Source organism: Eucalyptus grandis, chromosome 7, assembly GCF_016545825.1.
Source record: "Eucalyptus grandis isolate ANBG69807.140 chromosome 7, ASM1654582v1, whole genome shotgun sequence".
Classification (NCBI taxonomy): Eukaryota; Viridiplantae; Streptophyta; class Magnoliopsida; order Myrtales; family Myrtaceae; genus Eucalyptus; species Eucalyptus grandis.
The window spans coordinates 32,373,412-32,444,659 of NC_052618.1; the positions used below are offsets into that span (position 1 = coordinate 32,373,412).

Genomic DNA, 71,248 nt, shown 5'->3' on the forward strand with positions numbered 1-71,248 from the left:
ATATGGGTCGACCCATTTTCGACTCGACCCACCCATTTGCCACATCTACCAATAGGGGTGGTGGGTGGCATTTGCCAGCGTCCGGCGGCCATAAGACAGGTGGGGGTGGGGGTGGTAGATGGTGAGTGGCGAGGAAAAAGAAGAAAAGAAAAAAAATGACTTATTTCTAGGAATTATTCCTAAAATCAAAAAGTTACTTTTTTCTTCTTATTATTTGTATTCCAAATCTATTCCTTGACTAACTTTTATATTTCGGTATGTAAAATTTAGTTTATGTTACCAAATGAATTTTTGTTCATTTTTTATTCTAAGAAACAAAAGAACATAAGTTTGGAGAAATAGGAATGTTATCAAACGGACCCTAATTTTAAATTTTAAAAAGTTCTCCTCTATAAAGCATGGACACATTTCAGGAGCTTCCGTGTCATTTCTGACACGTGTCGACATGTCCAACACGTTTGGAGACATGGTCAACATGTGTCAGATTTTCTAACACGTGGTCAACTCTTCCTAATACTTTTCCAACATGTGTGTCCGAGGCATGATGAGTTTCTAGGGCACTACAAGTGTGCAGGGAGAGAGAATTGTTGAAGAAGACAATAGAGGGTGGAGGCGAGGGCGAGAGCGAGGGTGAGGGAGCGGCCCCCGCCACCTCCCAACTTTTCCTTTTCTTCATTGCACTGCCCTTCCGGAGTGGAGGTGGGGCCATGAGCGACGACAAGGCTGCAACTACAAGGCAAGGTTGCAGTCGCGATGGAGGAAGGGCTAGAGGTGAGGTGACAAGCGATTGTGAGGCAACCAAGGGTAATGCGACGAGGAGGAAGAGGAGGAGGAGGTTTTGAGTTTCTTCCTCTTTTAATTTAGCAAGAAGAGTAGAAAATAAATTAAAAATGGGGTTTTTTTATGGGACCTAACGTACGATTTTTAAGAAAGGAAATAATAGCCTATCAGGGGTGGGGGAAAGAAAATTTTTTTTTTTTTTTTTTTTGGGGTGAAACGGTGGTTGGGGAAAAGAAATGAGAGAAATAATTTTTCTTTTTTGTTGGTTCCCGGGGGTGGGGGGAGAAGAAACCAGGGAAGGGGGCCTAACGCGGGGTTGGGGGAAATAAACGAGGGAAATAAATTTTTGGGGGAAGAAACGAGAGAAATTCATCACATTCGTACTATTTTGAGAAATTCTTTTTCGGCGACCTTTTTTATACTTCTTTGAACTTTTTCTTTTGGTTAGAGTACTTTTGAACTTGCGATTTAATATCTAGGGCAAGAAAAGTATAAAGTACAAAAAAAAGAGAGAGAAATAAAGAAGAGAAGAAAATGAGAAAAATGAATAAAAGAAAACGTGGGCATCTTCTGGGAAACGAGGGAATGATTTTTCTTATTTTTTTATCAAAAAATAAATAAGTGAGGCTAAAAAGTGATTTTGGAAAATACTGAATGTTAAATAATGATAAATTTTTGCTATTGTAAAAGATCATAGATTTATTTAAATAAATTGTCTCTTTTAATGATGTATCTACTAAATCAGGTGTCAACACTTGGCGACCTTGAAGTTATTAGATCTTCTAGTAACATTCAAATCCAACAAGAAGATTGGTTGAGCGATTCTTCTAAGGAAATATCCAACGGTTATCTTTGATACAAAGGATTATATAAAAAGATCAAGTTGCTAAAAAGGATATATAGAGATGAAATTCTTAAGTTTATAATTCCTAAGTTTTGAATAATCTTCAATCTTAAACATTCATCTCTGAAAGCTATACTATGTAATCTTTTAGAGGTTGAGAGTATGTGAGGAATTTGTCTCATGAATTTGAGTATTCATTACTCAAATCTAGTAACCTTTGATAGATTGATCTAGTGAAATCTAGCCAATCAATTGTTGGTGTGGGAGATTGTACGTAGGCCTACTAAAGCCAAACTACTATTATCGTTTGTGTGTAATTCTCTATTCCTTACTCTCTTTATTGTATTTGTCTTAAGGGTTATTTGCACACTGGTAAGATCTGACAATTATTTGAGTTCTGATCAAAAGTTGTTCTGTTACAAATTATTTTAAATTTTGTTTATTCTGCAAAATCACCTATTCACCCCCTCTAGATGGTTCATCTAGTCCTAATAGTAACAAAACATCTAAATGGAAAAAGTCAATAGCCATTGAGATTCGAACCCATAGAGACATAGCATTCTCTTTCTCTTCTTCTTCTATATCAAACGAAACTGGGTTCGTGTTAGCCATGTGCCCTGATAATCTCAACCTCCTGAAGATCTCGCCAAGCATCCCTTAAAATCCACTATGCATTTGGTGGGAGTTATCTCCAACGAGGAACTCATGAACTTCACCATCAAGTTCTACAACACTGCAACCGGGAAGCTTCTTCACGCCTCTGGACTTCATTACCTGCCGCACATGGCTCTCACCTTCCCAGCTTTTGTCTTCAGCGTGGATATTGGACGAAAGCACGAAAGCAACTCGACTCTTTGCTTCAAGCTCCAGCATCTTTCTTGAGGCAAGCTCGCCTATTTCCATATTCTTGTGAATTTCACATGCATTTAGTGAAGGTCCGCAAGCGCTGGCATGAGGCTTCAGTGGCATGTCATTGATGAAATTTAGGGCTTCATTTAAAGGGCCAGCTTGGCCATACAAATTAACCATGCAGCCATAATGCTCCAGGTCAGGCTGGATTCCGTACGACTCTGTCATTGAGCCAAAATGCTAACAGCCTTCCTCAACTAGTCCAACAACACTTCATTCGGGAGAAGCCCATCTTTCTTCATGAGCGGGAAAAGCTCGAGACATTTCCTTCCAGCTCCATTCATGGCACTACTCCATGTGTAAACGTTCCATTCTTTCATCCCCAGAAGATCTCCATGCCCTTATCCAAGTCATCACATTTGGCATGCACATCAATCAATGCAGTTCCTAACATCAACATCAATCTGAAGCCTGCCCTTTTCAACATATGCATAAGGTCACCTCCCTTGATCTAGTGCACATAATCGAGTGCACGCAGATAGAACCAGAACCATAGAAGGGTCATTGACCTTCACACTTTCCAGTTGATCTCATAGAACATATTCGAGGCCTGCCCCGATTCCCCACACAGGGCATTCCCTGCAATCATGGCATTCCAAGAAACAGTATCTCTCTCGGGCATTTCGTCAAAGAGCTGCTTAGCAAACGCGACGTCGCGATACTTGTTGGAAGCGCTCAGCATCGCCGTCTGACACACCGCATCATGATAAAAAAAACCCTTCCAAACACCCTATGACATGATTCTGAACTACCCATCCCGCATACACATTAATCAACCCACTCTTAAAATACGGGTCACTCTCGAACCCGTGTCTCATAAGCGCTCCGTAGACCGATTCCCCCACCCTGCGCGCACCCACGAGCCAAGAATTTAGAAGTGTAGTTGTCCAGCGACAAGCTGCAATGCCGATTCTTATTGAAAAATTGGTAGCTTTTCCGCGGGGATCAGGCTTTTGGAGTGGACTCTGATCAATGGAACTCAAGCTGAACATAGTCGGGTTCTCGAATCAGTCGAGGACCTGGTGAAGGTACTCGAGGTTCTCGGAGTTTCTCAGGGCGATGGACCCGACTATGTCGTCGTGACAATTTTTTTTCCTGCTCTTTAGATGAAAATCCTCCGACACGCCGACCAACTGTAGCAATTCCGAGATTGACAAGGGGTGCTTGTCTTTCGAAAAATTAACGATTAGGAAAATATTTTCCTTAAAATGATCATATTTATCACTAATATATATTAATAAACAATAAATATTTTCATTATTTATGAATATATTTAATTATTAATTATTGTCAATAATGAAGATATCTTTCATTGGCGAATTACTTTAAGGATAGGAACGATTATTTTTAGAGCATTGTTTTTCAACATGTTTATTTTTTGCGAAACAAATGGAGCATCTTTCTTTGTCTCTCATATGATCCAAGCTATAGATTTCATGTCTCACTTGATTTAAGACTGTTGGAATATATATTAATTACGAAGCATGACTTTTTGTTCTAGTCATACAAGTAGTAGTGTATAACGAGAATCAACAAAAAGGGCGAGAATAGAGGGGAAAAAAAATCTAAGGGCGCGTTTAGTAATCATTTTGTTCCGAAAAATAATTTTTAATCAGAAATGATTTTTTTGATTATATTCCCGGACAATTTCTGAGCAGAAGAACGCGCTTGGTAACTGTCCAAAATTTTTATTCCCGGGATTTAAATGCGTTTAGTAAGATTATTAAATTCTTTTGTTTCTTTTAATTTTTTAATATTTTTATTATATTTTTCTTGCTTTTATCTTTTCTTTTATCTTTTATCTTTTATCTTTTTCTCTTCTTCTTCCTTGTTGTGGCAAGTGATTGATTGGGCGAGGTTCAGTGAGCTTGCCGAGCCTCGTCAGGCCAGGGCGAGGTCCAATGAGCTCGCCGGAGGCTCGCCTAGCCAAGGTGAGCCTCGGCCTCGCTAGATCTAGGTCAAGCCGAGCCTTGTTGTGGCTATGCAAGGCCGAGCCTCGCCCAACCATGGTGAGGCTCGGGCCAACAAGCCTCACCATGGCTCGGCATTGTCGGGGGCTGGCGACTGGCCAAAGGAAATAAGAAGAAAGGGGAAGAGAAGAAGAGACAAGAAAAGAAAAGAAAAAATAGGAACTGATTCTATGAATTATTCCCGGGAACAAGAAACTACTCTTTTCTACTTCTTAATTATGTTCCAAATTTATTCTCGAGAACAAAAAAATAGATTTTTATTCATGGGAGTAAAATTTTTATCAAACGGATTTCTGTTCTTTTTTCGTTCCGGGAAACAAAAGAACAAAATTAGACACTATTTGGAGTAAATATAAACAGGCCCTTAGCGACCCGATATAAGTCATCTACCTAGATGGCACTACCCAATGATCCTCTTAAATATATAGTTAACTTTTAAAAAAAGTTCAATCATGGCATTCGATTTTGTCCATATATATATATTTTCCATTTTCCCATGATTTTACTATCTCTCTCTCTCTTCATGAACACTAGTCTTTTTTTTTATCATCCAATAAACCTACTTTAGGTACTCAAACCAAGAAAAAACTACAACTAGGATTTAATCCGGACAACAAGAGAGAAATTGCATGTGTGTTCCAATTTGTGTGCTAACATATTATTTGGCGTCCCATAGATCATCGTTAAGGGCACATAAGGATTACCTAGAACGCTTATAACTAATAGCCATTTGTCTTGCAGCAACGCAATATTCCAATATAAGATGCCAAATTCTAATTTGAGATGATACAAGATGCAAAGCATAACTATTTAGAAGATGTAAAAAGTAATCTCTCCAAGGAAAAATAACAAGAGGTATATTACAAGTTGACATTTTCTATCTTAACACATTTCAATAGAAAGAAAGATTGGTTGTCAAGGTTTTATATTGGCAAATGTCCAATAACTAAACAGGTATTCCACACAATATCTAAGTTCTTGTCATCTGGTAAATATGGCAGTAACATAATGTCCATTTCACCTAATAATCTATATTCCAGAAATCTATATGAATGTGACTCAAAACTGTTCATAAGAAACAAGTCAGGTGTCAACATATCGCCTCTAAATGTAGTTTCTCGGAATCATCTCAAGAATGAGAAACACTAACATGGTATGAGCATTCTCAGTAACAATGCCCAAAATTTCAAAAGTTTTCTCTGGATACTTTCTATGTAATCCTGACAAAGTTTATCCTTCAATTGAAAAATTAGAAATCCAGATGAGAGGGCTCTTCTTCTTTCAACAAGCCATCTTGCTCTTTCTCTCTTTTCTAGCTTCCGTCCCTCAGAGCAGTCAATTGCAAGAAGCAGCTCATTTAGGTAAAGAAAAATCCAATTTATATTCCACTGTGCAAGAAGAGTTAGCTATCTTGCTTGTTAGATTGTGCTCCTGTTATGGTTTTAGATCTTATGCAGATTGTGGAATTTGAACTCTTGCTTGCAAGCTAGTCAAATGAGAAGGCCCTCATGAATTTGAAAAAATCATGACCCCGCTTGATTATGAGATATACCCCAACTCATAGAACTATCTTGTTGAGGTTGAAAATGAATGTACTAGCCCACTTGATAGGATGACTCACGGAATAAAACTAGAAATAATTTATATTAGGTGCTTAAAATATAGGGCATGGACATCGGTAACTACTCAAGTCATTTATCATCCTCGTACTATAATGCATATTTTCTTGCATCAATGTGACTCTCATCCATGTGAGAATGGTGTAAAAATCGTCAATATTATCTAATATTTGTCCTAAACTCCATAAGACATAGAATATGAATTGTAATTGGCTTTGTTCATCAAACTCCGTGACTCACTTCTCCAATTGGAGTTTCATGTTCTAGGTTTGGTCTGTACTAGTTATTTCATTCCAAATCTAGTTAGCATGGTCTCGAATCATTGCTCTATTAATAGTTTATATTTTTGGGACATGCCACGATGATCTTCTAACTTAACTCAGAGTTCCTTCCCATGCTCTTCCTTCAAATTTCAATTTCACATGCTCTAAAATTCTCTAGGGGACGTGAACTTCTGTGATTGCTTCATTATTTTTCCTTTTAGTGTACTTTCCCTCTCTTTTGTTAACCTGATGATCTCACCTGATGGTCAATGGGAGATTCCAACACCAAGAGAAACCTTCCAAAGCTGTTCGAGCTTGTCAGGGATGACTTCCCGAATGGCTTGCACATCCTAGATTTCTGTGCCACCCTTGAGAATTGCTTGAAGTATGCATGCGATACCCAATAGCTGATTTTTGACGCGCTTCATTGCTTTGAAGAAGAAGACAGGAAAGAAGGTCACAGGTATGTGTATCTTAATTCTCAAGGAACTTCATTGATAGCACATGTATCTAAGTACATTTGGTTCTTGAGCTACTATTGCTAACGTTTTCATTCTCTCCCAGTCTTCTCTATGCAATAGCATTCGACTTCATATCCTCTGCCAACAAGGTTGAGTTGATTTCTAGAGTTTGATATACTAACATTACAAGGCCAAGGTGGTGAGGAATACATATACTTGTTCAGTTTCGAGAAAAACTAATTTAGGTACCCAAACACCTGGGAGAAATTGAGGAATTTCAAGAAGACTGCAGACCCTTTGAGATCTTGCAGATTATCTGCAATCAACAAAGTCAATGTCTGAGAAGTTGCATATCAAGAAGGAGATTGACACAAAGCTCAAGAGCATACACACTTGTGCAAAGGTCTCAAGCACTATACTAGTTACGACTTTTGAAGCCATACTGCTCTATCTAGTAATGACTGCTATGGTGTTTGTTCCGCCAGTCACCACGGCTCTAGTTGCTGTAGTTGCCTTTCCCATGGTTTTGGTGGGCTAGTGGATTGACTCCCTTTGGAAGAATTATGAAAATACGCTTATGGAACATGGAAAAGTGTTCACCTTAGTGCATGTAAGTACTACAAACCTTTTTCTCCCTTATTACAGTAACCATCCCCACACTTCCACAAACCAAGTTAACATCCTTGTCAAGTTCAAAACAATAGTGTCCCCTTGAAGTCCTCACGTCTAACATAATGAGCATTGTGAGACTGCCTTGATTTTTAAGTAACTATAATGATGGGGAAAACGTCTAGGAGTCCAAAATGCAAGAAACTCTGCAAGAGAAGTTGCCATGATTTACATTAGTAAATTCGTACAACTAAAAGCTCGACAGGCCAATACCTTTGTTTCTTTCATGGACATGGAAACAACTAGAATTCTTATTGACTGTCTGGAGGTACAGAATAAGAGCCTCTTGCTAACGGCTGATTTTGTGATTGAGGAGGGAGCAGAAGCAGAGAAGCTTGGAATAGCAGACATCAAGAAGAAGCTGAGAGATTTCTTGAAAGATGTCAAATAATTGGAAAAGCTAGCCAATATGTGTTTCATAGGATTATATAATAGTGATTAATTCCGGTCAAGGAACAGATAAAAACACAATAACCACACAAAGACCCCATAATATATATCAACTATATATTGACACACAAGCCAGCCTCATTTTATGTGGAACTTAGGATCGAAGAATTACTTTTTAAGGTAGGAAGATGATAAAGGCCTTTTTGTCAAAAAGCTACCTATTTTTTATAATCCTAACAAATCAAATGCCAAATGTCGATGTCTTCTTCTTTGTTGAACTAAGAAGGCAATGCACATTGAGGTTCACATTACATCCTTCACAATGAAACAAACACTTAACAACAGTTCTGTATGGCACTATAGGGGCACCATTTCAATTGGTGGGGGCTTCATAATCCCCCAAGCACATATTGGCTTGCTTTTCCAGTTCTACAGCATCCTTCATGAAATCTCTCGGCTACTTCTTGATGTCTGCTATTTCTAGCTTTACTTCTTATGCTTTCTCTTCAATTGCAAAATCAGCTTTCCACAAGAGGCTCTTGATCTATACCTCCAAACGGTAAATTAGAATTCTAATTGTCTAGGTCTTTGAGAGACACAAAGGTAATGGATTGTAGAGCTTTTACTTGTGAGAATTGCTCATGGAAATCATAGTTTCTTGCATTTTGGACTCCTAGACGTTGTTCTCATCATCACAGCTACTTAAAATCAAGTCAGCCTCACAATGTTCATTAAGTTAGACGTGAGGACTTCAAGGGGAAACTATTGTTTTGAACTTAATAGGGACGTTAACTTGGTTTGATGAAATTGTGGGGATGGTCATTATAATAAGAGTGTGAAAGCTTTGTAGTACTCACTTGCATTGAGGTGATCACCTCCCCCTATTATGTAAGCATATGTTCATAATTCTTTCAAAGGGAGTCAATCCACTTGCCAACCGAATCCATGGGAAAGGCAGTTGCAGCTGCAAGAGCAGCGGCCACTGCCAGAGCAAAAACCGTTGCAATCAAGACTGAATAGATCATAACAGTTTAGAAAGTCATAACCAGGATCATACTTGAGACCTTCAACCAAGTGCGTATGGTCTTGAGCTTCATGTTGATCTCCTTCTCAATCGGTAACTTCTCGAACATTGACTTTTGTAATAATATTAAAGATCTCGAAGAACTCAGTCAATGGGTGTCCACCCTCCCTGAAATTCCTCAATTTGTCCAATATATTTGGGTACCTAAATTTTTACAAAGTCTCTGCATCAGTGTGTCTCAAAACAGAACAAGTATGTGTAACGTGTATATCTCATGATCAAGCTTGATCATGATTTTTTCAAATTCATGATGGCCTTTTTATTTATCTCTCCTGCATTATAATCAGCAAAAGTTCAGATACCACAATCTGCATAAGATCTAAAACCATAACAGGATTACAATCCAACAACCAAGATAGCTAACTCTTCTTGCACAAATTAACATAAATTGGATTTTTCTTTACCTAAATAAGTGGCTTCAATTGACTGCTTTGCGGGATGGAAGTTAGAAAACAAAGGGCAAGATGGCTTGTTGAATGTAATGAAGAAGCGTCCTCTAATGTAGATTTGTATTTTTTCAATCGGAGGATAGACTTTGTCACGATGACATAGAAAGTGTCCAGAGAAAGCTTTTGAAATTTTCAGCATAGTTACCGAGAATGCTCATGCCATATTAGTGTTTCTCATTCTTGATATGATTCGGAGAAACCTCGTTTAGAGACGATATGTTGACACTCGACCGTTTCACGTGATTAGTTCCATGTCATATTTCTATAGATTTTTGGAATGTAATGGATGGATATTATGATGCTACCATATTTACCAGATGACAAAAACCTAGATATTGTCCGAAACACACATTTAGTTATTGGATGTTTGCCGATATAATACCTTGACAACCAATCTTTCCTTCCATTGAAATGTGTTAAAGATAGAAAATATTAGCTTGGACTATACCTCCTATTATTTTTCTCGGAGGGATTACTTTTTATAAGTTTTCTAGGTAATGTTGGGTGGTCTTGGGTTTCTCTTATCCCAAAAGCTAGCTCAAAGGATAAAATATTCCCTCGCACTTATAAATCAACCATTAGCCCATTCCACAACTGAAATAGGATAAATTCCAATAATCTCCCCCTCACACATCAAGTCTTAGGTGGTAGCCACAACAATGAGATAAACATCCTAAAAGCCAATTGAAATTCCTTCCTTGAGATATGTACCAAACACTAGTACAGATTGGGTGCCCAACAATTAACCAACGGCTCTTACACCATTTGTTGGGAGCGCACAGCAGAAATTCGATACCTTCACCCGGAGGGATTGCCAAAAGGAAGCTCAAATCCGAGCTCATCAACATATCTACTTGCAATTAACTACTCAACACCATACAAATTCTTCGATATCGGACTTCTTAACAAAACTCACATGTATATTTCAACAATCTTTCCCTCATATGTGAGCTCAATGTTAAGTATGCTCTCCTTTAATCCAAGTATCATTTTGCATCAAGATATCTCAACTTAAATCTCCATCAGTGTCGAACTTCATCCTTGATCTCTTTCTCCGGATCAAACCATAAAGTTTGCCATTGTGCCCACATTGCTAAATCACAACACGCACCGCCTGAACACCACATTAGTAATCAAATTCCTTTCTTGAGATATTCATCAAACATTGGAACAAATTGGGAGCCCACAAATTAACCAGCTTTGATGCTAGTGTTGAGGTGGTCTTGAACCTATCTCAACCCAAAAACTAGACCGACCTTCATTCAAAGTTTAAGCCTATAAGTTATGACCAATTAAAATATATTAATTTCTATTACCATATTAATTCTTCGATATAGAACTTCTCTGACACAACTCACACGTGTATTTTAACAATCTCCTATCATGTGTGAGCTTAGCATTAGTTCTACTTCCCCTTAATCTAAGTATCATTTTGCATCAAGATATCTCAACTTGAATGTCCATTAATGCAGAGCTTCATCCTTGGTCTTTTTCTTCAAATCAAATCATGAAGTCTGCCATCCAATCCACATTTTTACACCACATTGCCCACAACCCAAAAACCATGTTGGTAATCAAATTCCTTCCTTAAGATATTCACCAAACACCCAAATAGATTGGGGGCCCACTAATCAACAAACGGCTTTGATACCATTTGTAGGGAGCATGCAGGAGAAACTTAATACCTTCACTCAAGGAGATCGACAAGAGAAAGCTCAAGTCCAAGCCTATCAACATATCCAATTAGACTCACCTTCATTTAAAAACTTAAGCCAATGAGTTATGAGCAAACTAAGATTTATTGATTGCTTCACACCAAATCCATTCTCTAATGTGATTTTTTTCAAACACAACTCACACGTGCATCTTTACTATCTCCCTTCACATGTAAGTATTATTATTGAGTTTGCTCCCCTTTAATTCAGATATCTCTACGCATCAATTTATCTCAATTTGAATCTCAAATGCTAAACTTCACACTAGGTTCTTTCTCCAAATCGAACCATTAAGTTTACCATCAAACCGACGCTACTACACCATAATGTTCACATGCCCGAAACTATATTGGTAATATGATTCCTTCCTTGCAATGTTCACCAAACATCGGAACAGATTAGGATTCCATCAATCTATCATTAGCTTTGACACCGGTGTTAGGTATCTCTCACCTCAAAAGCTAGCTTTAAAGGTAATACTTTCTCTCACGAGTGTGCTAGATAGTCTTGAACCTCTCTCACCCTAAAAGTTAGCTTAAATGGTAAAACTTTTCCTCACACCAACCACCCTTCCCTTCCAAAACAAATGTGGTATAACCCCAACAATCCCTCCCTCACACGTTGGGCCCTAGGTCAGAGTCACGACAACCCGTATCTCTCTTGTGTGACTGTTGAGTTCAGACTTATTGGTAACTTAAATTTTGATACAAGCGTTGGGTAGTCTTGAGTCTCCCTTATCCCCAAAAATAGCTCAAATGGTGAGGCACTCCCTCATACTTATAAAATGACCACCATATGTTGTGACATTAAGCCTCGACTTAACTCAGACTCTCTCAAGCTTATACCGATTCATGTGTTAGGGTTCAAGTTCTTACAACATACATAATTTTCATCTTGGAATCGCCACTAATCAGTTTTTTGGAGGTCAATTAGGGACCTGGATAAAGTATCAAAAATTATACTTTACCCCTATGCACTAGAGAACTTGATTACACAAAATTGCTCTAACGTCCTTTCGGTACATTTTTTCTATTATTGCAAAAAATGTTTGATAGGTAGCTTAGATTCATTTTAACTAGAATTACTAACATGCAAGGTGTTCATGAGGTGCGCAGACATCAAAATAACAACCAATAATGAAAACAATAAATAAATTGCAAGGATAGAGAAGATGTGTTTACCTCGAAGCAATACAAGTATCTGCAATGTTAATAGAAAAAACCACATATTCAACCTAAATATATGTTTCTAATTAACACGCAATTGCAAACAATTTTTTTGGGGTTTTCTTTTATATAAATGAAACTAAGCTATAAGCAGTGCATGCTATTAGTCTAATATGACATGCGACATATGAATGTCTTAATTATAATGACAATAAAATATATTATTCTAGCATAGCACGCAATTTCCAAAGTACATGAACCTAGAGATGCAATTTATAATGACAGGAAAATTGGCATTCGACTACTCTAATATGGCATGTGATTTAATTAAAGTTATGTGCATGACATGCAATTTAATTAAATGAATCTAAATATGCAATCACTAAATGACATATAAGCAATGACATGGCATGAGTGATGATATGGCACATGATGACATAGACCATATGACATGGCGTATGACACGATGTGCAATCAATCTATATGATGTGCATATGATTTTTTTATTTATTAAAATTCACAATTAAAAATTAATGTAAATAAACTACCTATAAAAAGATATTATCAAATCTACACTAGAAAGTAATTCAATTCAATTGGATGAGTATCCTTAGCTTCATGAACCTACCTAAATATGCCATGCTATGTAAATAATCCTATTCAGAAGCAATTCAAATTATTATGAAAAAACTATCCAAATATGCATTCTATTTTAATTATGCAATACAATCTACTCTAATTAGGCAATATTACCTCACATGACCTAATTTATCTATATGCAATCTTTTTTATATTTTCAAATAAGGAAAACAATCAAGACAAGATAGCATTCAAACACTCAAGATTTGCCCACTCACCAAAGGTAAAATTCACAATTCAAATTAGGAAGCCATATCCGAACTTTTAAATTACTTCCATCCAACACGCGGCCTATGAAAGGGAGACCCACTTTCTCCTTATTTGTTTATTTTGCTAGCAAATATCCTGTCCAACCTTATTCATCAGGCTCTCGATATGGGAAACATTAGAGGCATCAAGCTCAACATGTGTTGTCCTACCCTATCTCATTTATTCTTTGCAGATGATGCCATATTTTTCTTAGATGGTAAGTTGCTGGAATGTCAAAATCTTTCCAATATTATAAATCAATATTGTTTGGCAACAGGACAGGAAGTAAACAGGAATAAATCTGGAATATTTGTCAGTAAAGATTGCCCTATTGGCCTACAAGAAAATTTGGCCAATGAATTCAGAGTACCTCTGATGGTTAAAACAGGCAAATATCTAGGGATTCCCTTAGACTGGGGTAGATCAAAAAGAGAAATGTTTGCCTGGATAATGGGAAAAGTTCATTCAAAGTTAGACGGATGGAAAGAAAAGTTAATATCAAAGGGTGGCAAGGAAATTCTGATTAAGTCTGTTGTCCAAGCGATCCCTTAGTATGCTATGTCTATCCTTAAAATTCCTACATCTATTTGCAAATCCGTTGAGAAGAAGATTGCTCGATTCTGGTGGCAGAATAATAGTACAAAACCCGGTATCCACTGGAAGAGTTGGGAGGAGCTCAAAACTAGTAAGAGCAAAGGAGGACTCGGCTTTAGAGATCTTATGGATTTTAGTAGGGCAATGCTCGGGAAGCAAGCCTAACGTTTAATTCAGGGACCCTCCTCCCTTTGGAGCATGCTATTCAAAGGTATTTATTTTCATTCATGTGAATTTAGACATGCTGAGAAAGGAACTAGACCGTCGTGGGGTTGGCAGAGCTTGTTGGTAGGAAGAGATTTAATTTTACCGAGACTACAATGGGCGGTGGGTGATGGGAGCAAAATCAGAACTAGGGAAGATCGTTGGTTACCAAATGGAATTTTACGCGGTCCAGCTCTTCGAGATGAACCCTTGCTGGTGGCTGATTATATTGACCCCAACAACAATACATGAAACGTTCCTCTCTTAAATAGGTAATTTGATGACTCCACTATTAGTGAAATTCCTACCATTCCGGTAAGACCTAATTACATAAATGATCAAATTATTTGGACTGACTCTACAGACGGCAAATACACCGTAAAAAGTGGCTACCAATCAATCATAACAGCAGCCCTCAGTAGTATTCAAAATAGAGCAACTACTTCTATTCAAGGCCCTGATGTTCTATGGAAGAAAATCTGGAAGCTGAAGATTTCCCCAAAAATACGGCTATTCCTGTGGTCCCTAAGCCATGACCAACCAAAGCTAATCTTTTTCATCACCACATCACCTCAGATCCAATCTGCCCAATATGTCCTACCAACGCACCAGAGACTGCAATACATACCTTTCTACTTTGTCAATGGACAGCAACTATTTGGTCACATCCAACGCTTAATATTCAGATATCAACACAGGGTATACAAAATCTCGGAGCTTGGATGGCAAACAGAATTGAACAGAATCATGACTCACCTAATTTCGAAGCTGTAGCTACAATCTTGTAGCATATTTGGAAGACTAGAAATAATTTCGTTTTTCGGTGACAGCAACCTGATCCAATTCGGGTCGTTAATCTAGCATTGGCTTCTGTCTAGACGGCACAGCTTTCCAACTCTGATGGAGGAGGCACTAGACGCCACCGTCTCAAGCCAGACGATTTATGGAGACCTCCAGATCCCGGTTTCCTGAAGGTGAATATCAACGGAGCGTTTCAATTAGAGGGTAATGAAGGGACTATGGCGTGCATCTGTCGCGATCAAATGGAAAACTGATAGATGGCCTTACCAGGAGTTTTGTCGCATCGTTGGCTTTGCAGGTGGAATTTCAAGCATTAGCAATCACTCTTCACTACTTGCTGGAGCAGAGCAAGGCGCATGATCGGATGGTGCTCGAATTTGACTAAAAAATTCTAGTGGAACAATCCAAGGTTTAAGATCTACACCATGGGAGGTCAAATCCATCTTCGCTGAAGTAGCGGGCTCTTTCAAGGCTTCCAATATCTGCAAATTAGGTTTTTAACACGTCGAAAAATCAATAAATTGGGGGCTAATTTTGTGGCCGAAAGTAACATAATCAAATATTGAATTAACAAAGGCCCACAAAAATGGCACACTTCCCTTAACTGGTTCATTTCACCTCCTTATGCTTTGTTAGACATATTGTATTCGGATGCTTTGGCTGCCGGTTGTGCTCTTAACTTTCATGAATGAATTTTATCTTTTCGACCAAAAAATAAATAAATTAGGAAGCCATATCAAATTAACACGAATTTTCCGCGGATAAAATCAATAAATTGATCTTAAGCATTAAAGATCAAAATATCAATTTTAAGAGATTCCACACGATTAATAATTCCATCTAAAGTCTTATAAATAAAATATTGCATAATAGGAAATAAATCCTTGTTGGGGATACCTATCACTCAACATATACAATTAGATCGTGGTATTATCAAATTAGGTAACATAATCAAATATTGAATTAACATCAAATAATTACCTAATCTTGAAGATATTGTTCCTAAACTTGGACCAGTGATGGCGCAACGATTCATAGCGACGACCTACTCGATGGTGGTGTGGATCACAGCGGCATAACGGCTCGGCAAGGATCACAAGCTTGGGATCACGGTGCAACGACGTGGCCAATGAAGGGATGGTGAGGTACAACATCAAGGCAAGTAAATCTCAATGAGAACTTTTGCTTACAGCTGGATCAATCCTACTTTCCGAGTCATCTTTTCCTTTTCTTTGTTTTGTTGCTTCATTGGGTTCATGTTGGAATGTTCTCTACTCTTCATGTTGAATCTCACTCTGTTGATCGAGCCACACTGGATTACAAGAAATCGACTGCACACTAGATTTTCCACTTAGTCCAATTACGCCCACTTTGGTCTTTTTGCTCTTTTGACCAAGTACTCCTTCTTGACCACCGATTGGCTCCTCTTGTGTGATGGATGAAAAATTGTGCTTATGAGTGTCAAACTTCACTGAGAAAAGCCTGCAAAAAGAGAACAAGTGCAAAACCGCAAGAATCCATACTGATTGTCAATGAGACGTGGGGACGAATAAGAGTGCAGCAGTTCTTCGGTTTTGCTGTTGAAGACTAGAAATGTCAAGTGATGACTGCGGCAAGAGGTCACCAGCATTTGCGGCATTCACTTGATGGCTGGCCACAAGTCTTGGGACACCGGGCCTGATTCAGGACTTGGCAAAATAACAGGCGTCGCTGAGCACATGAGGACCACAACTAGAACTACTGGATACACGCTTGAGGGCTGACCGAGACGTTTTGCCGAGGTGAAGGTGAAGGTACGGCGATGGCAAGAAAAGCTGTAGAGGGGCGTTGTGAGCCAAGCATACAAGAGTGGGTTGGAGGCCGATAATTGTGGAAACAAAGCACCCCATCCACTTCTCTCTCTGATTCGGCCTTTGTGGCTATACTCTCCCAACAGCCGTCTCCCACGATTATTCTCTCTTAGTGTATTCTCTCTTTCTCAGAATTGTGGTAGTGTATCTTAATTGTGTAGCCTCCCTTTATAAGGGCCAAGTCTAGCGTTTTCTAGGCAACTTTCTAATTACTTCCTCTAGTTGAATCATCACAAAATAAACTAAATCACATTTCCAAGTACTAAATCAATTAAATTAATTATTCCAACTTGGAAATTATAATGCAAATTTGGGCCCACTTCGCCGGGGCATCAGAAGCTTGTGGTGAAAGATGACGATACAGAGATTGAATCCTCCTCTGAGCTCTGCTCTCGGCAGCCATCTCTCCCTCGCTCTGTTGCTTGGCACACTGTCCCTGGCTTGTTCTATGGGAAGAAAGGCACAGAGATAGACGGAGGGTGTGGTTGACCTTTGAGTCTTTGACTAAAAAACTAGGGAAGTTTTTATTAGGAAAAAGAAATAAAAAAATCCTAAACTTTTTCCTATGGCAAATTTATCTCAAAAATATTTTTGACATAAAAAATTTCAAATTTTACCAACTATGACGCATTTATCTCAATTTTTTTCCCATGATATAAAAAACTCCAAACTTATAGTCATGTGATACATTTATTTCAAATTATAGAGCATTTTTCGTCCTTTACTTTTTAATTTTTTTTTTAATTTTTCTATTTTTTATTTTTCTTCTTCTTTCTTCACCCACCATGGCTGGTGGAGAGAAGCCAAACTCAAGCGAGGGCCACCCTCATTAGCATCGGGCGAGGGTCGCCCTCGCTAGATCCAAATAGGACAACCCTTGCCAAAAAGGAAAACCAGATAAAGGAAAGTAAAAGGAAAAAAAAATTAAAAGTAAAAGATGAAAATGCCCTTCAACCATAGAGTTTGGGGTAAATGTGTCACCGTTGGTAAAATTTGGAATTTTTTGTGTCATAAAAAAAGTTTGATGTAAATTTATCACACTGAGTAAAATTTGAGATTTTTGATAGCTTTTTTCTTTTTTATTATTATTAACTAAAAATTGTAGTTGAAATCATATAAATTCAAATTTATAAATTGAACTTATTTTCTCAAATACAACCTAAGAATGGTGTAAGGTAAATAAGAGGTGAAACAAAGTTATAATTGACCTATGCAAATGGCCATGACCCATAATAGCTTAGACGCAAATAATGAAATTGAATTGTTGGACTCCAGTTCATAAATTAAAAATTCTCCAACTTCCCAACCAACAATAGTTGTCCTCTGTTAGGGTGCTAACTGCTCTGACATGAGAGTCAAGAGAGAATGAATTTCCTTTTGCCTCCATGTTCTCTAATCACATAAGTGATGTATCACTTTTTTGTGATACTTGTTTAGCTAAATTCGTCTGTTTAAAATGGTGGATGTAATGTTCTTTTTACTTAAAAATAAAGCGGAAAAGAGAATTTCCATATATTTATATATGAATAATATTGATGAAACAAGAGCCTATTTATAAACTGTTCAGACAAATATCTAAAGCAATGAAATATTACAATATCAAATAAAATCAATTGCAATCAATTAAGGAAGATTAATACCTCCAACATCTCTCTCAAACTCAAGGTGACGTAGAAGAGGTCAATTGAAATTTCAATAAAAGATTTTTAAAAAGCTCCGATGGATGTGTCTTAGTAAAAACATCAACCGTCTGATCAATTAAAACGATTTACGAGCCAAACTATTATTTGATATGGGCACCCAAGTGAAGCTCCAAGTAGGATTGTTTTTGGCTTCATAGGTTAAGGGCCCATGGAGGCACTTAGAAGATTGAGAGCCACCTACGTGCACCAATATAACCTTTCCTTTTGATAAAATATAACATGCTAAATTCTAATTTCAGAATATGAAAGATGCAAAGCATATTTACCTAGAAGATGTAAGAGGTAATCTCTATGGGAAAAATAAAAAGAGGTATGATACAACAACATTTTCTATCTCTAACACAATTTAGTTAACACAAAGGAAAATCGCTGTCAAGATTTTATGATGGCAAGTATCCGATAGCTAAAGGGGTAATCCGCATGATATATAGGTAATTGTCCTATAATAAATACGGAAGTATCATAATGTTTGTCTCACCAAATAATTTGCATTGCAAATCTCTATACAAATATGGCACCGAATAGATTGGGTGTTAATGGATCGGCTCTAAATCTACCTTCTTGGTATTTTCTTAGGAATAGGAAATACTGACGTGGCATGAGCATTCTAGGTAACATTGCCTAGCATTTAGCTTCTTCCACACACCATCTATGTGGTTGCAATCAAATTTATCATTGAATCTGAAGATCTATAAAAATCATACGAGAGGCTGCTTCATCTTCATAACATTCAACAAGTTCTCTCTCTCTCTCTCAAGTTCTCTCCCCCGTAGCAGTCAATTGCAAGAAGCAGATCATTTAGGTAAGGAAAAATCCAATTTATATTCAATGGTGCAAAAAGAGTTAGTTATGTTGCTTGTTGGATTGTATTCCTGTTATGATTTTAGATCTTATACAGCTTGTGGTATCTTAACTTTCTGTTGATTACCATGCAGGCTACGAATAAGACAAGGCACTCATATTATTTTTTTTTAAATCATGACCACGCTTGATTATCACATAAAGCCTAACTCAAGAACTCCTTTGCTGTGGTTGAAAATGTATGTATTAGCCCATTTCGATGGGATGACTCTCGGACAAACCCTAGAAATGATTTTTTTTGGGGCGTCTTCATGATCTAAGCACTTAAAAATCACCTAATACATAGGCAAGAGATGGACACTCAGGCTCGACCGCCTTTTGTTACGTGAACTCAACGATAATGAATATTTAGATCAAACATCGTTTAGATTTCATTCCTTTCGTTTTACCATCTGAGTTTATGTTTAGCCGGCTTGGTCACTAGCACATCGTGGTCGGTGGATGCGCATGTCAGTTTGTGAAGTGAATTGAATTTTTCTTGGTTTGGGACAAACATTCCAAATGGTAATTTTGTGAGAAATTGCATATTTTCTTGTCTTCTTACTTACTTGATGATAATAACTTTTGGTATTCTTATATGACATTTTCCTCAATTATGAAGTCTATATCTTGTGTGAAAGTTCCAACCTTTTTTTTTTTTAAAGTGGTATCCAATCCAAATAATTGGATAGAAAATTTTATTTTTCTATATTCATAAAAGGTGAACGAGATTTGTTAAGTCGTCTTTTGTTTTTAATTCTCTAGTTTTCTCAATCGACAAATTCTTTTGTGGATTGAACTTCAAAAAATCAGTTATGATATAACTCTTTTTCTCAAGACGATAAAGACAAAACTTTTAAAACTTTTAATCTTTTTGTGGACCCTTTATTTATTACTGCTAAGTGATTGCCCCTAAAAACAAAATTGTAAATTCTATGTCTTTTTAGCTGCTCAAATATAGCATATGAAACCACTGGGGTTTGTCCCAGTGGCCACATGAGAAGAGAGAGTTGGGAGATTCGAATCCCCACCTTGAGTTTGGTTAGGAATGATGTAGTTTTAGATATAAGTTTCGACTCTTACACTCCTGAAAGAAGATATGACAAAAGTCTAAGAGTAAGAATTATAGTAGGAATAGAGTAAATCCGATTAAAAAAAAAAACTCAAGTCATTTAGTGAATATATGTGCTTTTTGCTTATTAAACCAATAGTGACCCCAGTATCAAATCATATACTATGTTTTCTCGCATAAAATGTCACTCATCCATGTGAGAGTGGAGTGAATCTCATCAAATCCATGCATTGTAATTGGCTATATTCATCATCCTAGACAGACTCGGTTCTCGAAGTAGAGTATCGTTTTCTGGCTCTGAGTTTTGATATAATTGCTTGTTTTGGGCCAGCACTGGTTATTTCCTTTCCTATCGTATTTAACATTGGTCTCGTATCATTGCTTTTCTATCTTCTGACATAATTCGGAATTCCTTCCCATTCTCTTCCTTTCACTTTCCTTTTTGCATGCTCTGAAATTCTATAAGGGAGATAAACTTCTGCAACAGCTTCATTTCTTTTCCTTTTAGCGTACTCACCCTCTCTTTTTGCATGATCTCTCCTTAAGGTCAATGGCAAACTCCAACACCAGAAGAAACCCTCCCATGGATGGAGCAGCGTGTGAGTCCGACCCTGATCCGCGAACCTTCAACGCAAACCTCCAAGCGAGGACAAACCAAGTCCTCAGCACTCTTGCTTCCGGGGTTGATGTCCAAACTCTTTCACTGGATTCTCTGAAAGAGATAACCGAGTGCCTATTGGAGATGAACCAGGAAGTGGTCAAAGTCATCTTGGATAGCAAGAAAGATATCTGGAGAAATGAAGAGCTGCTTCAAGCTTGTACAAGATTACTTCAATGACAGCTTGCCCACCCTTGATTTCTGTGCTTCCCTCGAGAATTGCTTGAAGCATGTGCGTGATGCCCATTTGCAGATTTTCACCGCCCTTCATTGCTTTGAAGAAGAAGATGGGGAGGGCTGTTGCAGGTACATGTATCTCAGTTCTCAACTTCATTTCGAGCACATGTATCTTAGTATATTGATTCTTGCTCACTGTTTTCATTTATTGGCTAACTCATTCAATCTCCCCTATTTTCTCCGTGCATTTGCATTCAACTTCATATCCTAACATGCCAATGAGATTGAGTTGATACCTAGAGTTTGATATCCTAACATTACAAGGTTAAGTTGGTGTGAACTATGCATGCTTTTCTGTTTCACGAGAAACTGATGCAAAGACCTCGGATAAATTTAGTTACTCAAAAATCTTGGAGGAACTGACAAAATTCAAGGAGACCGGAGACCCTTTCACCAGGGAGTTCTTTGAGCTCTTTCAGACAATTTACAAGCTACAGAAGTTCATGCTCAAGAAGTTGTGGATCAAGAAGAAGAAGATTGAGAAGAAGCTTAAGAGCATACAGATGTGGAGGAAAATCTCAAGCATGATACCGGTTGTAACTTTCGCAGCCATTCTAATCTATTCTGTCACAACTGCTATGGTGGCTTCTCCGCCAGTTGTTGTTGCCCTAGCGGCTGCAACCGCCATGGATGTGATTGGCAAGTGGATTGACTCCCTTTGGAAGCATTGTGAAGAAGCACTGAAGAGACGGGAGGAGGTGATCACCTCGATGCAAGTGAGTGCTACAAAGCTTTTCCCTCCCTTTTTGTAATTACAGTGACCGTCCCCATAATTTCGTAAAACCAAGTCAACAACCATATTTTTCCCTTGAGGTCTTCGCATCTAACATAATGAACATCGCGAGGCTGGCTTGATTTTTAAGTAGCTACAATGATGCGAAAAATGTCTAGGAGTCCAAAATGCAAGAAAGTCTGAAAGAGGAGTCACCATGATTACATGAATAATTTCTCACAACTAAAATCTCTACAGGCCAGCATCTTTGTTGCTCTCAAGGACCTGGATAAAATGAGAATTACGATTGACCCTTTGGAGGTACAGATGAAGAGCTTCTTGCAGAGAGCTGATTTTCCAACTGAGGCAGGAGCAGAAGCAGTAAAGCTCGGGATAGCAGACATTAAGAAGAAGCTGAGAGACTTCATGAAGGACGTCAAAGGACTGGGAAAGGATGTCGATATGTGCAGCTGCAATATCCAGAGATCAAGGCTAGTGGTGCTTCAGAGGATTATAAAGCCTCCCACCAATTGCAATGGTGCCTCAATGTCGCTATAGAGAATTGTTGCTATGTGTTTTTCTTCCTACGAGGGAAGTGCGGTGGACCTCCATTTGCCTTGCTTTCTCTCTTCAATAAAGCGGAAGACATCAACATTTGGCATTCGATTTGTTGAATAATCATTATTAAATGCAGCTTTCAAATATAAAGGCCTTTATCAGCTTTGGACAGGAATTCTTCAATCCCTAATTGATGTTAAGGACGAAAGTACAACCTTTTCACATTTTACTTTCCTACGAAATGCTAAAAACGATCCATCCAAGCTGGATTGGCTGACATATGATAGTCAAAGGTGGTCACTCTTACAATCATTGACGTGTCCCTTCTAATAACAACCTTCCAGGGATTATATGTTGCCAAAGATACTTTCCTTGTTAATCTTAAACTCGGAGCTAAGATTATAAATCCATGAGCCTAACTAAGTCACATTAACAACTGCAACCATGTGGCACATCAAAACCTATGATGAAACTCTCTCTTGTTGCACTGCTAAATAGATAGATCTTTGCAGGTTTGATGGACAATTGAAAGTACAGGATAGGATGGAAAGTCCTCAATATTCAAAGATTAAGTAATAATCCCTTGTTTTGGTTGCTCGTGTATAGTTCCATATGCTGATTAAACAAGTTCAGATCACTGACATAAAACTGACCTGTTATATGGAAACGGTATGGTTCAGGTTCTTCCCAAAAGCAGAAGTTAGTAGCTAGGACAGAATAGTTAAATTTTCATTGAATTGTGTTTAGTGCTCATTATGTTCATGAGAAATGTCTGAGTCTGACAAAAGATGAAAGCTGCATAAGCCAAATGGAAGACCGGACAGCAGTAACTCAGAAAAACGAAATCATCTATATGAAGAAAACGTATCCTGTTAATGTGCCTCATTAGTAAAAGAGTACTCCTCAATAAAACTAATCAGTAAATCCAGTCATCTAGAGACAAATTTCATGTTGACAATAATTAATGGAGGAAGAAATTGCAGATGTTGATTTTTCCTAATCAATACTTGGCAAAATTGCAAGTAATGACAGCTTTCCCAGAGCCAGCAATTGGCCTTGGGTGGATATTAAAATAGGTTGCAGATGCCAGGTATCACAAATGGAAGAAAAAATGAGATATGTACATATGCCAGTCAAGAAGATAACTCCAAGAGCAAGCAAAAGGCAATTCACCATCAAGAGAGCTCCTTTTCTGCTCCTGGATTAGGAAAATGGCCCTTAGAATGGAAGTCGGAGAGCAACTGATTCTTGAAGCAGAAGGTGTCCATCAGCAAAGAGGTGACTTCATTTTCGGATGTGGGGATGTCATCGAGGCAGACATGTCACACTTGCACATGAACTTCGCGGGTCCGCTCCAAATGCTTTGTCCATGAAAGATGGACAATGCTACTTGTAGCCAATGGTCACATTATAAACTGCAATAGAGGAAAGAAGCTCACTCAAGCTGGAAGGGACAACAGACAGGACTTCCACTAGTCATTGATATTGTAAATACCTAGTAGTACTTTTTTTGTCTTTCTTTCCCTCAAACGAGATTTGCCACTGTTTTTGTTTCAATTCAGCCCAATATATAGGGACTACAATTTATGGATGTCCTCTTCAGTAATAGAAGAATTCGAGACGATTTTATCCCCTATATTATTCCCTAAAGGAGAAAACTGTAATTTCATCTTCCTTATATTCCATAGGACAATTCATATTTTGAGAAATAACAGGACTTACCGCCTCATTTATCATGTCAAATCTTGAACCAACTGCCTATTCAGATATAGCTTCTCAAGTTCCATATGGAATGAATTTTCTTCAGCATTAGAAAGTTTGATTCGGAGGAATCCTGGTAACAAATGATACCGACCAAAATTGTACTATGGGATCAATTTATGTGGAACCTTCGAGGTCCATATTGGATACCTCCATTAGATTTATAAACCGCCCACTCCCTCAGTCAAAACAGATGCAAAATTAAGACAACCCGAACCTAGAGACGCCCGTGACTCCTCCAAGCATCTGTAAAACCCCTTTGTCTTTGGAAGCAGCACATCTTTTAGGGTTGGTAGGCCATTTTCAGGAGCATATTTTTTTACTTCAAACACACTTCTGCTCACTGCAGTTCACATTTTAAGCTCAATCTACCAGGCATATAGGGATACAGAAAAAACAGAATGTTCATAGATCAGAAGGCAGAATGTAAGATCCATTAACCAGATGTATAGCAAGGCATCTTGTCAATATTTTCGTGAGGTGCTCACAATGCACAGACGGTCCTAATGAACTAAATATCATTTCATATCAGGAGTGCCTGATAACATGTAACGTTTTTAGTAGTACTGAATTTGGAACAGAGTCATTGGGATTTTTAATGTCACCACATTTTTAATCTTCTCAGATACGAGATCTTTGTCACTGGCCAAAATAAGGGAACAAATCCTTTAATTATCTCTTCAAGTACAATCAAGATAATTCATGAATACATGAATATGTTGTTTACATGAATCAACTAAATGGTTATACTGTTAAGGGGTATATTGATCAGCTCACTTGCCAGGCTCGGTGGAATGATGCAGAGGGTATTGGCAACAAAGGAAATTATGGACTGATTTGGCGGCCAATCTAATTGTCTCATAGCCTATCAAGTTGTTTTGAGCACAATCATTTGGGTGATAACATAAAAACCAGAAGAGTTGGGACCTCCTTCATACATGGACCAGAATTCAGAAAACATCTCGAAGTTACTTTTCTTTTGCTGGATAAAAGATAAACTACTATGGGGTCACCAAGGGGCTGCAAACCTATATTAAACGTAAACTCAGATAAACCAAAAAAGAGCTTGTTACAGGTTAAACCATCAACGACGTCAATCCAAGCATTTGCTTGCACAGGTTTCCACTATACTAAAAAATGTGACATCTTTCAGCAATCCTCAATAATCACCAAAACAGGCGTCTTCATTCCTTGGCTCTCTTCTTATGTTCTTTCCAAATCAACCAAGAACCAGAGTGAGGGATTGAAGAGATCCTTCTTTCTTAATGCCTAGGCAAATGGGGGCCCTGCAATTCGATAATTCATGCTCAATGGATCCTCCGATCTTGTACCCCAAGTTAGCCGGATGAAAGCATAAGAGGCCACCCAAAACAGTCAGTCCAGGAACATATACCATCTCTGCCTCTGCACTGAGAAGGAAGTGCCTACCGGCCCACACTTTGCCTCTAATGCAAATTTATTAAGGAGGGAATATGTTCCAAGTTGCTTTTCCAAGCAACAAAAATAAACACATAAGTAGTCGTTGTTTTCACATTCAAACTCTCCTCGGGAACACGTCTCTGGCTTCATCAACTTTCTATACTAACAAACTGAACTTTCTATACTAACAAACTGCAATGAAATTTCACATGGAAAAATTTCCATGTTTACAACTATTCAAACACGAAGAATCAGCAGAATTGAGAGAATTTATCAAGCCAGGATTTGAATTATACAGCAAATCAGAAAACACTAGCAAAAGTTTCAAGTTCCAGGTTGTGGATTTGTCCCGAAAACAACTGTTTCCGTCAACTTCCCAAGTGATTCTCCCAGATCCGATCCGATTTGACCGAATTGACCCGACCAATTTTGACCCAACCGGTTGGACCGTTGACCGGTTGAACCATTGGCCTATCAAACCATTGATTAGTGAATCATTGGCCGGTGGCAGAGAGAATGCAACTCCGTTACTAATAGCCCACATCATTTTGGCTTCAAATTTGGAAACTCTGTCTTCAAAGCAGCCTTGGGTCCAATGCAATTGATAACAATCTTATAAAGCAGAATATTGGATGTTGACAATCTAGAGTAGGTTACACTTCCTTTTTGAATCTTATCCTTCACTAGAAACTTGGTCACCTCTTCATTCAAAAAAATAATGGCCATGAAATCACATCTTTTTACACTCGAAAGGCCAGCTGGCAAATTTTATATTAGTTTTGACACCTAAATTTTGGCGACCCGATTAGTCATTTATTGCATAGAAAATTAGAAATTAATTTTATTCCCGAAAAAAATATTAATTGAATAGCATATAGATGTAGGTGCACTTTTTAATTTACATGTTTTGCATTTATTTATTAGACCGGTGACAGGTGGGTTTGAATTAGTGGTTTTAAGTTTTAAATTGACAGGCCGGACTAAGCCCATGAAACATGCAAATTGACACAAGCCCGTTTGTTTTAATGATCGAAAATTATCTCGTGAAAAAAATAAAAATTTTGAAATTTCTTTGGGATATGAATTTTTTGGGATAGGGCATATGTGATAGGAAGATATTGCGATTTATCCTTGCAAGATTTGGATTTAAAGAAAATTCTATTGTAATCTTGGATCCTTATCAATATAAGATAATTTGGTGAAGAAATTTTGCGGACGTGGATTCGAATAAGAAATTAAAATCCTAGTCCTTCACCTATAAAAGCCGCATGCATATGAGATGTTTAGGGGGTCGGAGAATCGAGGACACGACAAAATTGAGAAACACACGTGAGAATCGAGGAGAAGCGGCGGATCGCGAGGGAAAATTGACGACAAAAAGTTCTCTCTTTTTTACTTTCGATGTACTGCTGTCGTCCCATAGCAGCGGCGAGCATCAGCTCTCCAGGCAAACGTTTGGATCTTCAAACGCCAGGTGCTGCTCCCGCTGATCTGCCAGGCCAGGTGTTTTGTTGCTGTCCCACCGCATCCCAGCTTCCATCAGTAGTTCAGATGTGGTCTTGAAGTGCCCCGGCGTTCCAGATTTCCCTACTAAGTGTTGTGTCCGTGAGAGGCGCCAGTCCAGGATGTATTGCAAGGAACAGCATCGTCTCCAGCCCAATATTGCACGTCCGCTGTTTTCTCAAGCCTGAATCTCACGGCCTAGCCCGACATTGGCAAAACCTTAGCGACACCGGCAAACCTCCCGACGAATTATTTGAACTTTCGATAGATTTGCAGATTTCTTGTGTCCCGAACGATAGCCCATTGAACTTGTCGCAACTTTGTCAAGCCACGCCGAGATACCGCCACAACCGTTGCCCTAGAGCCGAGTTGTGCTGTGCCGTGCCCACCGTTGGTCCGTTCTACCGATTGGGTTTTTGGAAGAAATTCGAATTTAGGTATAGATTTATTTTATTTTATTAGGCAGATTAGTAGATTTAATTTCTTAGGTAGATTTGTTTATCTTGTTTTAGTTTTTGAGTATTTTATCTCTTTGTTTGAAGTGTTTTCCAATGCATGATTGAAATTCTCTGATGTAACATCCAAATCGCAACCGCACAAATTTTTATTCTATCTATAAGGCTTTAGATGGAATAATTATTCACACGGGAGTAAAATTGATATCTTGATCTTTAAGGCTTAAAATCAATTTATTGATTTTATTAGCGAGATATTCAAGTTTGAATTTCAATCTGAATGGTGAATAATATTTTCAATGATCATGGATGATTTAGTGTTTATCTTTTAATTTTTCCATTTATTCCAAAAATACAAAAAAAAAAATTGCATTCACATCCCATGTAGATTAGGATTGATTGCATGATAGGTTAGTTAGTTTTTTTTAATGCATGTTTAGATGATGTCTAGGTTAGATGATATCTTTGAATTAGATTACATACATCTAGGATGTTAGTTTTAAATTTGAATTGCATGTTTAATTATTTGGCCATTTTAATTTTGAATTTCATAAAAGAAAAAGAAAAGTTAGAAATTAGGGCATTCTTTGTACGTCATTGCATATCAGGATAGATTGTATGCTTATTAAGAAAATAAAAATCATGTGCACGTCATATAGAATTGGGTTCATGAAATGCACGTCATTTAGTAATTACTAGGTTCATTTAATTAGAACTTCCTCGTCATTAGAGTTAAGTCATTTGGTTAATTTAGATTGCATATTTAATTATTGCATGTTCACTAAGAAAACACAAAAAATCATTTTTTTTTTACATATGTCATATAGTTTAGGTCATATTGCCATGCCATATCATTGCATGTTAGATTAGTAATATTGCATTGCATGATTCTCATTAAAACGAAAGTAAAAATTGAGTGATTGCGTGTTAATTAGAAATCGTATCTAGGATTGCTGATGTGAATTATGATCTAACAACGCAGATGCTTTCGTTGCTTTGAGGTAAGTCCTATAATTTATTCACTACTTTATCTGAGTGTTAAATTGGTGGTTTGCGCACTCGTATGATCATTAGGGAAGTGAATTAAAATCCATTCAAGCTGTTTGCCAAACATTTTTTCAAAAATAAAAGAGAAAGGTACCGAAAGGGCGTTAGAGAAATCTAACGTAATCAAGTCTTCGTATCCAAAATCTCTTGTTCGTAGAAGTAAAATAATTCTCCCATTATTTTACTTAGATGTCTAATCGACCTACCATAAATTGATTAGTGGCGACTCCTAATTGAAAATTAATTGCATGTTAAGAACTTGAACCTAAGTTGCGAATTGGTATGGGCTTGGGAGAGCCCGAGTTAAGTTTAGGCTTAGCAATCCATTAGCCAAACTAGGTGGTTCACACCTGAAAAATTGGTCGCGACAATTAGCATTAAAGACATTCTCACATATAGTGAACTGGAGATGTGTAGGAGACAGAGTAGACAAGTTTGAATAAAAATAGGCAATCAGTCCTGGGTATGTATCAGATGTTTCTAGGCAAAAATTTCCCATTTAAAGCTTTGTAAACTTCTCCCTAAAAGAAACATTGATTGTTTCCATAAAATCAAAATCAATTGTTCAAGGGTCACTCGCACTCATGTTTGGCATTTGCTTCCTTTGAAACCTTTTACCCTAACAGCAATACCTTTCTTAGGCTGAAAATTCTTAAACAACTACTCATCATCATCTTCCTTCTTACCCTTTACCTGACTCTTTGTCCCAAACCTAGGATCAGAAGGAAATACTATAAACTCTTCTTCACCTCTTCTAGGTTTTACCAATCCCAAATTCTCTGTGGCTTGCAAAAACAACATCTCATTTCCATACCCATTTTCTTTCAAGAAACTGGTAATAAAATCCATAAGACTTCCTCTTTTCTTCAAAAATTCATAATGCTTAAAAAGAACATCTAGGTTTCTCACCAAAATAGGGGGTTGCTTCTTGAGTAACTTCTTGCTTTGCAGAAGGTCAATTTGCACTTCATGGAGATTCGTCTCTAGTAAGATCTAAGTGAGTCTATTTGTCCTTTGTAGATCGAGGCCCTCCACTGGCTAGACGAGAGGACTTCCACTGTGAAGAGACTTAGACGAACTTGGAAGATTTTGAAGACATGGTTGTGAGAGGGTGTAGAAGAGCGATCGAGTTTAGGGTTTGCACAAAGGAAGATGATCAAAAATGAGAGAGAAGAACTACTTCAGTTAGTAGGCTTTGCAGAGGAAGGATGATTGTGAAGGAAGAGAGAGAAGATTAAGGTTTTTAAAGAGAATGAGCTGAGGCAAACGAAAGGGTGCAAAAGAAAGTAATTGCCAATTTTAAAATTTTGAAAATAAGTGAAAATTTTTGGAAATTTTTAGTTAAATTACGAAAAATTAGGAAATGATGAAAAATAAATAACAATTTCCAAAAGCCATAAAAGGCAATTAAAAATTTGAATAACTATAAAATATTCATACCTATTTGATAAGAAAGGAAACTTATGCGCCAATATTTGAATTACAATTCCTTGAGTCTAAATATGCTTTTAGAATAATGTCTCTTCTAGAAGATTGTACTATTGAGTCTGGCTTGCCTAAACTTTAACTAGATGGGTAAGTAACATGTAATTTTTCATGAATGTATTCAAGCGTACCTTTCTCCAGGGATTTGGTGAAAATATTTGTTAGTTAATTCTTTGAATCAACAAACTGAATATTAATGTCATCATTTTTCAATGTGCTTTGCTCTTGAATGGAGAATGGGATTTTCGGTGAGATTGATAGCACTCGTGTTGTCGCATTTGATTTCAGATTCATCTTCTCAAAGTCTCTCAATTATTATCAAATCCATAGAATTTGAGAGTAACAACTGCCAAGAGCAACGTATTCTGTTTTTACTGTTGAAAGAGACGATGTTTTTTTTTTTTTTGAGAACGAGGACACTAACATCTATCCTAGAAATTGACATGTCCTAGAAGTACGTTTCCTATCAATTCTACAACTAACTAAATCAACGTTCGAGTATCCAAGTAGAGTAAAATCTCATTTTTTTGGATATCATAGACTTTACTTTGGATTAGTGGCAATTTTTTTGATAATGCGTTTAATAGCACAGAGATGTTATTCTCTAGGATTAACTTGGAATCTAGCACACATGCACATGCCAAAAGGAATATCAAGACATGAAGCAGTACGATAAATAAAAGAACTAATCATACTTCTATAGGTCTTTTGGTCCACTTTCTTTCCATCTTCATCCTATCAAGTTTAGAAAAGCTTGACATAGGAGTTTCAGTCTTGTTGCAGTTTTCCATTCCAAACTTCTTAACAACCTCTTTGGCATTTTTTTCTTGATAGATGAAGGTTACTTCTTTGAGTTGTCTGACTTGTAGATCCGAAAAGAATGTCGATTTTCCTATTATGCTCATCCCAAAAAAAGAACCTATCTTCAAGATTGATTTCATCAATTTATGATTGATTCAATCAATATTTGTATAGATAGTAAATAAATTCCCTTGCCAAAAAACTAGTTGTTGCAGAATAAATTCCAAATAAATTCATCCTGGATCTATGTCGCAAAATTGATAAATCTAGTTCTGGACTCTCTTGTTCTGGACGTTATCTTGTTTTGAACTCATCAGAGTGGGATATGCTTTTGGAATGGAATAGACTTTAAGAGTAGTCTTCAATGGTTCCTCATAAACAACTTATAAACTATCTGCTCTTAAGAAAGGCGTTAGAATTAGAGAGTTTTGTCAATTTTAAAACCTAGTAGGAGTTTTCTCAACAGAAGTAGACCTGTGGACTGAAGCCGCAAGCGATAGCAAAGATGAGAGGTAGAAGACATGCTGTGGGGCAAGTTCACATGGCGGCGATCGAGCCACGGCGATGAGGTCAACCAACAGAAATGACCTGCCCGGCCTCATTAGAGATCGGAAGGTTGAGTGGCGACGAGGTGAGCGCAAGGCAGAGTAGAAGGGGAGGGGAGCATCTATGAGGTGAGAATAAAACTGAAATTTAGATAACTTAATGAGGATAAGATTGCTAAAAAATTTCTTTAAAAAATTTCCAAAGAAGCATTTCTGTAATACCGAAAGCCAATGCTGAGTGAGAGTTGATTTGCTCGTGTCCGAGGGAATTGATTTTGAGGTGGCTTGTTGTGTTCCCGGTTTTCAATAGTCGGTTGCCTTAAATTGGCATTTTTTGTGACAAATAAATCACTTGTTATATCTATTATAAAAAGCAAATAAATCTGTTTTTTTTTTTGTCCATCCTACTTTAGTCCTACTCCAACGCACACTCTCAAACTTTTGTCATATCTCATTGTAGAGTGTAGAAGTCGAAACTCACATCTGAAACTAAATCATCCCCAGCTCCATCCTCCTGAGAAAGTAGAGATTCGAAACCTCCACCTCAACCTCTCCCTTCCCATATGGGAAGGTAGTTACCAATTAATCTGTTTCAAATTATTATATTCACAGCAAATTAGTTAGTCCCATTATCTTATTATAAAAGACAAATAATTGTCTTGATGATTGGACAAGAACTTGTTGTTGGTTTGAAACTCGCTTTTTTCGCGTTTCTAAACTTAACATTTCAATTATGTCACCGAAAACATACTACAAAATTAAGGAGGAAAAGTCTGTGTGAAAATTAAGAAAGTGGATGAAGTTTGCATGAAATTTGTCTTCTTTAATTTCCTGCCTCTACCCAATAACTAATGAAAAGAACATTGGAATTGGAATGTGAATTATAAATTGCACTTCTTTCTTTCTAGGGAACATGAACTTTGTATGGAAACTCTTACCTTTGTACGGGAACTAGAGGTGACAAAATGGGTCTTAGACCCATATAAATCATAAATGGGTCATATATAGGTCACTTGTTTTTTGACAGAAAGTAGTTAAATGGGTTTAACAATTAAAAACTTTTTTTTTTTGTCAATCATACTCTATTCCTAGAATACACTCACTCTTAGACTTTTGTCCTACCTCTTGCAGGGCATGGGAGTCGAAACCCACTCTTGAAACTTAAGCGTCCCCACCCCATCCCCCCTTGAGAAGGTGGGGATTTGAACCCCTCACCTCCCCCTTCCATGTTGGAAGGGTGGCCACTAGGCGAATAAGTGGATCTTAAGTAGGTCTTAAATGGGTTGAATTTAGATCCATTTTCAACCAAAACGTCATAATCTCTCTCTTCCCTCTTTAACTTTATAATTTTTTTTTTTTAAAACCAAAATTATAATTTTTTTTTTTTATTTTATTATTTTTTCTTTTCTCTTCCTCGATGGTCGGCACGGTGATGGCCGGCGATTGGCTAGGCAAGCCTTAAGCTCACCGGCGTCGGGCGAGCTCGAGCTCGCCCGATCTAGCAAGGCCGAGGTCTCGCGATCCGGCGAGCCTCAAACTCGCCGGCGTCAAGTAAGGCTCGAGCCTCGCCAAATCTCGGCGGACAAGCTCGAGCTCGCGACATCGGCGAGCCTCAAGCTCACCAGATCTGGTGAGGCGAGGCCTTGCCAATGTCCGGTGAGGCAAAGGCCTTACCGGATCCTGCGAGGGGCGAGCTCGCGGATTTGGCGAGGTGAAGGCCTCGCCGATGTCCAACAAGGCTCGAGGCTCGCTGGCGTTGGCAAGCTAAGCGAGCCTCCACCTCACCAAATTCGACGAGCTTAAGGCTCCCTAATCTAGCAAGCCTTGAGCTTGCCGGCGTCGGCAAGCCGAGCGAGCTCGAGGCTCACTTATGGCTAGCCGCCGACCATCGTCGTAGCCGGCAGCCAGCCAAAGAAGAAGAAGAACAAAAAGAAAATTTAAAATTATATTTGAAAAATAAAAATAATTAAATAATTAATTTTAAAAAATTAAAATTCGATTTTAAAAATAATTATTTTAAAAATTACAAAAATTTTCCATTAAATTTGTGTTGTATAAATTAGTTTAGCAATACCATTGTAAAAAAAAATTATATATATAAGAAATAAGTTTTCTTAAGTTTGGATAAATGGGTCGAGTATGAGTCGGGCATGAGTTGAGTTGGGTATGGGTCAAAAAATTTTCATTACAATAAATGGGTCATAAATGGGTTAATGGGTCGATTTGGATTGGACCATTTATGACCCGACCTAACCAACCCATTTAACGGGTTTGATGGGAACATAACTTAGATATCAATTAGGAGTCTATGGTAAACCCATAATAGTTTCATTTATTGAATGGTCATATCTTCACCAGGCTTCTCCCCTTTAGGACTACTTCTATATGTATGTTTGATTCTTTCAATCAACAATTTAGGACTTCTGAGTTCTTTTTATTCTATTTTCATTGCTTACAGCAGTCATGAAGTCCATTGATGGAGTTCCAAACGTGAAAAAAAGCCCAAGGTTGGGTTTAGCATGGAAGCAACAAGTACTGGAAAATCCAGGCTCTCGATCAATCTCCCGGTCCACTTCAAACCGAGATCATCAATTTTGACAAAATCCAAGTGCACAAGGGGCTCATTGTTGTCACCAACAAGGTCACCAAGATCGAGCGTCGAGGCGTGCCACACAAACTCCTAGGAGAGATCGCGACCTTGATGTTGACCTGTGGGCGCACGATTATCGTCGCCATGCAGCGATCGCCATCAACAAGATAACGGAACATGGATGCCCCACAATCATGGCCAGTGGATTGAAGTCCTTTATGAAGGCGCTCGCGGACCCAACAATCAATTTCTAGTCCATTTATAATGTTGTTTCTATTGGGTGGATGTACTTGTTAGCTGGCTTGAGTTGCAAGCCCAAAAAGGGGTTAAGCCCATATGATAAGTTATATGGAGAAATATAGTTTTTCACTATCTATATAAATAGGTAGCCACAAAAAAAGGAAATAGTAACAAGAGAAAAAGAGAAAACAGAAAATCTGGGGTTTTTGGTAATATCTTATTTACATCAAGCTGGTATCAGAGGTTGATTAGTGGTCCGATTGAGCTGAAATTTTGTCAGCATGTTCATGGTGTAATTTTCTCGAATCTTAAAGGTTCAATTTTCATTTGAAGTTCCCTACATTAGGTTTTTCGTGGATTGATCAAAATCTGCATTTTTTGTCAGATTTATCCTTGATCTTTTATGAAATTCAAGTATATTGCTAAGAATTATGTTTTTGAGATATTTGCGGCTATGTACCTCTAGTATTTGCTAGAGAAGAACATTGTTCACCCAATTTTATTGATAGTGAAGAATTTCGAGTGGACTCCAGTCCTGTGGTTTTTGGTCTCCTCATCCCGTGGTTTTTGGTCTCCTCACATAGAGGAGGTTTTCCACGTAAAAAAATCGTCTTGTGTTCGCGTGCTTGGTATTTATTTTACTCTACTACATCGATTCCTATTAGGTTTACACAAGAGGAAATATTATTTTATTCCACTGCGTTGATTCGATATTGTTCGAATTGTTACTGTTCTCCCATTAGTACCGCCGCGGCTCTTAAATGAGCAAGTGTCGAAACAGCATGACTAGATGATTGCAGTAGACCTAATAGATAAGGTGTAAGGAATGTCCATCCTGCAGGCCAACCGCTCACATGGAATCTACCGCGCGCGATCAGGGTCCAGAGATGGACCATTACATGCGGGTGTCGAGACTCGATTGATCAACGATGAGAAAACGAAGGATGCTTTGCTCAATGATATGCCACCAATGAGGTCGAGGTCAACACTTGTAAGTTAGGCTTGTCGCCAAGTGGAACATGCATCGCATCAATGTGACTAGGGTTTTCGAGAATCGAGGGAAAGATGTTGAGAAGGCATGGAGAGAGTATGGTATTGGAGCCAAGTTTGGCAATGGTAGGAGATTTTCCCAAGGGTAACAAAGAATCATTTTGTATACCGAGTCAACTTGCCACGATCTTACCTCAAGTTCGCGTGGAAATGTAGGGAACTAACTAATTAAAGAGTGATTCAATTATCTCATGATCATCGATGTCGTTTCCATGAGAGTGCGAGTACCAAACTCTTATTTTCCCTGGCAATTGGTTATTATGAAATTGTTGTAATTATCTGAGATTCTAACGAGAACAGTGTTGTCCATCAAAATACTGTCTCTTTGCCTCTCAACTTTCATCCATATGTAAAGCCTATGAATCTCAGAATGTATCACAATCTTCAAATAATATTTTTAAGAAACATTCTTAGCGAACACTAGAAGTGAGTTTAATGAAGGTTTCAGAGTAATCTATCTCAAGACCAAATCGAAAGCTAGATTTGCACTACGATTAACTAAATAGCTAGCTTCTATCGGGCAATTACACAGTGAATTTGACATGTTCAATGTATACTATCGAAGTTTTACATAGATAATCGAGGTCCCATGAAGACAATTGCAAAAAGCATCGTAGAGTAATGCTATGACACGTGAGAGATAAGGTCGTGTTGATGGTCCAAAACTTTTCATTAATTAGAGAATCAACTTCCACAACCATTAGGAGGATTAAGAGAGTGTTGCTAGAAAAGAAGATAACCAAAGACCGTGTCACTTTCTCAAGGGTCAAGGTTAATTGGGTGTTTCTCGAGGCGAAGCAATCGGTGTTGTAGACGACTTCATCACAGTTGCGACACCCGTGTCGACAATATAGACATTGAATATCAGCGAAAGATATTTCCCACCTCAATTAAATTTATTGAGATGAATCTTCACAAGACTCTATTCGTTTCACGAAAAATAATTTACAGAAAAACATTTTCCAGATTTTCCAGCTTTCGTTTTACGAAAGATAAATTATTTTAGAAAAATGTTTTCCATAAAAGGAAAAAAGTCTTCTAAATTAGGGAAAAATGTTTTTCACTTTTGAAAAGTGGAAAATATTTTCCTCGCTAATCTCTCTTATCTCATACATCTACAAATCCTCACTTCCTCCTCCCATTTCTTCTTCTTCTTCTTCTTCTTCTTCTTTTCTTTTTTTTTTATTTGAATTATTTTTAATTTTCTTTATTTTTTTAATTCAAATTATTTTTAATTTCCTTTTTCTTTTCTTTTTTTCTTTTTTCTTTTTCTTTTCTTTGTTTCCCATCTTCTTCTTTCTGACTAGCCGTCGCCCGTCGCCGAGCAAACCTCGAGCTCGCGTTTGTCGATAGCGAGCCTCGAGCTCGACACTTGCGCTCGCCAATCTAGTGAGCAACAAGTCTCATGCTCATCGGCGAGCTCAAGGCTTGTTGATGGCTAGTCACAAGCCATTGCTGTGGCCGGAAATTGGCCAAGAAAGAATGAGATGGAAAACAAAGAAAAGAAAAATAAAAATTAATAATAGATTTTAAAAATTAAAAATAATTAAAAATCAATTTAAAAATATGAAAATCCATTTTTAAAAAATGAAATAAATGAAAAAGAGTATATGGAGGAAAATATTTTCCTTACTAAACAGTAAAAAATATTTTTCACTTTATTTTCAGGTTTCATCCGAATATCAGAAAATAATTACATTTTCCCGAAAAATGACTTCCTGAAAAATATTTTCGAAAAACACCACATTTTTTGCGAAGCCTAAATTTAAAATTACAAGGGCACAAGCATGGAAATTCCTCTACCTAAAGGCCCACTAAATAACTTATAAGACCCGTGAAACCGGCTAACTTCTGTCAGTGGGATTTTAATGGGGCAACCTTCTCCTCCTCTTTAACTGAAAATCCTCCTTGACTAACTGTAGCAATTCTGAGATTGACACTCTAAGGATGCCCTTTTTCATGGAAAACTAAAGATTTGAAAATTATTTTCCTTAAAATGGTCGTTTATATATATATATATATATATATGAATAAATGAAAAATAATTTCGTTGTTTATGACAAATTCATATATTAATTATTGTTGATAACGAATATATTTTTTATTGACTAATTATCTCAAGAATAGAAACAATTTTTTAAGGAAAATATTTTTCAAAATATTTATTTTTCGCGAAATGAAAAAAGCCTATATTATGAAAATATTCACTTACACAATGGCGGTCGCTATCTTTTTTAGGATGCTAATTGCCTCAAACCAAAAGTCGAGAGAGAATGCTCAAGGGCTAATTTAATTCCAGCACCATTTTTCTTAATAAAACATAAATGGCGCATCACTTTTCATTATACTTGTTGTTATTTGACCTATTGAAAAATGATGAAGCACCATTTTCCTTCATCAATTTATTTTTGATGGAGCATCTTTCTTTGTTTCTCATATGATCCAAGCTATTTCCCATAGATTTCATCTCTCACTTGATTTAAGAGTACTCCCGGATAATTTTAATTACTAAGCATGACTTTGTGTATAATGAGAATAAACAAAAAGGGCGAAAGAGAGAAAAAAAAACTCTCGGCGACCCGACGTAAGTCATCCACCTAGATGGCACTATCCGATGATCCTATGAATCTCTTAAATGTATAGATAATTTTTCAAAAAGTTCAATCATGACATTCGATTTTGCCCATATATTTTTACATGATTTTACTCTCTCTCTCTCTCTCTCTCTCTCTCCACGTAAGATGTCCGACACATATCCAAGAAAAAAATTACAACTAGGATTTAATCCGAAACACAATACAGATATAGCATCTTCGTTCTAGTTTGTGTGCTAACCTATTATCTGGCGACGCATAAATCGTTTGTTGAGGACACATATGGGTTACCTAGAATGCTTATAAATGATAGCCACTTGTCTTGCAACAGCGCAATATTCCAATATAAGATAACATTCTCATTTGAGAAAATACAAGATGCAAAGCATGACAATTTAGAAGATGTAAAAAGTAATCTCTCTAAGGAAAAATAACAAGAGCTATATTACAAGTTAACATTTTCTATCTTTAACACATTTCAATAGAAAGAAAGATCGGTTGTCAAGGTTTTATATTGGCAAGCGTCCATTAACTAAATGGGTGTTCCCGCACAATATCTAGATTTTCGTCATCCAATAAATATGATAGTATCATAATGTCCATTTCACACAATAATCTATATGCCAAAAATTTATATAAATATGACTCATAACTATTCACACGAAATGAGCGGGGTGTCAATATATCATCTCTAATCATAATTTCTCGGAATCTTCTCAAGAATGAGAAACACTAATATGGTATGAGCATTCTCGGTAACTATGTCCAAAACTTCAAGAATTTTCTCTGGATACTTTCTATGTCATTGTGAAAAGTTTGTTCTCCAATTGGAAAAATATAAATCCACATGAGAGGACACTTCTTCTTCATTACATTCAACAAGCCATCTTGCCCTCTCTCTCTTTTCTAACTTCTGTCTCGCATAGCAGTCAATCGTGAGGAACAGCTCATTTAGGTAAAGAAAAATCCAATTTATATTCAATTGTGCAATAAGAGTCAGCTGTCTTGATTGTTGGATTGTATTCATGTCATGGTTTTAGATCTTATGCAGATCGTGGTATCTGAACTTTCGCTGAACTTTTTATCCATGCAGGCTAGATATATGAGAAGGCCCTCATGAATTTGAAATCATGACCACGCTTTATTATGATATATACTCTAACTCTCAGAACTCTCTTGTTGAGGTTGAAAATGAATGTATTAGCCCACTCAATAGGATGACTAATGGAATAATCTTAGAAATGGATCCTGTTTGGGCATCTTCATGATCTAAGCACTGCAAAATCACCTCACTCATAGGCAAGAGGCGGATCATTATGCTCGGCTGCTTTTTGTTTGGTAATGACCTAACGAAAGTGATCACACGTATCTGTGTTATTCCATTCGTTTTTCCATCTGAATTCATGTTTCGCCAGCTTGATCACCGACATACGGTGGTTGGTGGATTCCATTCATTTTTCCATCTGAGTTTAGGTTTAGTCAACTCGATTACCGACGTACTGTGGTCAGTGGATTCCATTCGTTTTTCAATTTGAGTTTATGTTTAGCCGACTTAATTAGCGACGTGTGGTGGTCGTGGATTCCATTCGTTTTTCATCTGAGTTCAAGTTTAGCCGGCTTAATCACCGACGTACAGTGGTCGGTGGATGCGCACGTCAATATGCTAAGTGCGAATTGAATTCTTCTTAGGGTTGGACAAACATTTTGAGGGAAAATTTTGTGATAGATGCATCTTTTATTAGCTTCTTAATTACCTGATCATGATAACTTTGGGGATCTTTCTTATGGCATTTTCCTTAATGATGAAGATTAGATTCATCTCGTCTTACCAGTCATGTCTTGTGTAAAAATTCCAACCATTTTGTTAAAATGCCATCCAATCCAAATACATTCAATAGGAAAATATATTTATTGTATTTATAAAATAAAACAAGGTATGCCAGATTTCTTAAGTTGTCTTATTTTTTCTAATCTCTGGATTTCTTAGTTTTTGAACTCTTTTATTCATTGGACTTCAAAATTTTCCTTTACGATTGAACTATTTTTCTCAAGACAATCATGATAAAATTTCTAGTTCTTCAATGGAGTCTTAGTTTGTATTACACTCAGTAATTGGTCCCAAACCACCCCAACCACCCCCCCCAAAAAAAAAAAAAAAGAGATAGTGAATTTCGCGTCTTTTAGGTGCTTAAATAAAGGACATGGATATTGGTAACTACTCAAGTCATTTATTATACTCATACTGCATTGCATATTTTCTTGCATTAATGTGATTCTCATCCATGTGAGAATGGAGTAAAATTCATCAATATTATCTAATATTTGTCCTAAACTCCATGAGACATAAAATATGCATTGTAATTGGCTTTGTTCATCAACCTATGTAGACTCATTTCTCCAATTGGAGTTTCATGTTCTGGGTATGGTCTGTGCTGGTTATTTCATTTCAAATCTAGTTAACATGGTCTCGAATCATTGCTCTTTTAATAGTTTATACTTTTGGGACATGCGACAACCATGTTAGAGTTCCTTCCCATGCTCTTCCTTCAAATTTCAATTTTGCATGCTGTAAAATTCTATGGGAACATAAACTTCTGTGACTGCCTCGTTATTTTTCCTTCTAATGTACTCTCCCTCTCTTTTGTTAACCTCATGATCTCACCTGAAGGTCAATGGGAGATTCCAACACCAGAAGAAACTTTCCAGAGCTGTTCAAGCTTATCAGGGACGACTTCCCATATGGCTTGCACATCCTATATTTCTGTGCCACCGTTGAGAATTGCTTGAAGTATGCGCACAATGCCCAATTGCTGATTTTCGACGCGCTTCATTGCTTCGAAGAAGAAGACCAGAATGGAGACAGCAGGTATATGTATCTTAATTCCCAAGGAACTTCATTGATAGCACATGTATCTAAGTACATTTGGTTCTTGAGCCACTATTGCTAATGCTTTCAATCTCTCCTATTTGCTCTATGCAATAGCATTCCACTTCATATCCTAACATACCAATGAGATTGAGTTGAATTCTAAGTCTGTTATCCTAACATTACAAGGCTAAGGTGGTGAGGAATACACATACTTGTTTTGTTCTGAGATAAACCTGATGCAAAGGTCATGGAAAAATTTAGGTACTCAAACACTTTGGAGGAATTGAGGAATTTCAGAGAGACTGGAGACCCTTTGACTGAGTTCTTCGAGATCTTTCAGATTATCCATAAGCAAAAAAAGTCCATGTTCGAGAAGTTGCAGATCAAGAAGAAGGAGATCGACACAAAGCTCAAGAACGTACAAACTTGGGCGAAGGTCTCAAGTATGATACTGGTCACGACTTTTGAAGCCATTCTGATTTGTTCAGTCATGACTGCTGCAGTATTTGCTCTGCCAGTCGCCACTGCTCTAGTGGCTGTAGCTGCCTTTCCCATGGATTTGGTGGGCAAGTGGATTGACTCCCTTCGGAAGAATTATGAAAAGAGGCTTATGGAACAGAGGGAGGTGATCACCTCAATGCAAGTGAGTACTATAAACCTTTCTCTCCCCTTATTACAGTGACCATCCCTACAATTTCGTCAAACCAAGTTAACATCCCTGTTAATTTCAAAACAATAGTTTCCCCTTTAAGTCCTCACTCACGCCTAACATAATGAACATTGTGAAGCTGGCTTGAATTCTAAATAGCTATAATGATGGGAACAACGTCTAGGAGTTTACAATGCAAGAAACTCTGCAAGAGAAGTCACCTTGATTTACATCAGTAAATTCTTATACCTTAAAGCTCTACAGGCCAGTACCTTTGTTGCTCTCACGGACCTGGACACACTCAGAATTCTTATTGACCATCTGGAGGTACAGATCAAGAGCCTCTTGCAGAAAGCTGATTTTGCAATTGAGGAGGGAGCAGAAGCATTGAAGCTCGAAATTGCAGACATCAAGAAGAAGATGAGACATTTCATGAAGGATGTCGAAGAATTGGAAAAGCAAGCCACTTGGAAAAGCAAGCCAATATGTGTTTCAGAGGATTATGAAGCCCCTCACCAATGGAAATGGTGCCCCTATAGAGGACTGTTGTTAAGTGTTCGTTTCGTTGTGAAGGGTATGATGTGAACCTCAATTTGCATTGCCTTCTTAGTTCAATAAAGTGGCAGACATCAACATTTGGCATTTGATTTGTTTGATTATCAAAACTAAGTGCAGCTTTTTGACAAAAAGACCTTTATCATCTTCTTGCTTTGGATAGGAATTAGTCAATTCCTAGTTGATGCCAGGGAAAAGTACAATCTTGTTCCATTTACTTTGCTACGACATGCTCAAGAAGCTGGACAGGAAATGAAGCAGGCATACGTATTAACTGATATATATTATGGGGTTTTTTTTGTGATTATTATGTTTTCATCCGTACCCTGACTTTAATTAATTACTATTATATACACATATCACCCAACCATAGTTAGGGTCAAGCCACCATAAGCACTCAATCTCTACTCTCTCCATCCCTTTAAATACAGCACTTTCTTTGCTCCCATTTCTATTTCAGATGAATCCCCAGTTTTTCTTCTTTTCTACCATTTCTTTACCCATTATCTTCTATTTCCATTAATCCCAATTTCTCATCACCTCTTCCCCAACGTTCCCAATGGCTTAAGTCTCATTTCGATCAAGCTTGATGCAAGAAATCATCTTTTGTGAAAAGCTTACCTTGAGCCTATTCCAATCTGTAATGATCTGCTGGGCCATGTTAATGGATCTTTTGCGTATTCGCCAAAGCTCGCTCCAAATCACAATGGAACTGTGGTGACCAATCCCTCCTATTTCACTTGGGTCAAGAAAGATCAGTGTCTCTGTAGTTTAATTTATACGATCCTCAAAGTTGAGATTTTCAAATGAAGTTCATGACCTTTGGATTTCGGGAGATTTGCTTGCTCTTAGAAGACAAGGAGTTGGAGCCAAGGTCCTAGAGCAACAGAACAATACCAGGAATGGGAGATTTGGAGTTTGGACACGTTCAAGTCTATGTTAGAAGTAAGCCACAAATCCTAACTCCTGTAATTTTTTTTTCACTAACTCCTATTACGGTTTCAAATGTTTCGAACATCTAATCTGCTTTAGCAGATGAGTTTTTTTTTTTTTTTTTTTTGATAACTAGCATCAGAACTTGCATACTCTTGACTTACAAATATATAATACAAAGCTCACAGCGCAGCCAAGGTAATTGAACTACAACTTAATTATAGAATGCCGTCAAGAAATTCGATCAGTCCATCTCTAACTATCTTTGACGTCTGAAGCCAATTGCAAACTCTCCCACTAAAATCAATTGCTTCGTCTCCGACAAGGACTAAAATATTTAAGCCCTCAATGGGATCCCCACTTGAGTACGATCTCTTTGTCACACCATAAATTCCGACAGCTTAACAATTTCTTTTGCAATCTTCCTTCACGATTCCTCATCCAATAAGAACGATTTTTCCAAAATTCTAATACCTAATTTTCATCTGATATTCATCATGCTTTCATCAACCATGCCACTAAACCCATCCCCTGAGGGTCCCTAGGTAGACATAATTCTAGGAGCCGAAACCTGGTATCGAGTTTGCCATCCTCCTATGATCAATTTGGTTCTCAGTTTGGCCTCCCATGTTGATGGCTCTCCACCCCCTCTGGTCAGCCCAGTGGTTGTCCTAGGCCCTATGTTCCTCCATACACCTAGGGAGGCATTTTTGAATCGAGGCATCATCTTATTTGTCAAATTTGTAATGGATACAGGCACACCACGCTATAATGCCAACAACGATTCAACCATGCCTTCACAATTGATCTCTCTGATTCCTTCTCAACTCTCTCCGTTGGGGAGATTTCTGATCCTTTGTGGTATCTTGACTGCAAAGCATCAGCACACATGACTAGTGATACACTTCTAGATCATCTTATTTGTCAAATTTATAACGGATACGAGCACACCGTGCTATAATACTAACAACGATTCAACCATGGCTTCACCACAATTGATCTCTCTGATTCCTTCTCAATTCTCTTGGTTGGGAAGACTTATGATCCTTTGTCATATCTTGACAATAGAGCATTAGCACACATGACTAGTGACACACTCCACGATTTTCACTTTGTTCGAGAACAAGTTGCTTCCCGTGATCTACATGTTTGCTATGTGCCCATCGAGGATCAACTGGCTAACATCTTCAACTGGCCAACACACGCTATTGATAACCAATCCCTAAGTTGTTATCTATACTTTAAATTAATGGGATATTAATATGTAGTTGAAATGCATTACGGTGTCATTCCATAATTATATTTTTATCCGTGCCCTGGCTGTAATTAATAGCTATTATAAATAAATATCACGCAAACCTAATTAGGTTCAACTCACCACAAACACTTTGACACTGCCTTCTTAACTCTGTCACTACTTTCTTTATGACTCCAAATATCAACAGTATGATAGATGAAGGAGGTCGCTCTTACAATGTTTGACCTGTCCCTTCTCGTGACAACCTTCCGGGATGACATTTACAAGGATGCTTCCTTGTTAATTTATATTTGGAGCTAAGATTATAAGTCCACAAGCCTAACTAAGTCAAATTAACAACTGCTATCAGTTGGACGGCATGCCAAAACCTACGATAAAACTTCCTTGTTACACCGATAAACAGATACACCTTTGCAGGTTCGATGAACAATTGGAGAGGGTAGAATGGAAAGTTCTCAATATTCAAAGTTTAAGTAATAAGCCCTTGTTTTAGTTGCTCTTATGTCTAGTTCCATACGTTCATAAAACAAGTTCAAATGACTGATACAAAACTGAACTGTCAAATAGCAGAAATTCCTAGCTCCAAAAGAATAGTTAACTTCTTGATGAATTGTGGGTAGAGCTCATCATGTTCATAAGAAACATCTGTTTCAAGTCTGACAAAATATGAAAGCTGCATAAACCAACCGAAAGACCAGAGTGCAGAAACTCAGCAAAACGAACTCATCCATAAGAAGAAAACATATCCTGAAAATATTCCTCACTCAGAGTATTCCTCAAGAAAACTACTGGGTAAATCCAGACATCTAAAGACCTAAGCATATAGAGTAAGACAAATTTCAGCACTATTGACAAGAAATAATGGAGGGAGAAATTGCAGATTTTGGATTGTTCTAGATCGGCGCTTGGCATTGTTGCAAGTAATGATAGCTTTATCTTTGCTAGCAATTGGCCTTGGCCAAATGTTAAAATTGGTTGCAGATGCCAGATATGCACAAACGGACAGTTTAAATGAGATGGATGAGAAAAACATGATATATGTAATGTGCAGGTCAAGAAGATAACTCTAATAGCATTGAGAAGACACTTCATTAGAGCTCCCTTTCTGTTCCTGGATTAGGGAAATGGCCTTACAATGGAAGTGCAAGAGCAACTGGTCCTTGAAGCAGAATGTGTCATCAGCCAAGAAGATGGAGGGAAAGCACATGTTTTTGAAGAGCATGCAAGGTCCATTGTCAAGTATAGTGTTACAATACTTTAGGAATTCCTTGCATATGCAAGCCGGATTAAGAGCTGCAAATGGATTTTGACTGATTGGGGTCGGATGCAAAAGGAATAGCACTGACACTGACACTATGTTAGTAAATCCAACCTAAAAGTTTCAGCTATTAGGTGGAGGGAGACATGTAAATAAAGAGCACATAAGAACCATTTGTCAAACGATCTGGGAGACTTCAACAGAAAGATAGACGATGGTACTTGCAGTCAATGGTCACATCATATAGTGCAATAGAGGAAAGAAGCTTTCTCAAGCTGGAAGGGACAGTAGACAGGACTTCTTCCACAATTCATTTTCACTGTAAGAGTACTATTTTTTTGTCTGTTTTCTCTTGGAACAATATTTGCCATACTATTTTCTTCTCAATTCAGCTCAAGATATACGTACTACAATTCATAAATATTCTCTTTTTAAGTGATAAAAGAAATCAAGAAGATTTCCTCCCCTATATCATTCCAGAAGGGAGAAAAGTATGATTTCATTTTCCTTATATTCCATAGGACAATTCATTTTTTGAGAAACTACAGGGCATTCCACCTGATTTTTCATGTCAAATCTTGAAATAGGTGCTTATTAAGACATACCTTCTCAAGTTCCACATGAAAAAAATTAAGGAATATGCTTCAGCTTTAGAAAGTTTGCCTTGGAGGAATCCTGGTAACAAATTATCAATCTTTACCACCAGGCCATCAATACTTGGTTCCTATCTATGACTACCTACAATGTCCATATCAGATGATTCAGCTAGAAATATAACTCCACCACTACGTCAGTCAAAGCAGATGCAAAAAGAAGACAACTGGATCCAGAGATGCCCGCAACTCCTCCAAGCATGCATAAAACCCCTTGTCTTTGGAAGCAGCACATATTTTAGGATTAGTAGGTCATTATCAGCATCATATTTTTTACTTTGAACACATTTCTGCTAGCTGCAATGAACATTCTAAGCTCAATCCACTAGGCATATAGGGATACAGAAAAAACAGAGCAAAGTTCATCTATCTGTGGGCAGAATATGCAGATCAACTATCAAGATGCTCAACAAGACATCCTGTCAACACTGCAATAAAATATTCTTATGATGCACAGAATGGGCTGTTGATATCAGGAGTGCCTTATAACAAGTAAAGTTTTGAGTAGGACTGAATTTGGAACAGGATTATTTGGATTGAGAAACCTCACCTTTTAATCTTTTCAGAAACGAGGTCTTTATCACTGGCCAGGAAAAAGGGAACAGAACCTTTAATTGTCTCTTCAAGTTTAATCAAAACTATTCTTGAAACATTGTCTATACTGTTTACATGACTCAACTAACCCGTTTAATTTTTAAGGGTAAATTGATCATCTCTCTTAGCAGGTTCAGTGGAATGATGAAGAGGGTCAGTAACAGCAGATTGGCCACAAGGCAACTTATGGACTAATTTGACAACCAATCTAATCATCTCATAGCCTATCAAGTTGTTTTGAGCACAGTGAATCTGAGTAAAAACATAGAAAACCAGAAGAGTTGGGACCTCCTTCATACATATACCAGAATTCAGAAAACATCTTTGAGTTTTATAGAAAAAAATACTCTTCTTTTGATAGATAAAAGATAAACCACTATGATGCAGCAAGGGGGTGCAAACCCATATTAAAAGAAAACATGTAGGACTAAAAAAGAGTTTGAGTAACAACACGAAGCATCTACAATGTTAATCCAAGCATTTGCATGCACAAGGTTCCACTATACCAAAAGATGTAATTATTTTCAGCAAATCCTCTAAAATTGCCAAAACAGGCATCTTCTCTCCTTGGCTCTCGTCTTATGTGCTTTCCGAATCAACCAAGAACCAGTATGAGGGATTGAAGAGGTCCTCTGATCCTGTGACCAAAGTTAGCCCAGTGAAAGCATAAGAGGCCATCCAAAACAATCTGTCCAAGAACATTGAAGGAGAAGATGTCTCACCTTATCTGCCTCTGCTTTGCAAAGGAAGGGCCTATTCACTCACACTCTGCCTCTACTGCCAATTTATTAAGGTTAGAATACATTCCAAGTTGCTTACGAAGTTCTCACTTTCCAAATAACTACCAAGGAAACATAACAAATTGAAATGAAATCTTACAGAAAATGTTCTATTTCTACAGCAGAATTGATAGAGATCTTTATACAGCAAATCAGGAAAAAGTAGCGAAAGATTTTAGTTCCTAGTTGGAGGCTTGTCTTGAAAGATCAACTTCCCAAGTGATTCTCCCATCAATGGACTGATAGCATTCATAGAAAAGGGCCTCCTTGTTCCTAGAAATAGTAAAACGTCCAGGAAACAATTTATGAGAGGCATATACCTGCACCAAGCATCAAGCCAAAAGCATGTCCATTTTCCCTTTCCCACTGTTGGAGATGTTGATGGCATTGAGGTTGCGTAAAACACACCAATCGTGCAGCGGAAATTATATTCTTTTCTTGCCAAGCCTCAGGATTGGACATTGAATACCGGTTCTCAGGGTTCATCCATGTGGTTTTTGTTAACTCCCTGATCATATTGTTCTTGTTATCTGCTTCACAATCCACAAGACTAGGATGGCTCAATGAAGCCACTGGTGTTGTAAGTGAAACTCAATCGGCAGCATTCACCTGATTTACAGGGTCAGGAGACCCTGAACTCAAGGACAAAAAATAGTCCTTTGTTTGCAAATTCATGTGGCAGGATATGTAATAATAGAACAGGCTGATTTGGATTCATGATTGTTCAGTAATTAGCTCTCAGCATTTGGTGATGGATTCACGGACAAACAATGCATGTGAAGATACACTGCCAATAATAATTTGTACAACTAAACTGTTAATTCTCACCAATAATCCCTGCAAGAGCATCCGCCACCTCTGAAATGGTGAAACCTATTATTGTCCCTCACAACAATTTCCCTATCAAAAGTTCGAGAAACCATTTTCATAAAATCATGACAATCCCAACAGATCCTAAGGTTTTTAACGATTCTTATGGGAATGTCTTTCTTCAATCTGATCAAACCAAATGCAGTGGCAATCTTCTCACTGTGTAGAGACAGAGCATTCTCTTTCTCTTCTTCTTCTATATCGAACAAAACAGGGTTCGTGTCAGCCATGTACCCTGATAATCTCAGCCTCCTGAAGATCTCGCCCAGCATCACTTTAATTTCGTTATACATTTGGTGGGAGTTATCTCCAACAAAAAACTCATGAACTTCACCATCAACTTCTACAACGCTGCAGCCCGGAAGCTTCTTCACGCCTCTGGACTTCATTACCTGCCGCACATGGCTCACACCTTCCCAGCTTTTGTTTTCAGCATAGATATTGGACAAAAGCACATAAGCACCATGACTCTTTGCTTCAAGCTCCAGCATCTTTCTTGAGGCAAGCTCACCTATTTCCATATTCTTGTGAATTTTACTTGCATTTAGTAAAGCTCCCCAAGCGCCGGCATGAGGCTCCACTGGCATGTCATTGATGAATTTTAAGGCTTCATTTAAACGGCCAGCTCGGCCATACAAATCAACCATGCAGCCATAATGCTCCAGTTCAGGCTGGATTCCATACAACTCTGTCATTGAGACAAAATGCTTACAGCCTTCCTCGACTAGTCCAACTACACTGCATCCTCTCAATACTGACACAAAAGTCACTTCATTCGGGAGAACACCGTCTTTCTTCATGAGTGAGAAAAGCTCAAGACATTCCTTACCAGCTCCATTCATGGCTAGTCCATTCATGGCACTACTCCATGTGTACACGTTCCTTTCTTTCATCCCCCAGAAGACCTCCATGGCCTTATCCATGTCACCGCATTTGGCATACATATCAATCAATGCAGTTCCTAGCGTCAACGTCATCCGGAGCCTGTTCTTTTCAATATATGCATGAGCCCACCTCCCTTGATCCAGCACACCTAATTGAGTACACGCAGATAGAACCGGAACCATAGAAGGCTCATTGACCTTCACACCTTCCAGTTGCATCTCATGGAACAAATTCAACGCCTGCCTCGGTTCCCCACACTGGGCATACCCAGCAATCATCGCATTCCAAGTAACAGTATCTCTCTCGGGCATTTCGTCAAACAGCTTCTTAGCAAACGCGACATCCCCCAACTTCGCGGAAGCGCTCAGCATCGCCGTCTGACACACCACGTCATGATCAAGAATCCCTCCGAACACCCTACGACACGATTCCAAACTACCCATCTCCGCATACATATTGATCAGCCCGCTCTGAACATGCGGGTCGCTCTCGAACCCGTGCCTCACGAGCGCGCCGTGGACGGCTTCCCCCACGCCGCGCGCCAGGAGCTGCGCGCACGCGCGGACCAAGAAGCTGAAAGTGTAATTGTCCGGCGACAGGCCGCGACGCCGGATCCTGCCGTAGAAGTGGAAGCTCTTCTGCGGGGTGGGGCCCTTGGAGTGGACCCTGATCATGGAATTCAAGCTGAACAGAGTGGGCTCCTCGCACCGGTCGAGGACCCGGCCGGAGTAGTCGAGGTTGTCGGGGTTCCTGAGGGCGATGGCGGCGACGAACTGGCCCGAGAGATGAGGGTCGGTGAGGAGGCCGTTGAGGAGGAGGTGGGCGTGGATTTGCCGGAGCTCTCGGAGGGTGGTGGAGGAATCGATTTGGGAGATGCTCGGGTGTTTGGCAATGATTTTCAGGGAACTCATCGCCCGCGAGCTTCAGAGTTTCTCTTGAGTCATGCCCGAATCTCTTCCGATGCGCTTTGCTGGGCCTCGGCTTCTTGGTCGATATGAGATGTGTCTTTCGCGTGTCCGGATGGAATGGACTCTGGGGTGTCTTGAGGCGTTCCCGCGTTCCAAACGGTCGGAAAACAGGAGCAGCACCTGTTATAAATGTCACTGAAAATTTTTGGAAGTACAAGATTACCTATGACTTTTTTTTGTTTGTTTGATCGAGGATCCGCCGGAGCAAGTCCTTGAAGGACAAATACCTGCCACGGATGCCACGGATGCCACGGATGGGTTTCTTTTCTTTGTTTTGTTTTTTGTTTTTTTTATGACCTGAGAATCACTATATACCGTGACTAATTGATGACGTAAACCCTGAAAGTGTTAACCCACTCACCACCACGACACCACACTTAAGATCACTTGTGACCACGCTGAGATTCGAACTCTTCCCCTTTCATGAGAGGGAGGGAGCTTGAGCCAATGCGGCCACCACATGGGGTGGTTTCTTTGTTTGTAAGATAGTAGAGCCATAAATGGGTATCGATACATAAGAGCTTTCAAAGTGCTTGAAAAATGGGATAAGATTCAATTTAGAGATAGGTAGTTACTTTTGTGGGTTTTGATAATCTAATCTGCTATAATATTAGCCTCCCTTTAACAATAAACAATTTGGATTTAGAAGAGGGCAGTAACATAACTTTGCATTTCAAGGTAAGTGCGTGAGCTTCCCATTTAAGTTTATCTGTGCTCTCCAAGTCCATGAAAAATCGTTGCCTTTGTTCCCGGATTTGCTGAGTTTGGGGTTCCATCTGTAAGAGCTTTTCAACACAGTCGAAACAGAGTTGATGAGGTTGATTGTGTCAGGTTTTTTATTCTTGAAGATGGCTTGGTTGCGCGCCTTCCAGATATTCCATGGTGTCGCAATAGCCAACTTTAGATTCCGTGAGTTGCTCGACTTTCCTTTCAAATTCCCAAACCAATCTTCAGTTAGAGTAAGGCCCTGACTTGAGATGTGGACATTCAGCACAGGCTTCGACCAAATTTCCTTCCTCCAAGAACCCAATAAAAACGGGTGCTACATGCTTTGATTACATAAAGAGCATGTGTGATCAGGTGTAATTTTCCTTCGAAATAAAATTTTAGTTGGGATAGCACTCGGGCTTTTGGAAAAGTTGCCCGACAAGAGGGACTCGACATTCCATGATATTTTCCTCTAAAAGTTCTTCGTCGCGAATATTCATATCATTTTCGTACATTAACTTACCTAGTTTACTGCAGAGATATGCCAGACGCTCAATAGCACCTTCTTCCACCGCCATCATCAACGTTGGAGCATTCACCAGTAGTAGAGGGCAAAGAGTCGCAGAAGGAGCCAAGGGATTTGTGGAGGGCGACGTGGATTTTGAGACAAAGCTGTGAGAATGGCAAAGGATTTGGAGGCGGAAGGGTTTGGCACAGGTGCCAAAGGAGAATGACACGCAGTTGCTCCAAAGGTTGTGGAATAGGGAACGAGCTGTAGAAGAGAATTAGGGCAAAATCATGATGGATGGGTTAGGGTTTAAGTCAATAGAAAGCCATAGCTACACAGAACGGCAGAGAGGAACTACCCAAAATGGTAGGCTTCACTTCTTGAACAATCACTTCTGTAACTTGTATACAATAGATAACATCTTTTTGCTTCTGTGACTTCTTTTTTTTTTTTTTCGGGTCAAAATTCTGTGACTTCTTTTAAGAGGACATGAATCTGCCTCAAATTGACTTTTTTTTTTTTTTTTTGTGGCAAATTAGTCACTTGATAAATTCACTTTTATATGCAAATAAAACTCTGTTTATTTTTCAGAAAATTAATGATTTAGAAAATATTTTAAAAAAATTATAACTTATATCTATTATAAAAATGAATGAGTGAAAAGTAGAGGTGTTAAATGGGTTGTGCAACCCATTTATGATTAAATGGGTCATTAATGGGTCAAGTTTTATATCATAAGCATCCATAATGAGTTTTGATGGGTCAACATTAAGATATATGAGTTTTGAATGGGCAGCCTCTCGACCCGTTTATGACTCATTTATCAACCCATTAAAAATGAACCCATTTATTTCCACTCAAAACCTCACTATCACTCTCTCTTCTCTTTAACTTTACAATTTTTTTTTTATAAAATCGAAATTATAATTATTTTTATTTTAACTATTTTTTCTTTCCATTATTTTTTCTTTCTTCTTCCTCCGATCGCCAAAGACGGCGATGGCTAGCGACCGCCGGGAGCCTTGAGCTCACTCAACATCGAGCAAGCTCGAGCTACCGGATCTAGCGAGGCGGAGGCCTTGCCAATGCTCGGCGAGGCTCGAACTTGCTAGCATTGGGCGAGGGGGCAAGCTCGAGCTCGCCAACGCCCGGCGAGGCTCGAGCCTCGCCGATCCGGTGAGATGCGAACTCGTCGGCGTTGGGCGAGGCTCCGGCCTCGCCGATCCGGCGAGGGCGAGCTCGAGCTCGCTCGACACCCGTGAGCCTCGAGCTCGCCGGATCCGGCGAGGCGAGGCCTCGCCGACGTCCGCTAAGGCCCTAGCCTCGCCGATCGGGCGAGACTCGAACTCGCCGGGCGTCGGGTGAGGCTCCACCTCGCTAGATCCGGCGAGGGGCGAGCTCGAGCTCGCTGACGTCGTGAGCCGGGCGAGCGCCCGCTTGTGGTCGGGCCACCGCCGTCATCGTGGCTGGAACCGACCAACGAAGAGGAAGAAGAAAAAATAAAAATAAAAGAGAAAAAGAAATTAAAAAATAAAAATAATTAAGAAATAATTTTTAAAAATAAAAAATAAAAATAATTATTTAAAAATTATAAAAATTATCCATTAAATTTGTATCGTATAAAATCATGTTATCAATACCATATTAATATATATATATCCATTAAATTTGTATTATATAAGTTTCTTTAGGTTTTGTTAAATGGGTCGGGTATGGGTTGGGAATGGGTCGGGTCGGGTATGGGTCAAAAAATTTGCACTACAATAAATAGGTCATAAACGGGTTAAATGGATCGATTTGGGTCGAACCATTTATGACCCGACCCAAACCCAACCCGACCCACCCGTTTAACGGATGTATTTTCATTTTCTACGAAAATATTTAAATATAAATTATTGTAGATAATGAAAATCATTTTCATCGACTAATTAATTTAAGTAATACAAGCTATCATTTTTTAGAAAAATTTTATAACTCATTCATTTTTCGCGAAACAAGTAGAAATTTTATATTTTGTGGGAAATTGTTTAGTTCCAATGTCTTATTATAAAAGACAAAAGTAGTTGACTTGATGATGGGTTAAAGAGTTGACACTGGTTTGAAGATTTGCTTTACTATGTGCGTAAACCAAAAGGAAAAGCATTTTACTTTCACTTTACTATAACTGCTTTTTGAAGTTCAGAGAATGAGATAGTTATAAGAATAAATAATAAGATAAAATTACATTTAGGCTCCATTCATTTCACAAAAAATGCAGTATTTTTAGAAACTATTTTTTAGGAAGTCATTTTCCAGAAAAAAATGTCATTATTTTCCCGTGTTTGTCTGAAACCTGAAATTAAAATGGAAAATATTTTTCGTTATTCGGTAAGAAAAATATTTTTATCTACGTATTTTTTAATTATTTAATTATTATATTATTTTTTTTCAAATTATTTAAAAATTAAAATTTCTAATTATTTTCTAATTATTTTTATTTTTATTTTTCTTTCATTTTCTATTTTTGTTCTTATTTGGCCGATCGTCGGCCACGTGACGGCCGACGACTAGCCGAAGGCTAGCTTCCGCCGTCTCACCGATCTTGTGAGCGGCGAGCAGATCGTCGAGCGGCAAACCAGAGGCCCGCCCTCACTGCTAGCTCGTCAATCTGGCAAGCGGCGTGCCACGAGTGACGCATCGCTCACCAGAGGTCGGCGAGCTCTAGGGTCCGATCTTGAGGCAAGCCTCAAATTGACAATAGGCTTAAATGGCTTTTTCAAGGTCCAAGGCCATCACATTCGGCGAGCCTTTGCCATCCAAGGTCCATGGCCGCATCTGCTACGTCTAGGCCCAAAACTTATGTTTGGGCCAAAATGAAAAAACAAAAGCCCGAAGGCCTGGCCCATAATCCTTTCTTTGATGGGCTTTGTAGTAGAATGTTCCGGTCCATCTCGCAGGCCCACTTTGTCCCAAAAGTCCCACTTGCAAGTAATCCATGTGGCGGTTAATGAACTCTTCTCAAGATTCTATTTTCATCTGATCTGAACCATTATGGTTTAACAAGATATGAAATTCTGCCAATGCAAGAGACGACATGAAGTTCATGTATGTCTACATCAATGTGGTCCACTCACAATAAAACCCATGTCCTAGAAGTGGAATAAAGAACAAATTCCTCTTAATTCCTCCAAAATATAAAGTAAGTGGATTGGAAAAGTACCACCTTGTATAACAACATAGAAGTTGTAGGCTGTAAGTAGATTCCTAGTTATTACAATCAAGATCATGCAGTCATGTAAGGAAATGATAAGCGCATTCACCGACTACAAAAGCCCCTATTTGTTAGGGTTATCTCACATTGATTATGGAAGGGGTAAGTAACAAGTTTATAAGTGTGAGGAAAAGTTTCATTTCTTGAGCTAGCTTTTAGGATAAGAGAGGTCCAAGACCACCCAATACTAGCATCAAAGTTTAGGTTACCAACAAGTCTAGACCTAGTAGTCTCTCAGAGAGGGTTGTTGCGGCTTCCGACCTAAGCCCAATATGTGAGAAGGAGATTGTTGGGATTATCCTATAACAGTTGTGAAATGGATAGGTGGTCAGTTTATAAGTGTGAGGGAAAACCTCACCTCTTGAGCTAACTTTGGGGGGTGAAAGAGGCCTAAGACCACCCAACACCGTTCACAGCACAACATTTCCGTAAGCAAATGCACACATGGCAGCAGAAACATATCGATAATAGGCCTTCAATTCTACCCTAATGAGAGTATGGTTCATTCTTAGCTTTCAGCTTTTGCGATGCACAGTATCAAATCAAGAATCATCCATTACAAAGACATGCCAAAATAGTACTTATGGTGACAGGTTGCTGAAAACTCTAATGGCTTTACGAGTATATTACTCCTATCTCATGCTCAGCTTGTTCTGCATCCAGCTGAAGAGCTGCAATCAATCAAAACCAATGGTTAAAGTGAAAAGTGAAATGAGGAAATGAATACTTTTCGTGTATTTGTGTGTGAGAGAAGAGAGTATGAATTCAAAGAAAAATTCATCATCACAACCAGTGTTTTTACCTTCATCTTGAGTCGGAGGATCGCATGGTTTCTGGGATGAAGGTGCTGAAGATAACTGAGGTGTAGATAAGATTAGTTAACGTGGTTCAAAATGGCCATTGTAGGCATTTATAGTTGGATACAATGAGCTCGTGGAAACCAGCTGAACTGCTTTTCTTGCTCGTTCCGAGTACCTGAACGTGGGCTCTCTTGCCACTCGACTCTCCCAAGAAAACATACTGGATGAAGTCAATCCAAGGAATGTCACTAGACATATTGGAAAGGAAGATCGCAGGCGTTAGAAACCATGGAATGTCACTTCAGGGATTTTAACAGGTCTTTGACCCCAGATTGGCTTATACATATTACAACCAATCAAGCAAGTTGTTCAGCACCTTATTAGCTTTGAAATTTGAGCGGATGAGGAGTCATCCCATCATGTCCGAGACGATTCAGTTTGTCTTTCTTTCATTAAGATTTATGAAAGAGCATGAAAAGCTAAGCTGTTTTTGCAGATCATGCATGGAGATTTAGAACTCCGTATTGGATCGAGACTGCAGACAACTTACATGCACATCTTTCAGACGGGTTACTCAGCGAACCATATTCGTGATTTGCATGATCCAAAAGATCTTCAGACCTCACGAAGAGAGAACTATCTGCAATTTGCCATAGTAGTGCAAACCGCACAAGGCAAGGCTCCCATTTTAGAAACAGATCTATGCAGGCAGAAATCAACACTAAGCAGAACACGACCTTGAAGTCCTCATCTTAGAGAAAGAATCATTTCATAACTTCATTGAATTTTGAATCCATATGGTCAGATCAATATCCCCTTTTCTCATCCCAGGACCAAACAGATCTAGTTCTGTACATGTATCTATCAAAATAATTATATAACTACTTAAAATCACATATGGTTGGCGCAACAGGCTGAGTGTTGGTTTCTCCACCCGACCACAGTACTAGCAGCAGGACCTGTGCTCGACACTGTCGGGCCATGGTTATACATGCGCTGGATTTCTTCCCGGTATTCTGTCAAAGACTTGTCGGGTAGGGCTGGCATAAGTTCCACTACATCCCCCATCCTCAGTTTGCAGGTTGGGTCACCAATGGGCTGGCGGTTCAGCCTTGGCCTCAGTTCTTCCTTCAGAAGGAAACCATAGGGCATCCACCTGGCGCTTCCTCGCCCTGCTCTTTCTATTAAGTCCATCATTGTAGAATCCGCTTGGTATTCTTGAACAGACATCTGCATTGACCAGATAAAAGTATTCTCAAGAAAGCATGCACATCGATCATGGCCCGACTTCAACAAGAAACCAAGCACATGCCAAGCTAACAAAGCATTATAGACTGTTTGCCGGTTAAAGGAAAAAACAGAGCAATCTGAACCAACCTTATCATTCTCAATCACGATAACAAAGATAGGTCCGCTGTGGTCATTGTGAGGCTTGTAAGAGTAAGAACAATCGTCAGAATGACAAGGGAACTTGCATGGAGGCTTGAAGGAGTGGGAATATCCAATAGATAAATGGTCTTTGCTCATTGTCTCACAATGCCAGGTGATGACCCATCGTGCCCATTCAACCATCTGAAAAACAGAGGAAGAGTGCTTGCACTCGCCTTCTTTGTATCTCCAACGTGCAGCAGATCCGAATTATGACATTTTAAAGCATGACCTGCAATTTGCTCCATCACGTAGATTTCACAAAACTAAGAGCGACCAACCTGTCCGATCGTTGATGTTATAGTTTTCCAAAGAAAGAAATAGTACAACAGAGAGATTACTGTATGGTTGCCATGAGAAGATAACAAGATATGTGGACCCACTCAATTGGAACTCACAATTAGGTGAGAGAAGGGTATAGGCACCCAGTGCATGTGAAAGCCCCTCAAATATGCAAGGACACCCAACAGCAGGGAGAACGTGAATCCTAGATTTCTTTCTCTACTTTCTAAACATTGATCTTCTCCTTGGTTTAAACACTTTCTTCTTGCTTATTCCCTAGGTCTGTACACCAAATCAACATTGTGATTGTGTCTTCCCAAACCGGACTAGTATATGAGGCCCGAAGGCACTAGTGCATCCATCTCCAAAGCAATTTAATTTCCCAAATAAGAATATTTCCAAAAGAAAGATGAAAGTGACACATCTTTTTTTAATATTTCCTCGTTTCATCAAGACCAAAATTACATTAAGTACACTATCGTAAACCAATCATCACATGCTGTAGAAAGTATATCAAATTACGTCGCATAATCGAGTAAACCAATTCATAGTATTGTGTGTACACATACTTACAGTTTGAGTCCTTCATGCGATCATCGCCCTATCACCGGAGTCTTGCGAGGCCAAGACATTCTGCCTCAAGCGTTTCCTCGTCCCTCCTTCGCCGGCTGATTTCGCATCCACAAGACCGCGCGCGACCACAAGCTCCTCTCCTCCCGACCGGCTCGACGGATCAGACTCCAAATCCAAACCGCCTTCATGAGAGAGCACGCACTGAAGGTTGGAAACTCGGACCGACGGGGTGTATCGGACTTGACAATCGTGCGAGGACATGGTGGCGTGTGGGGCCGGATGTTCTGGGGATTTCCGTAGTGGTAGTACGGGGTGGTGTCACTTGGCAGTCACATGTGAGCGGAGCGCGGCGGTGGCGACTGCAATCGGAGTTAAGGCGGTGGCGCGTGGGGGTGGATGGGGTGGCTCTTGGCAGTGCGGGAAAAAGACCTGTTGCGACACGATGAAAATATATGGCTCTCAACGATGGCGGTTCACAACTGGGAGATTGAAACTGACAATTGGGCTGATGGGCCGATCCAAGGCCAAGTCCAAGTCCTGTTTGGTCAAAGCTGAAGCAAAAGGGCCATCGAGCTCTGCTCAGTTGAGTTATTGTTAATAATACTACAGCGATGGAATTAATAAAGACATTACATGTATGATAGCTAATTAAGCTATCGGTGGTTCATCATGTTCATGTAAACCCAATGCAAAGAGTTTCTTCCTAATCCAATGCAGTTGGTTTACAACTTCATTGATGCTCATCCGTCTTCCTGGCTCTTGGTACGAACAAGTAACTCCAATATTGTACACCATGATCAAACACTCTTGAAAGATGTTATCCCTTTCGGAAGACCAACGCCGGCAACTATACGGGCCTAAATGGTTCTCTTTTCTTGAAGCATAAAGTTGTCCGTGATTTCTAACACTCGCTTCGAGCAAAGCTTTTGCGACAAAACTATGAAGAGTCAAATTGTCTCTAAATTTGTCATCGGTGGGACTCAAACCTGTGAATATCTCCAGTAAGAGAATGCCGAAACTATAGACATCGCCTTCTCTTGAAACCTCGCATCCCATCGCATACTCTGCCACACATTTTGATCATAGTCCAAATCAAATTAGAGCATAGATTATCAAATCAAAATGTAAAGTGTGTAAGACTATAAGAGTTGTCATTAGCTACCAAACTTTCCATAAGAAGACTGATCAATAATTTTTAGGTATATAAACTTTTATTGGTTTGAGAGAGAGAGAGAGAGAGAGAGAACCTGGTGGAGCATAACCCATTGTCCCTCTAAGACCCACTGAGCTCATCTGATTATCTACAGTATCAAGGGATGATTCAAGAAGGAATTTTGCCAATCCAAAGTCTCCAACATGTGCGACCATCTCAGCATCTAAGAGGATATTGCTTGGTTTTAAATCACAATGAACGATAGGGATGTGGCACTGGTGATGAAGATAATCTAGGGCAGAAGCAACATCAATTGCAATATTTATCCTCCAAATGAAATTCAACTTTTTCGGGAGCATATTCCCATGAGATGATGTTGCGTATGAGTGTAGCCATTGTTCCAAGCTTCCATTGTCCATGAATTCGTAGACTAAGGCCTTAAAATCATTTCCTTGGTAATCACTACCAGAGCAAACTGTTAGTATCTTTAAAAGATTTCGATGTTTGATGTTCTTTAATGCCTCGCACTCGACTATGAAGCTCTTCAGAGCACCACGACAGACTAAATGAAGTACCTTCACGGCAACAACCATTCCATTGTCCTCAAGTATCCCCTTGTAAACCGAACCAAAGCTACCAACACCGATCAAATTTGCCGCAGAAAAACCTTTAGTTGCTTTTAAGAGTGTCCCATAAGATACATTTAGACGTGAATCATCCATTGAACTTGAAACTGGCTCATTTACTTTCTTCTTCACCCAACAAAGATATATTAAAACCACAATAAGAGCCATTCCAAGAACTCCAGAAATAACATAAGTGAAAACTATCACTATATTGATCATTCTGCTTTTGTAGCTTTTGGAAATGCAATTAGGGAGATGAAATTCTGGTAATCCGCCGCATAGCTCATTATTACCAACAATAGAAGTACGAGCAGCATTCTTAAAGACTCCTTCACATGGTAGCATGCCTTCAAACTTATTGCACGACAAATCCAAAAGATTTAAAGATCGAAATACCGCTAAGAATTCTGGAATCTGACCTGACAAATTATTGCGTGAAAGATCTAGCTGTTCAATGCCTCTTAACGATTTGATTGACTGTGGAATTGACCCGTGGAAGAAGTTGCCCGCCATTCGTAGAAGTATTAATGAAGTGCAACCACCTAGACTAGTCGGGATTTCACCTACCAATAAATTGTCAGATATGTCCAACGCGTTCAAAGCTCTCAGGTTGCCAACTTCTATGGGTAGAACCCCAGTCAAATGGTTATTTGACAAGTTCAGAAAGATGGCCAATGATGAGAGACCAATAAGATGCGGGGGTATGGCACCGCTGAGATTGTTGTCAGATAGATCAAGTGCATCAAGAGACCGACAGTTTGATAGATGTGAAGGAATTTGCCCACGAAAATCGTTCCCAGAAAGATCTAATTGAATCAACTTGGTTAGATTTCCCAAAGATGATGGGATAGTCCCTTTGAGGTTGCTATAGTTCAACTGCAATCGCTTTAGAATTTGTAGATTCCCCAAATTTGAGGGGATAACCCCCGAAAGCTGGTTGCGATTCATAAATAAGTCCTCCAGGTTGATAAGACTCCCGATTTCTTCTGGAATCTCACCAAATATTTCATTCCTGGTTGCTGCAAAGGCCTTGAGAGTGGTGGATAAATTACCTAGGCATTTAGGTAACACCCCACCGAACTTGTTAGCGCTAAAATTCAGATCTTCTAATTCGGTGCTGTTAGTTAATGAGCAAAGGAAGCTCAAGCTTTGAGGTTTTCCACTTCCAAGCAGATTACGGTGCATTTGAAAGCGAGAAAGCTTATGCAAATTTTCCATAGATGGTACTTTCCCAGAAAATCTGTTACCGTCAATCATAAGCCAAACTAGCTTTGTGCAATTAGATACCGAGGGAGGAATCGGCCCCTCAAGTTGGTTGTCCCAAATAGAAAATACTTCAAGATTTGGGAGTTTAAGGCCCATACCTATTGGAAGAGTCCCATGTATTCGGTTGAATGCAGCACCAAATATATTTAGCGAAGAGAGATTGAATAAGGAAGATGGAATTGTACCCAACAATCTATTGGTTGCAAAGTTAATGTATTGCAAGTTTGTTAGGTAGCCTAGAACTTGGGGAATGCTCCCACCCAATTTGTTCCGACCTAAAGAAAGTGCCACCAGGGAAGAAAAGTTGCCAATGAAGGAAGGCAAGCTCCCAATAAAATTATTATTAGACAAGCCGAAGTCTTGGAGCTTCGTCAATGAACTGAGCTCCCTAGGAATTTCTCCAGTTAGTTCATTTTTTTCAACCCAGAGCACAATCAAGTCCAAGCAACTTGATATGTTTCTGGGAATTTCACCGACTAATGAATTGTTGTGTAGTAGAAAAATACGAAGGCGACGCAACTGGCCGACTTGTGAAGGGATTTCATGATCGAGACTGTTGTTTTGGAGCTTCACTTTCCTTAAGAAGCTGAGATTTCCAATATGAGGAGAGATTGATCCGAAGAGTCCTTGTGAAGACAAGTCTAGGATAGTGACCCTCCCGTGCCTCCGATTGCATGTAATGCCATACCATTGGCAAAACTCAATGCTATTGTTCCATGAATTGAGCATGCCGAAAGGATCTCTGGTTATGCCAGCCTTAAATGCGATGAGTGCGAGTTTTTCTGTTTCATTGGTGGTGGAAGAGACTTGGTTAAAGCATAGTGCAAGAGCAATGCAAAGAAGCAAGGGGCATGATGGAAACTCTCCAAAACTAATGCCTACGAGTTTCATGACTTGAAGCCCCCAGAAGCAGGTAGATTTGAGAAACAAAGGGTAGGATGAGTGTTACTGAAAACTTTGAAAAGCTTTATAAGAGTGGGGTGTTGATTTTGAAGCACTATTCTTATCTTTTTATGAAAAGGTGTCGATTCTTCTTTTACTTTTTTCAGGACAGCTTTTTGAAGCGTTTTTCTTCTTTTTTCTTTTTGACTTAGTAGCAATTGAAGCGTTTTTCTTCTATTTGAAGGGCTATTTTGCCTTTGGAGAAGACTTTGCTTGGCCATCTGCGCGTATTGTGGGGGCTGGAGTGAATGGAAGAAGAAAATGTTGAAAACTCACTTTGGTCAAAGGACATAGACATGGCAATTGGAGGCCACTTAAACGAAGGTGAGATATGGACTAGGAGTTTGAGGCCCATTTTCCTTTTTCTGATATGTGGTGAGTCAACTTTTTGCGTGGCTTTTTCTCTTTGAGAATGAAGACTCCGCAAGATGATCTTGAAAATGTAAATTCTTTGTATAGAAGAATGTAAATTCTTCCCATTAAAATGGCACTAAAGGCACTTTTTTTTTCTTTTTCCTTTTCATTTTAAATAATTTTATTAGTTAGCTACTTCCTTGAAGTTTAAACTGACTTCATCCATGCTCATTTTTCCTTTAAAAAGATAGTAGCAAGTACAGTCAGCGAATTTTGTCCATTTAAAACTTTTGGACGATAATTGGTTTCAATAGAATTGCTTGAAAGGAATATTTTTTGTTATGGTCAATGGATTTTTGTTATTATAGCAATATCTTCATGTAATTTTTGGAAGCAAATTCTTACTCTCTCGGGCACTATTGCATTCATATAATTTTCTCTCTCGGATGTAGATGTTTTTCCTAGTCGCTTTAACTATCAATATCAATGGATTATGGGAAAGCGAAAATAAAGACGCAGGAACAAACTCAATTTAATTGTAAATTATAGTGCGCATGTGTAATCTACAATATTCTATGAAAGATGACTGTATTGTAAGGACGCTAATGATGAAATGACACTAATTCATAGCATGAACGACATTAGATCCAAATGTAAAAATTAAAACCTTATTAGATGTTAAAGTAAGAAATATTTTTGTCCCTGTTGTCCATATAGGCTTTTTATTAACCTTTGGTATCTTACTAAGATCAACATCGACTTGCTCTTTCCAAATTACTCTTAGTTGTCCGTCACCCATCTATTTATTAATTTGGTCAAAATAGGTAGCACGTGAGAAAGTCACTTATGAATTGATTGAAAACTACAAAATTATGGCATTGTAGAATTTGTCATTCTTAGTTGTTAATTTCATTTATCACTTGTTGAAATGAGTAAACCACCATTACATCTAGGGAAAAAACAACAACTTAAAAACAGAATATACATACCTCAGCCTTAATCTTCACTTTCATCACCTTCCATGGAAAAAGTAACGAAAATTCAGTTATTTAGCAAGTACAACTACCAAAAAAAAAAAAACGTGTTATTTACTAATGAGCCATGTGGATCTCCCAACAATTGGGACCAAGCACTTCTATACTTGTTTTACTAAGGATTTTGTTAATAAGACACTCTTAAACACCTCATATGTTTGTCATTTCTAGTATAATTATCTCAAATGGTTACGACTTTGATACTTCCAAATGACAAGTAAAAATTATGCTCCAAATTGCAGTCAAGTCGTGTGCAAAAATTGACTTGTGCATGAGATATGTTTTGCCATGATCAATGGCTATGATTGTGTGTAATGCATTATGGGCCATGATCGTATAAGCATGTCCCTTAACTTGGGGTGGAAATTTGAGAGAAGCTTGGTGCCGGGACATTTATTTCTAAGTCAATTAGTGCTTTGCCCACACCACTACTTTAGTACTCCATAACATAAAGTGGAGTCTCAAATGATCACAACTTTAATTCTTTCAAATGACAAGTAAAAATTACACTCTGAATTGCAGTCAAGTCATGTGCAAAAATTGACTCTTGCATGAGATATGTTTTGTCATGATCAATGGCTATGATTGTGCGTGATTTATGGTGGGCCAAGATCAGTATAAGCAAGTCCCTTAATTTGGGGTGGAAATTTGAGAGCAGCTTGGTTGTCGGGACGTTTATTTCTAAGTCAATTAGTACTTTGCCCACGCCATTACTTTGGTACTCCATAAAATGAAATAGAGTCTCAAATGGTCACGACTTTGAGACTCCAAAATGACACGTAAAAGTTACGCTCCGAATTGCAATTAAGTCATGTGCAAAAATTAATTCTTGCATGATATATGTTTTTCCATGATCAATGGCTATGATTATGTGTGATTCATTGTGGGCCATGATCAGTAAAAGCATGTCCCTTAATTTAGGGTGGAAATTTGAGAGAAGCCTCGTTGTCGGGACGTTTATTTTTAAGTCAATCAGTGCTTTGCTCACCCCCTACTTTAGTATTCCATAAAATAAAGTGGAGTCTCAAATGATATGACTTTGATACTACAAAATGACAAGTAAAAATTACACTTTAAATTGCAGTCAAGTCGTGTGCAAAAATTAGTTCTTGAATGAGGTATGTTTTGCCATGATCAATAGCTATGACTGTGCGTGATTCATCGTGGGCCATGATCAATTTAAGCATGTCCCTTAATTTGGAGTGGAAATTTGAGAGAAGCCTGGCTATCAAGACATTTATCTCTAAGTCACTTAGTGCGGTGCCCACACCACTGCTTTAGTATTCCATAAAATAAAGTGGAGTCTCAAATGGTCACGACTTTGATACTCCCAAATGACAAGTAAAAATTACTCTTTGAATTGCAGTCAAGTTGCGTGCAAAAATTAACTCATGCTTGAGATATGTTTTGCCATGATCCATGGCTATGATTGTGTATGATTCATCATGGGCCATGATCAGTATAAGCATGTCCCATAATTTGGGGTGGAAAATTGAGCGAAGCCTGGCTGTCTAGACTTTTATTTGTAAGTCAATTAGTGCGGTGCCCACACCACTACTTTGGTACTCCATAAAATAAAGTGGAGTCTTGGTCACACCTTTGATACTCCTAAATGACAAGTAAAAATTACACTCCAAATTGTAGCTAGGTCATGTGCAAAATTAACTCTTACACGAGATATGTTTTGCCAATGAAACTCCTTGCTCAATTGACAAAGCACAAAAGAAAGACAAGAAAAATGAGAGAACAAGAGGCATAGGCAAAATTTTTGTATTGAAATGTTGCTCCTTTGTGGTCCATTCATGCTGCAGCCTCCAATACCTGGAGGAAATTGTTCAAAATTTTTAAACCTATTGCACTTTTGCCAATTCAGTCTAAACCTTTCAATTTTGCCAATTGAGTCCTACAACCTTTCAATGTTTTGCTAATTAAGTCCATCTGGTTAATTTTGAATGGAAATCACCAATATAGATGCGGACCGTTCTATGTAACTCGGTTGGTGCTGACGTTGTTTTTAAATATATTTTAATATTTTAAAAAAATTATTTATTTATTATTTTATTTTATTTTCCTTTTCTCTATTTTTCTCTATTTTTTTCTATTTTTTTCTTCTTTCTTTTTTCCTTTTTGCCTCCGCTTAGCCATCGTGAGGCCTTACCGATGGCCAATGAAGGCGCCACCCTCACCGACCTCAAGCAAGGGACATCCAAGCCTAGATTGGTGAGGAGCTACCCTCGCTTGGGTGGTTGAAGGTGGCCTTGGCTAGGCGGGCGAGTGTGGGCTACCGTCGCTTGGGCGCACGAGTGCCACCCTCACTAAGGCAAAGGCTACCCTCACCAGCTTAGGCATGGCATCCTTTGGTCGAGGTTGATGAAGGCGACCCTAGCTTGAAGTTCGCGGTCAAGAACCTTTGTCGACCATCGATAAGGCCCGACAATGGTCGACGGAGAGAAAAGGGGAAAACAAAGAAGAAAAAGAAATAATAAAAAAAAAAGAATGAAAAAAATGAAAAGAGAAAAGGAAAAAAGGAAATAAATGAATAAATATTAAAATATTATTAATAATTATCTACGTTAGTGTCGATCATGCCACATAGGACAGTCAGTGTTCTCTTCAACGATTTTCAGCCAAAATTAGTTAGATGTACTCAATTGTCAAAACATGGAAAGATTTTGAGACTCAATTGGCAAAATTGGAAGATTTAGAACTAAATTGGCAAAAGTGCAATAGGTTTAGGGCTTTTTGGACAATTTTGCCCCCATACTAAAGACTGTAGAGTGAATTGATCACAAAGGAACAACTTTTCAATACAAGGATTCTTCGGCCACCTCTACCTCTTGTTCTCCCATTTTTCTTTTCTTTCTTTTGTGCACTGTTAATGGAGTAGGGAGTTTCATTGGCAAAACAGATCTCATGCAAGAGTAAATTTTTGTACAAGACTTGCCTGCAATTTGAAGTGTAATTTTTACTTGTCATTTGAGAGTATCAAAGTCGTGACCATTTGAGACTCAATTTTATTTTATGAAGTACTAAAGTAGTGTTGTAGGCACCGAGCTGATTGACTTAGAGATAAACATCCCAACAGCTAGGTGTCTCTCAAATTTCCACCCCAAAGTAAGGGACATACTTATGCCAACCAAAGCCCATGATGAACTATGCACGGTCATAGCCATTGAAATTTCTGGAATTTGAGGAAAAATCACGTGACTGACAGCTTTGGTTGGCTCTAGTCCATGTGGATTTTGATTAGACCATGTCTAAGAAAATAATTTCCTCCCCAAAATACACACCACCTCAACATTAGTGGGGGCTCCCACATTGTTATCAATATTTAATTAAGAGAAGAGACTTGGACATGAAAAGAAGTAACTGTTTTATATAAAAGGAAGTTATTATTGACACGAAGAGAAGTGATGATTGAGCATGCAAAGTTGTGATGGTTCCGATAAGGTACTTATTCTCGAGAAATGTGTTGTTTTTCTATTATCACATATTGTTTTAAAAAAAAATAATAATAATCTCTTCTTCATAAATCTCTTTTTTTATCTTTTATCACAAAAGTTTGATAACACATTTAAGGTAAAATTCTAAAAAGAAATTAGATGAATAAGAAGAGAAAAGAAAAGAAATAATGAAAAAAATATTCGAAAATATTAAAATATTATTAAAATTGTTCTCATCACGCTAACCATAACCATAGCACATAGAATGGCTGATGTCCACATCAACAATTTCCGGCCAAAATTAGCTAGATTGACTCAATTTGTAAAATTAAAAGGTTTATAATTGAATTGACAAAAATGTAATATATTTATGACTTTTTGAACAATTTTCCCCCCAGTACCGGTCCAAATTATCTCACATATATAAAAAGACTTGCAAGAAGTGGGGAAAAATTAGATGATAAATGGAAGTTCATCTAGCTTGCTAGCATACAATAAAGTGAATCACTACTAGTCCATTGATGCATTAAACAATGAGCATCACGGAAGCCTCCTGAACACTGTGTCAAAGCTCTTCCAATTGCAATGGCATCGTTAATGAAATTGTTGATGCTTTCAATTGCTCGAGCATATCATTCCTTCTTGATGCTCCCGGCTATACTTGGTCTTCCAACAACTCTTTGAAACTTCGAACGTTTTAGGATGATATCCACTCATCGTGTCCAAGGAACCGAAAAATGAACACATTGAATCAGTTGCATAGGTAAATGTAAAAACAAAACAGATTACAGAAACGAGTTTGCGTTTAACATTTTTAAAAGGAACTTAAAGGGTCCTCTCACCTTGTGACTTTGATGTCGCAGCGGATGAAGGCAGATTCTACATCTCCAAAACAATATCTGAAACCATGGCTTGAAAGGTGAATTGATCAGTAACTTTTTGAGGCGACTCAGGAACATGGACATGGCCTTTCATTTTTCGGTGCCAACATCTGACCCAAGTGGTCCTGAAAGGAACATAATTTGAACTTCCGTTTTCATCTGGGAAAGTGGCTGCCGATCAAGATTCAGCTTTTAAGTTAAGCATCTATGCAATATTGGAAGCACAGCGTGGCCATGAACAAGTATGCTAACATTGGCTGTACTACTAAGACTATGAAGTTTGTCAATTTACTTCTACTTATAGAGAAAAAACTTTAGTCGGAATCTGTCTCGACCCATTTGCTTCCATCCTTAATTTCTTCCGTATTGTTTTCTTCCGCTACTGATTTTGGCATTGGTTTTTGTCCTCCAAGTATTTATTGACCAATGATGCTCGACATGCATTTTGGGGATAGATTTTCTTGTGAATTTTTGTCCTCAAAAGCTGTACCATGAGAAAGAAGGGTTAGTGTTGACACCCGAATTTACCTCCGGAAGCACGTGCTGGTCACGAGAAAGTTTTAGATGGAATGTCCCATTTTGATTCGCAAAATCAGTGGAAAGCAGTTTTCGTGAAGGTTACTTAAGCTAAGCCTTGATGGGATTATAGGAGGCAAATTCAAAGTCAATGGCCCGGAAATTAATCACACGTGTCAGGCTATAAGGATGGTGTGCTAAACTTGAAGATTAAGTATGATTAGCACTTGAATCATAACGAAAGTAACTGATGCGAGAAATGTGCATAGAAATAGAGAATGGTTATTTGCTTGAAGGGCAAGCTGCACAAGCATCGTTGATGGGTCAAGGAGCAATTGCTAAAAGATAAGGACGTCCAGGAGAAATAAAACATGTGCATATTGCAAAGAGTAGTGGCCAAGAAGGAGCAACCCACTAAGGAACACCAACTCCCTATAAATACCACAGCTCCTCCATTGAGAAGCCCCCTGCGCAAAACACAACAATCGTTTTTACTTTATCTTTACTTTATCATATTTTAGTCATAGCTTTCAAGATTCTCGTCATTGATTAGATCCTGACGAGTGTCTCTACTTGGCGCACCATGTCGATTAAATTCCGGCATTGTTTCACAAGGTTCAGCATCGTTGATTAGATTCCAGTGTTGTGCTTTTGGTTCTAGCTTTACACCTAAAGCAAACTATGACGTTGATTAAAATTCGTCATAGTTTGAGTCCAGAGCATAGGTTATCCAATTGTTTGTGCTCAAATTACGTCATTGATTAAATTCTGGCATAATTCGTGCTTGGGAGCTATTCATCTTTGAGTCATTTGGGCTGTATATACAAGTTGAGAATAAAACTCCCTTTTGCATTTGACATTCTCTGTCCAAGCTCAGCACAGAACCTGAGTCTCCTATAATAAAAACAAAACACAGCATTTGGTGAAAGGTTATTCACTGGAATTAAAACCGGTGAAACATCTTTTTGGCACATCTAGTGGGACCAGTGTGTTAGGTTGAGAGAGTGTTATGCCACAAACCCGGTGTCATATTAACTTGAATGACTCCACTGATGAATAACTATTCATGGTTGAGAATATCAAGCGAGCCGAGTCGTCATTAGCTCAACTCCCTCAGAATGAAGTTGTGAATCAAGTCTAAGAGGAAGGTGCTGACGTCTCAAGGCAACGCGTTGAGGAGAGAATGCAAGCGGACTTCACACCAGTCATGCTTTCTACTATGAGGCGAACAATTGAAGAAACTCAGAATGAGTTTGCTGATTACATGGTTAAACGAATGACTGATGTTGCTAGGCCTTTGATCATTAAATACTTATCACGAGTGTGCTCAAGGACAATATGGGATCTCAACCGAACTAGTTCAACCAAAAGGCACATCCTTGTTTCAACTGGACATGTTCCTCTATCATCAACTTCTCAAATAAATATGAGTAATGCTGGGCAACCTGTATCAACATGGCCCCCTCTTAGAATTTTGCAAAGGGGAAAAGTCCTTGGGACTGTGCAAGCTAATGGGTCTGTTAATTCACATGTCCCCACCAATGCTGATCGAGGTCCTACAGTGCTAATTCCACCCCTGGCTCAGCAAAATTCATCACATGAAAACTTCGCTGGGATAGTATAGCCAAATTCGGCTCTAGTATCTCAAACGAACGTGTTCCTGATCACCATGGAAGTCCCAGGAATGGTAATGGCCCTGGTCAAGGGGTAGGAACAAATACATCAGGTGAATACTCAACAACAAGCTCCTTTGGTGGGAGCTCCTAATGCTCAGCAGCAGGTTCCAAATATTCTACCCTAACTACTGCCAAATATGATCGGGGGTCAGGAACAAATACATCAAGTGAATACTTAACAACAAGCTCCTTTGGTGGGAGCTCCTAATGCTCAGCAACAGATTCCAAATATTCTACCCCAAATACTGCCAAATATTCAGTCTCAGATGTTCCAATAGCCTCCCCCTCTTGCCAAAAGGAATATTCCTAATCCACAAATAAACCCATTGCTTGTGAACCAACCACAATCGCAACTTTATGCACCTCAAGGGTAGTACCAACAAGCTCCTCAATAGAATCCAAACCTATTGCTGCAACCCAACTACCTAGCTTAGCAAGCTCCCTCATCTGGTCCTAATTCAAAATCAGCCAGTAATCGATCTGGTGTTAAAAGGATCTAGGAATGACGTTATTTACGTGCTCAACATTTATAGGAAACCATATCTAGATTGGATGGATACTGTACCTTATCCAAGGGGTTTTAAGATGCCCAAGTTCACATTATTTACTAGTAAGGAAGACTAATCGTCATTTGAGCATATCGTTTCTTGGCATAGTGTGGGGATGTTGCCCACGCAGATCATTGGAAGTTGAGGTTATTTCCTTTACCATTGTCAAAAAATGCTTTTACTTGGTATACGGTGTTGCCACCGAACTCAATAAATTCCTGGGAACAAATGGAAAGACTATTCCAAATTAGTTTCAAAGGGTTGTCGCATATTTATTGGTAGCTGACCTGTCGACCATGAAGCAACTAAACAATGAATCGATCGACCAATTCATCTATAGATCTAAGAAGGCTAGAAATAAGTGCCTGGTTGCAGATCTCGTGTTGGCTTGAAATTTAAGATCCGTGAAAGAATGGTTGGACAACCTTTCTTTGATTTATTTTAGTTATCAACTATAGCCTCTAAACACAAGAGCTTGCTAAAAGAGAAAGATAAAAGGCATGATAGGCAAACTGATGTTAATTGGGCCGACTCTGTAGAAATGGATGAGGATATACAGTAGGTGGATATAGCATAAATTGTTGTTGCTAAAATGATTATAGACCAACTGTATGTCTGTCAAGCATTGAAGCTAGCCAGAATAAAGGAAAAGTCTAACCTCATGCCTAAAGCTAAGGAACTTGTCTACTATTTTTTTTTATGCCAATAGGATAGAGGAAATATTTGATTTGCTATCGGCCGATGGTCAAATAAGATTGACGGAAGGACGGAACATTCCAATTAAAGAGGAGATGGTAGGCAAAAAGTATTGTAAGTGGCATCATTTATTGAGTCATAATAATAACGATTGCATAGTTCTCAAAAGAAGCATTCAAGATGCAATCAAGTAAGGGAAAATAAAGTTCGCTAATGAGAAGAATAAAGCTCCCATAGAGGTAGATGTGGATCCATTCCCCATTATGACTGGGATGATATCATCTCGGGTAAGGGCTGAACCCAAGAGTTACTGTTGATGTATCAAGACTGCACGTGCTGTTTTTCTCTTTTTTTGTTTTGTTTGGTG

The 71,248-nt window shown here is 38.6% G+C and overlaps 4 protein-coding genes across 5 annotated transcripts; 1 reads left to right on the plus strand and 3 right to left on the minus strand.

Annotated features, from left to right (window-relative positions):
• Positions 1-21,068: 21,068 nt before the first annotated feature.
• LOC104455559 (UPF0496 protein At4g34320) lies at positions 21,069-22,436 on the plus strand. Its single transcript, XM_039317741.1, has 3 exons — positions 21,069-21,235; positions 21,504-21,882; positions 22,137-22,436. The coding sequence occupies exons 1-3, from the start codon at positions 21,069-21,071 to the stop codon at positions 22,434-22,436; spliced, it is 846 nt and encodes a 281-aa protein (XP_039173675.1).
• Positions 22,437-46,962: 24,526 nt separating this feature from the next.
• LOC104452646 (putative pentatricopeptide repeat-containing protein At5g40405) lies at positions 46,963-50,284 on the minus strand. Of its 2 annotated transcripts, none has more exons than XM_039316436.1 (3): positions 47,795-50,284; positions 47,418-47,469; positions 46,963-47,333 (listed from the first exon to the last, which is right to left on the minus strand). In XM_039316436.1, the coding sequence occupies exon 1, from the start codon at positions 50,138-50,140 to the stop codon at positions 48,299-48,301; it is 1,842 nt and encodes a 613-aa protein (XP_039172370.1). In that variant the 5' UTR covers positions 50,141-50,284; the 3' UTR covers positions 46,963-47,333; positions 47,418-47,469; positions 47,795-48,298. The 2 variants fall into 2 exon arrangements, with proteins under 2 accessions (XP_039172370.1, XP_010065411.2); XM_010067109.3 differs by having other exon boundaries at positions 47,418-47,472.
• A 4,994-nt stretch (positions 50,285-55,278) lies between these two features.
• LOC120296086 (probable GTP diphosphokinase RSH2, chloroplastic) lies at positions 55,279-57,502 on the minus strand. The gene is made up of 5 exons (XM_039317742.1): positions 56,841-57,502; positions 56,359-56,693; positions 55,639-55,711; positions 55,466-55,520; positions 55,279-55,334 (listed from the first exon to the last, which is right to left on the minus strand). The coding sequence occupies exons 1-5, from the start codon at positions 57,033-57,035 to the stop codon at positions 55,279-55,281; spliced, it is 714 nt and encodes a 237-aa protein (XP_039173676.1). The 5' UTR covers positions 57,036-57,502.
• Positions 57,503-57,758: 256 nt separating this feature from the next.
• On the minus strand, positions 57,759-60,743 carry LOC104430149 (probable LRR receptor-like serine/threonine-protein kinase At3g47570). The gene is made up of 3 exons (XM_039317743.1): positions 58,994-60,743; positions 58,733-58,810; positions 57,759-57,928 (listed from the first exon to the last, which is right to left on the minus strand). The coding sequence occupies exons 1-3, from the start codon at positions 60,741-60,743 to the stop codon at positions 57,759-57,761; spliced, it is 1,998 nt and encodes a 665-aa protein (XP_039173677.1).
• Between the last annotated feature and the right edge of the window lie 10,505 nt (positions 60,744-71,248).

Bases quoted from the DNA above. Each gene is read 5' to 3' on its own strand.
- LOC120296086 (XM_039317742.1), bottom strand. From the start codon at position 57,035: ATGGTTGAATGGGCACGATGGGTCATCACCTGGCATTGTGAGACAATG. The intron at 55,712-56,358 runs GTGATTTTAAGT...CAATATGTCTAG, and splicing joins GCCTGTTGCGCCAACCATAT to TGACATTCCTTGGATTGACT. The intron at 55,521-55,638 runs GTACTCGGAACG...TCTACACCTCAG, and splicing joins GCAAGAGAGCCCACGTTCAG to TTATCTTCAGCACCTTCATC.
- LOC104455559 (XM_039317741.1), top strand. From the start codon at position 21,069: ATGAAGAGCTGCTTCAAGCTTGTACAAGATTACTTCAATGACAGCTTG. The intron at 21,236-21,503 runs GTACATGTATCT...GGATAAATTTAG, and splicing joins GATGGGGAGGGCTGTTGCAG to TTACTCAAAAATCTTGGAGG. The intron at 21,883-22,136 runs GTGAGTGCTACA...AAATCTCTACAG, and splicing joins AGGTGATCACCTCGATGCAA to GCCAGCATCTTTGTTGCTCT.
- LOC104452646 (XM_039316436.1), bottom strand. From the start codon at position 50,140: ATGAGTTCCCTGAAAATCATTGCCAAACACCCGAGCATCTCCCAAATC.
- LOC104430149 (XM_039317743.1), bottom strand. From the start codon at position 60,743: ATGGAAAATTTGCATAAGCTTTCTCGCTTTCAAATGCACCGTAATCTG. The intron at 58,811-58,993 runs GTTCTCTCTCTC...AATGTGTGGCAG, and splicing joins AATGGGTTATGCTCCACCAG to AGTATGCGATGGGATGCGAG. The intron at 57,929-58,732 runs GTTTGAGTCCCA...TCTCTCATGAAG, and splicing joins CTTACTGGAGATATTCACAG to GCGGTTTGGATTTGGAGTCT.